Source organism: Myotis daubentonii, chromosome 3 (genome assembly GCF_963259705.1).
Source record: "Myotis daubentonii chromosome 3, mMyoDau2.1, whole genome shotgun sequence".
Lineage (NCBI taxonomy): Eukaryota > Metazoa > Chordata > Mammalia > Chiroptera > Vespertilionidae > Myotis > Myotis daubentonii.
Genome location: NC_081842.1, coordinates 54,794,111 through 54,863,620, shown reverse-complemented (window position 1 = coordinate 54,863,620; position 69,510 = coordinate 54,794,111). Strand labels below are relative to the sequence as shown.

The 69,510-nt window shown below is 42.3% G+C and overlaps 1 protein-coding gene across 2 annotated transcripts; it reads right to left on the bottom strand.

Annotated features, from left to right (window-relative positions):
- Positions 1–9,324: 9,324 nt before the first annotated feature.
- TFRC (transferrin receptor) lies at positions 9,325–38,864 on the bottom strand. 2 transcript variants are annotated; one of them, XM_059687508.1, is made up of 19 exons: positions 38,738–38,862; positions 32,270–32,328; positions 31,047–31,251; positions 30,352–30,550; positions 29,125–29,274; positions 28,878–28,980; positions 26,673–26,786; positions 24,741–24,839; positions 23,732–23,871; positions 21,825–21,988; positions 20,683–20,802; positions 18,556–18,641; positions 18,313–18,376; positions 16,693–16,760; positions 15,525–15,583; positions 15,230–15,311; positions 14,316–14,537; positions 13,116–13,256; positions 9,325–12,317 (listed from the first exon to the last, which is right to left on the bottom strand). In XM_059687508.1, the coding sequence occupies exons 2-19, from the start codon at positions 32,303–32,305 to the stop codon at positions 12,075–12,077; spliced, it is 2,295 nt and encodes a 764-aa protein (XP_059543491.1). In that variant the 5' UTR covers positions 32,306–32,328; positions 38,738–38,862; the 3' UTR covers positions 9,325–12,074. The 2 variants fall into 2 exon arrangements, with proteins under 2 accessions (XP_059543491.1, XP_059543494.1); XM_059687511.1 differs by lacking the exon at positions 9,325–12,317 and adding an exon at positions 14,013–14,071 and having other exon boundaries at positions 13,117–13,256; positions 38,738–38,864.
- Between the last annotated feature and the right edge of the window lie 30,646 nt (positions 38,865–69,510).

Below are 69,510 nucleotides of genomic sequence, written 5' to 3'. Positions count from 1 at the left end.
TCTTCAAATAGGTTTTCAATATCTTGTTCTCTCTCTTCTCCTTCTGGCACCTTCATAATGTGAATGTTGGTACACTTGAAGTTGTCCCAGAGGCTCCTTACATTATCTTCATATTTTTGGATTCTTTTTTCTTTTTGCTCTTCTGATTGGGTATTGTTGTTTTGCTTCCTTGTATTCCAAATCATTGATTTGATTTTTGGAATTCTCTACTCTACTGTTGAATCCCTGTAAATGATTCTTTATTTCAGTTAGTGTATGCTTAATTCCTGACTCATCTTTTTTCATGTCTTTGAGATTCTCACTAAGATCCTTGAAAGTCTCACTAAGGCCCTTGAAGCTCTTGTTAAGTCCCTTGAAGCTCTCATTAAGATCCTTGAGTAACTTTATAACCATCGTTTTGAACTCTTTGCAGTAGTTTGCTTGCTTCCATTTCTTTCTTTCTTTTTTTTAAATATATTTTTATTGATTAAGATATTACATATGTGTCCTTGTCCCCACGTTACCCTCTACCCCACCCCCCCGCTCATGCCCTCACCCCCCCCCCCCCGTTGTCCATGTCCATTGGTTAGGCCTATATGCCTGCATGTAAGTCCTTTGGTTGATCTTTCCCCCTTTCCCCCACCCTCCCCTACCCTCCCTCCAAAGCCCGACAGTCCAATCAATGCCTCTCCGTCTCTGGATCAGTCCTTGTTCATCAGTTTATGTTGTTCATTATATTCCACAAATGAGTGAGATCATGTGGTATTTATCCGCTCTCCAGTTCCATCCATGCTGTGGCAAATGGTTAAGAGTTCCTTTTTCTTCTTCCTCTTCTTAAAGAATACCTTTCAGCATTTCATATAATTCTGGTTTGGTGGTGATGAACTCCTTTAGCTTTTTCTTATCCGTGAAGCTCTTTATCTGACCTTCTATTCTGAATGATAGCTTTGCTGGATAAAGTAATCTTGGTTGCAGGTTCTTGCTATTCATCACTTTGAATATTTCTTGCCGCTCTCTTCTGGCCTGCATGGTTTCTGTTGAGAAATCAGCTGACAGTCGTATGGGTACTCCCTTGTAGGTAACTGACTGTCTTTCTCTTGCTGCTTTTAAGATTCTCTTTGTCTTTTGCTCTTGGCATTTTAATTATGATGTGTCTTGGTGTGGTCCTCTTTGGATTCTTTTTGTTTGGGGTTCTCCGCGCTTCCTGGACTTGTAAGTCTATTTCTTTCACCAGGTGGGGGAAGTTTTCTGTCATTATTTCTTCAAATAGGTTTTCAATATCTTGCCCTCTCTCTTTTCTGGTACCCCTATAATTCTGATGTTGGTACGCTTGAAGTTGTCCCAGAGGCTCCTTACACTATCTTCATATTTTTGGAATCTCTTTTCTTTTTTCTTTTTCGGTTGGGTATTTTTTGTTTCTTTGTATTTCAAATCTTTGACTTGATTCTTGGGATCCTCTTGTCTGCTGTTGGATCTCTGTAAATTATTCTTTATTTCAGTCAGTGTATGCTTAATTTCTAGTTGGTCCTTTTTCATATCCTCCATGGTCTCACTATACTTATTGAGGGACTCATTAAATTTATCTGCGGTTTCCATAAAATTCTTGAAAAACCTTATAAACGTGGCCTTGAACTCTATATCCAGTCGTTTGCTTTCCTCCATTTCTGCCATTTGTGACCTGTTTCTTTGTCTCCGCATTTTGGCTGCTTCCCTGTGTTGATAGAGTGGCTTTGTGTGCTAGGTGTCCTATAGGGCCCAGTGGCTCAGCCTCCCCAATTACCTGAGGTGGACACTCTTGGTGCACCCCCTTGTGGGCTTTGTGCGCAGTCTTGTTGTAGTTAAGCCTTGGTTGTTGTAGGCTCACTGGGAGGAATTGACCTCCAGGCCAATTGGCAGTGAGAATCAGCTGTGTCTACAGTGGGAGAACTTCTGTGCTGGACACCCTTCTGGGGCAAGACTTGCTTCAGTGGGGCTTTGGTGCTCACCGAGACTGCACCCTGAGTGTGTCCCTTATGGATCTGAGGAGTTGTGATCTGGATGGTCCCCCTCTGACCACTGGGTACAGTGGCTCTTAGATCTAAGGATGTGCTAATTTAGCCTCTGCCTGAGTTTACACAGCAGGAACTACGAAGAGAACTGCAGATTCCCCTTCCTTTTTTTGGAGTTTGGAAGTGCCCTGATGATGCTCAGCTGTGTAGCAATGCTAGCTGCTGTGGGGCCTTGGGCCTTCTCTTGGAAGCTCTGGGTCTATCTGGCCAGGCTGCGGTTAGGTAATTACAGGTTGCAAATGGCCGGGGCATTCATATGCAAAAGCCTCTGCCCGCAGCCTGGGCGGGCCGGGGTCTCAAGGAATCCAAGGGCGGAGGAAGCAGCTTTGGCAGAGCCTCAGCCCCGCCCTAAGGAGTCGCGAGTCCCAATGTCCCAGCAATGGCTGCAAGCACCTCTGAGGGAAAGCTGCACTCAAGCTCGCCCGCTGCCAGAGAGACCAGTTTCTCCCCGTATGAGTCCTGGGTCCCCAGAGACTTCCCGGAGCCGGATTTCAGAGCCGTCGGGAGCTTGTGTCTCCCTCTGGATTCAAAAAGACAGCCGCGTCCTCAGGTGCCAGACCCTTTCCATGCGCGCGAGCCCCTGTACCTCTGCACTCCACCTCCGCAGCTCCTTTGGCTCTCAGTGTGCTTTTCTTTCCTTCTAGTTGTAGAATTTACACTCAGCCAGCTCTCCCATAGTTCTGGATGAGTCCAGCTTGTGTTTTTGATGCATTTATCAATTGTTGTGGGAAGCAGCAATTTCCCGGTGTTTATCTATGCCGCCCATTTCTTTCATTAATAATATGTTTCTTTGTCTCTGCATTGTGGCTGCTTCCCTGTATCTGTTTCTGTATTTTAGGTAGAGCTGTTGTCTCCTGGAATTGGTAGAGTGGCCTTCTGTATTAGGTGTCCTGTAGGGCCCAGTGGCTCAGTCTCCCGAGTCACCTAAGCTGAGCACTCTAGGTGAACCCCTGTGTGGGCTGTGTGCACAGTTTTGTTGTAGTTGAGCCTTGATTGCTGTTGGCGTCACTGGGAGGAATTGACCTCCAGGCCATTTGGCTCTGAGAACCAGCTGTGTCTACAATGGAAGAGCTGCTGTTCAGGAGACACCTTTATGGAGCAGGACTTGCTTCAGTTGGGGCTTTGGTGCTCACAGAGTCTGCCCCTTGAGTGTGTTACTTGTGGATGTGTAGAGTTATAATCTGGTGTGGTCTGAAGCTGTCCACTGGGTGCACTGGCTCTGGGACCTCCCAGGAGGTGCAAATTCAGCTACTGCCTGGGGCCACTGGCAGGAGCTACAGAGAGATCTGCAGAGCTAGGAAGTGCCCAGCCAAAGCCCAACTGTGAAGTAGGCAGGGCGGTGGGCCTTTTATTGATAGGTTTGGGGCATGATGACTCCAGCTGCTGCTTAAGATATTTTAGCAAAGTCTGAAGCCTGAAACAGGACAGACCATTGATATGGAAAAGCAGCTGCAAACAGCTTGGGTGAGGCTGCAAATTGGATGGGGCAGGGTCTCAGGGAGTCACCTGGGCAGAGCACACAGTGTGGGCCAAGCTGATGGAAACTCAGCTATGGCTGCTAGTCAGTTCTACAACAGGGGAGGTCCTGGCACATGAACAACAACTCCTGTGAACACCCCTGTCTGGGAGAATGCTGCCCCTGAGTTCCTGCCCCAATGCCAGACAGTCCAGTTCCTCCTATGCTCCTGGATTCCCCCAAAGCCAACATCCAGCCCTGGAGCTCAGAGAAAGCGGCATCATATAAGTTCATGCGCAGGCCCTTTAAGAGGAACACCTGGGACTCCAGCAGCCACTGTGTCACTCAGCCACGATCCCAGCTGGTTTTTATAGCAGTTATGGGGACTTCTCTTCCCAGCTCTGGAATCCTGGTCTAGGAGTCAGGTGTGGGACGGGGACCCCCTGCTTCTCACAGGAGTCTTTGGAGATATACCTCCAGATTAAAAAATGCCACACATGGGTGTCAGACCAGCCCAGTCCACTCCTCTGCCCCTCCTCCAGCCTCAATGTGTTTTCTTCTTTACGTCTCTATTTGTAGGACTTCCATTCAGCCAGATTTTAGGTGGTTCTGAATGATGGTTGTTCTGTATTTCAGTTGTAATTTTGATGTGGTTGTGGGAGGTGGCGAGTACCAGTGTTTACCCACACTGCCATCTTTGGCAATGAGATTTTTGGCAATTACTTTATTTTTTTTATTTTTAATATATTTTATTGATTTTTTACAGAGAGGAAGGGAGAGGGATAGAGAGTTAGAAACATCGATGTGAGAGAAACATCAATCAGCTGCCTCCTGCACACCCTCTACTGGGGATATGCCCGCAACCAAGGTACATGCCCTTGACCGGAATCAAACCTGGGGCCTTTCAGTCCGCAGGCCGACGCTCTATCCACTGAGCCAAACCGGTTATGGCGGCAATGACTTTATTTTTAAAAAATTAATCTCAGAGAGGAAGGGAGAAAGAGGGAGAGAGAGGGACAGAGAGAGAGAGACAGAGAGAGAGAGAGATAGAAACATCAATGATGAGAATCATTGATCAGCTGCCTCCTGCACACCCCACACTGGGGATCAAGCCCACAACCCGGGCATGTGCCCTGACCGGGAATCAAACCGTGACCTCCTGGTTCATAGGTTGTTGCTCAAGTACTGAGCTATGCCACCTGGGCTTGGCAATGACCTTTTAGATACAACAGCAAAGGCACAAACCATGAAAGAAAGAATTGATGTTAGGCTTCATTAAGTGAAAAACTGCTCTGCAAAAGACAGTCGAGAAAATGAGAAGATAAATCACAAATTGAAAGATGCATATCTGACAATGGACTGTTAACCAAATATGCAAAGAACTCTTAAAACTCAATAAGAATAAGACCCACTCGGAGGAGAAACTAAGATGGCGGCATAGGGAAAAACCGAAATTGCTGCCTCCTACAACAACTTCAAAACACAATAAAAGGAAAGAACAGACATCATCCAGGACTACAGGAAGGCTGGCGGAGTGGACATTCTACAACTAGAAGGAAAGAGAAAAGCACATTGAGGGTCAGGAGCTGTGGAAGTAAAGTGCAAAGGTATGGAGGCTCACGCACGCAGAAAGGGGCTGGTACCTGAGGACGCGGCTGTCTTTTTGAATTGGGAGGGAGTCACAAGCTCCCGACTGCTCTGAACTCTGGCTCCGGGAAGTCTCTGGGGACCCAGGACTCATACGGGGAGAAACTGGACTGTCTGGCAGCCGGCAGAACTCGGAACTCGAGGGCGGCTTTCCCTCAGAGGTGCTTGCAGCAATTAAATTATCAGGACACTGAGACGCGCGAGGCCCCTTAGGGCAGGGCTGAGAATCCGCCATAGTTCCTTGCTCCACCCTTTGATTCCCTGAGACCCCGCCCCACCCAGGCTGTGGCAGAGGCTTTTGCATATGAATGCCCTGGCCCTTTGCAACCTGAAAATTACCTAACAAACTGCAGCTGGGCCACAGACCCAGAACTTCCAAGAGAAGGCCCAAGGCCCCACAGCAGCTTGCATTGCTTCACAGCTGGGCCTCATCTGGGCACCTCCAAACCCCAAAAAAGGAAGGGGAATCTGCAGTTCTCTTCATAGCTCCTGCTGGGTAACCTCCAAGAGCCAGTGTACCCAGTGGTCAGAGGGGGACCATCCAGATTACAACTCCTCAGATCCATAAGGGACACACCCAGGGGGCAAACTCAGTGAGCACCAAAGCCCCACTGAAGCAAGTCTTGCCCCAGAAGGGTGTCTTCAGCACAGAAGTTCTCCCACTGCAGACACAGCCGATTTTCACTGCCAATTGGCCTGGAGGTCAATTCCTCCCAGTGATCCTACAACAATCAAGGCATAACTACAACAAGACTGTGCACAAAGCCCACAAGGGGGTGCACCAAGAGTGTCCACCTCAGGTAACGGGGGAGGCTGAGCCACTGGGCCCTACAGGACACCTAGCACACAAAACCACTCTATCAACACAGGGAAGCATAAAAAAATGCGGAGACAAAGAAACAGGTCACAAATGACAGAAATGGAGGAAAGCAAATGACTGGATATAGAGTTCAAGGCCATGTTTATAAGGTTTTTCAAGAATTTTATGGAAACCACCGATAAATTTAGTGAGACCCTCAAGAAATCTAGTGAGACCCTCGAGGATATGAAAAAGGACCAACTAGAAATTAAGCATACACTGACTGAAATAAAGAATAATATACAGAGATCCAACAGTAGACAAGAGGATCCCAAGAATCAAGTCAAAGATTTGAAATACAAAGCAACAAAAAATACCCAACTTCAAAAGTGAAACTAAAAGACGGAAGGGACATCACCCAGAACCACAGGAACGCTGGCTGAGTGGAAGTCCTACAACTAGGAGGAAAGAGAAATGCATACGGACACTCAGAGGAGGCGCAGTGCTGAAGTCAAATTCTGAGGTGCGGAGTGCGCGGAGCGGGCTGGCGGAGGAGGGCGCGGTTGGCGTTTTCAATCGGGAGGGAGTCCCAGACTCTGAGCTCCAGATACAGGCGAGTCTTTAGGGACCCAGACTCAAACGGGAGAAGCGGGACTGTCTGGCTTCGGTCAGAGCGAGTGCAGCTTTCTCTCCGAGCTTTGCAGTGGGTGCTGGGACTCAGAGAAGCAGAGCCCCTGGGGACAGGACTGAGAGCCGCCATAACTGCTCTCTCCGGCCCACCCTGTTGATCCTGTGCGACCCGCCCTGCCCAAGCCCTGCACAGAGGCATTTGCCGGATAGCCTCAGGCAAAGGCTTGATTAGCACCTCCCTAGAGGACAGAAGTTCTCTCACTGCTGACACAGCTGATTCTCATAGCCACTTGGCCTGGAGGTCAAACCCTCCCTGGTATTAGCTACAACAGTCAAGGTTTAACTATAAGACTGCGAACAAAGACCACTAGGGGGTGCACCAAGGAAGCATAACAAAATGCGGAGACAAAGAAACAGGACAAAATTGTCAATGGAAGAAATAGAGTTCAGAACCACACTTTTAAGGTCTCTCAAGAACTGTTTAGAAGCCGCCGATAAACTTAATGAGATCTACAAGAAAACTAATGAGACCCTCGAAGTTATATTGGGGAACCAACTAGAAATTAAGCATACACGGACTGAAATAACGAATATTATACAGACTCACGACAGCAGACTAGAGGAGCGCAAGAATCAAGTCAATGATTTGAAATGCGAAGAAGCAAAAAACACCCAACCGGAAAAGCAAAATGAAAAAAGAATCCAAAAATGCGAGGATAGTGTAAGGAGCCTCTGGGACAGCTTCAAGCGTACCAACATCAGAATTATAGGGGTGCCAGAAGATGAGAGAGAGCAACATATTGAAAACCTATTTGAAGAAATAATGACAGAAAACTTCCCCCACCTGGTGAAAGAAACGGACTTACAGGTCCAAGAAGCGCGGAGAACCCCAAACAAAAGGAATCCAAAGAGGACCACACCAAGACACATCATAATTAAAATGCCAAGAGCAAAAGACAAAGAGAGAATCTTAAAAGCAGCAAGAGAAAGAAAGTCAGTTACCTACAAGGGAGTACCCATATGACTGTCAGCTGATTTCTCAACAGAAACCATGCAGGCCAGGAGGGAATGGCAAGAAATATTCAAAGTGATGAATACCAAGAACCTACAACCAAGACTACTTTATCCAGCAAAGCTATCATTCAGAATTGAAGGTCAGATAAAGAGCTTCACAGATAAGGAAAAGCTAAAGGAGTTCATCACCACCAAACCAGGATTATATGAAATGCTGAAAGGTATCCTTTAAGAAGAGGAAGAAGAAAAAGGTAAAGATACAAATTATGAACAACAAATATGCATCTATCAACAAGTGAATCTAAGAATCAAGTGAATAAAGAATCTGATGAACAGAATGAACTGGTGATTATAATAGAATCAGGGACATAGAAAGGGAATGGACTGACTATTCTTGGGGGGGAAAGGGGTGTGGGAGATGTGGGAAGAGACTGGACAAAAATCGTGCACCTATGGATGAGGACAGTGGGTGGGGAGTGAGGGTGGAGGGTGGGGCGGGAACTGGGAGGAGGGGAGTTATGGGGGGGGGAAAAGAGGAACAAATGTAATAATCTGAATAAAGATTTAATTAAAAATAAATAAATAAAGGTAAAAAAAAAAAAAACCTGTATGTTTATAGTAGCATTATTCATAGTTGCCAAGAATTTGGAAGCAAAGATGTCCTTCAATAGGTAAATGGATAAACTATGTTACAAGACAATATTTATTCAGCACCTAAAAGAAGAGCTATCGCTCAGCTGGCGTAGCTCAGTACTTGAGCAACAACCTATGAACCAGGAGGTCACGGTTTGATCCCAGTCAGGGCACATGCCCAAGTTGTGGGCTCGATCCCCACTGTGGGGTGTGCAGGAGGCAGCCGGTCAATGATTCTCTCATCATTGATGTTTCTCTCTCTGAAATCAATAAAAATGTATTTGAGGGGGGAAAGTTTAAAAATAAAAAGAAATATCAAGCTATGAAAACCTGAGGAACCTTAAATATACATTACTATGAAAGCCCATCTGTAAAGGCTACATCTCTATGAATCCAACTACATTATGGGAAAGGTAAGACAGTCAAAAGATCAGTGTCTAACTAGGGCAGTGTTTCTCAACCTTCCTAATGCCGCGACCCTTTAATACAGTTCCTCATGTTGTGGTGACCCCCAATTTCATTGTTACAAATTGAACATAAAAACAATATGTAATGATATATGTGTTTTCCAATGGTCTCAGGCAACCCCTATGAAAGGGTCGTTCAACCCACAAAGGGGTCGCGATCCACAGGTTGAGAACCGCTGAACTAGGAGTTAAGAGGGAGGACAAAGAGGCAAGGCACAGAGAACTTTCAGGACAGTAAAACTATTCTGTAATGAACTGTAATGGTGAATACATGTCATTATACATTTGTCCAAACTCACACAATGTATACCAAAAGTGAATCTTAATGTAATCTATGGTCTTTCGGCAATGAGGATGTGTGTCATTGTAGGTTCACTGATTGTAACAAATGTACTACTCTGGTGGGAGAAGTTGACAGTGGGGGAAGCTAAGGGGTGGGGTGCAGGAAGGGAATACAATGGGGCCTTGACTTACGAGTGCCCCCCGAACCTGTCTCCATGGCCCCGTTTCTTCTGACTTCCCAGTGAGCTCAAGCTGCCTGACCACTGTCTGTGCCTCTCCACACGCCCCCCTCCCCCCCCCCCCCCGCCAAATCTGCTCCTTGTTTGGAATATGTCGATAAACCCCACTTCTTAAAAAAGAAAAGACAACTCAGTGTTCAAGCATTTTATTTAACAAGATAAGGAATATCCACATCGTTGCACATATCAGCTTGTATACAATTATAATGGCATATCACTTGTTCACAAGGATATAGCTGAGCAGTAGGTTGAGAGGTTTAATTAAGCCATCTTTACCCAAGTAAAATTTCAAGAACATTCAAAGAGGAAACATAGTAAAGGTTATGCAAGTTCTAGAATAGTGAATCATCACACAGTTCACTCCTTTTATCCTTTAGCCTTGAAATGTACATATCTATCACCAGAAAAAAATATGAAGACCTGCAGGTGTCACTAGTCAAATATACATTTCATTCAGGAATAGTAAGCCTTTTACTACCTCTTTGATTGGTAATAACTCAACCTTAACCATAGAGTTTTTAAAAGCAATTTACTGCTGTAAAATGTATGCCCATTATTTATTTGTATTATTCCTTGAAGTCACTGAGCTTTTATTAAAGTATGATAAAACATGATACTCAAACCAGGAATCCCAGCAATGACCTTTTTACTCAGCTACACTAAATATTATTCCAGATAAAACACGGTAAAGACTAAACAGACTCAGTAGTGAAATAATTCAGTGAGGCTGTAATAATCTAGATCTATTATTAACTTGGGTAAGTGACACCAAGTTTAAAGAACCTTAAGAGACCCTATGGATTTTTTCTTAGGTAACAATATTGAACTGCCCAGATAACAAACAGCTGATTACATGTTTGAGTAGAAAACAAAGTCTTTACTGATGTAGCCTCAAACTTATTTGTTCACATCTACATTTAACTTATGACCACCATGTACTAATAGGTAGGTAGGTAGGCATTATCAAAGATCCTTTTGCAAGCTGGCTCCCACACCCTTCACTCCCCCCTCCCCTCCAGACCTCCTGTGCAAATTCCCCCTGCTTTAAGCTAAAAGGTCAGTTCTGGATTCAAGCTTGAATGAACTAAGGTTATAGGAAATAACATGCATACAGGGGATAAAGTTAAATTCATTTGTCAATAGCAAACATTATAAATGTGTGCTAGTATTCCACTGAACAGAACACCCAGAGAAACCACAAATGTAACATAACACCACATCAGGTTTAAAAAACAACCTCTGAATCAACAAAAAGAATCTCGAAGGAAGTAGTTTTATTTTACCATGGTTGAATTTACCCACCAAATGTTTAATGACCACAAAATGTTCTGCAACTAAAACTAAAAGATAGAGAATTATAGGGAGCTAGAAATATATGTTAGATACTAACGATCTTCAAGCTTTTAAGATGTCATTGCATGAAGAAAATTATGGGAAACACTGTTCCCGATAATTACGTACACCCTTAGTGTAACATATGGAGATCACTGTCTCCGATATAGACACTGTGGTAGGCAAAAACTACCTTGTTCTTTATGCATTATGGAAGACACTGCTCCCGATAATGTGAGTTAGGTTTGTGACAAAGGTACTGGAAATTTTGCAAATTTTGAATTAAAGTTACAGCTTGGATAAACGGAGCTGTAAAATTTTGCTTATGAGTACTACCACAGCCTTTAAGTGCAATTAATTTATTGCTTGGTCACAACTCAGTACTTTAGGGAAACTACCATTTTTATCTACTTAGCTAAATAGAAGTCTAACTTGATTAGCAATCCCTAATTAAATCTCTAATATTTAGCTGTAAATTTTTATTTGAGGCTGTTTTCTAAAACCCTGTTTTCTAAAACAAGTATTGACCATTATAAATGCAAAACTTCCAGTATCTGTTGGGTTTTATTAGCAGATGCTGCTTTTATTTAAAAAAACAAAACAAAAACGACAGTATAACTGTCATAATTATGGAAGGCACTGCTTCCGATAATTATCTTCTATAAAAAAAACCACCATTTATAGTGAACTCTGTCACTGATAAATAAACAATAAATATCTTGAGCCAAAATGATAGGAAGCTTTCCAAAAAATTAACACTTTGACCAAAATTTGGCAGTGTGTTCTTTAAAGTCTGACACTGAGCTTGAAATTAAACACCTAAAACTGGTTCTCTTTCAAAATATCTTGGAAAAAAACAAACAAAAAAACAAACTAAACAAGGCTTTTGCGGGAAGGGACAGAAGGAAAGAAAATATACTAGGTCTTTGGCTTCTGGTCTCCTCTCTTTGTAAATGATCTTGAGGTTAACACATTAAGGCCTTGCTCCAGCGATAAACGGTTGAACCTTATTTTATCCAGCTAAAGGACCTCATTAGCAAGAAAACAAGTCCCATCTCTTTTTGAAAGTTAACTGTCTCATCCAGGGATGAGGAAACCAGCTAAATCCTTAAAGGCATAGATCTCACTTGGAGGCTAAGGTCTTACAACCCGGTATCTGCTATTTGGCATCAAACGAAATACCATGTTTAACCTTCAGCAGACACCACCTTCCTCCTCCCATTCAAGAGACATCAGTGTTCATGTCCTTAGGATTTAGAGCAATAGTTCATGTAACTGGTTCTGACTTTTTTATAACTGTAACAGAAAAGAGGCAGTTACCATTACAAAGCACTTAAAATTCTAGAGAAAAACATTCTGTCATGAACACTTTTAAGTGGTTATTCACCTTAACAGGTACCTACCCTGTTTTAAAAGCTGCCGCCTAAAGACATCTAGTAGTACCGAGATGAATGGGTAGAACTTTAACAATATTAGGTTTTGTAGCCCTACTGAAAATTTAGCACAACCAGCACAAGTCACAGGTACCCTAAGTTAAGGGTATCACATTTAAAACTCATTGTCAATGTCCCAAATGTCACCAGAGATGGCATTTGCAGCTTCCTGAATAGTCCAAGTTGCTAAAGCCAGCTGGTTTCTGAACAGTGTTTCATTAAAAGCACTGCGATCTTTCCGACGCAGTTTTATGTGCTCCAGTAAAGCTGAGAGAGTGTGAGAGCCAGAGCCCCAGAAGATGTGTCGGAAAGGAGCATCTCTTGGAGATACATAGGGTGAGAGGAGGTGATATTCCACCTAAAAAACAAAACATACAAGAGCGCTGACAGTATTGACTTTGGTTGTGAAGAAAGAATCTGATACAGTAAAACTACAGTCACTATCCCACTTCCAAATGTTCAATTTCCCTTAATTTAAGAATACTGAGAACCAGGCTATTAATCTGTTAAAATTGTAAAACTAAATGTCAACTCCTTTGTAAAAGTGAACTCTAATTGTTTTTCTTTGTTGTTGTTGGAGCACAACATCTGGAAGATTTACAAGTTTCTGCTGTAAAACAATCTTCTGCTTCTTCCCAGCAGCCTGAAGGCTGGATTAGACAACAGGAATGTAGAGAAATGACAGCTAAATCACTAATGATCTCTTCTTTTAAACATGTGTTTAGCCCGGCCAGTGGGGTCCAGTGGTGGGCATTGTCCTTTGAACCAGGCGGTCATGGTGAGATTCCCAGTCAGGGCACATGCCTGGGTTGCAAGCTCGATCCCTGGTATGGGGTATGCAAGAGGCAGCCGATCAATGGTTCCCTCTCTCTCTCTCTCTCCCCTCCCTCCCTCCATCCCTCCCTCCCTCCCCCTATCCCTTCCTTTCTGAAATCAATAAAATATATTAAACAATAAAAATGTTTCTGAATCTTAAAAAAGTCAACACTAGGTTAAATGTTTCTTGTATTCCCAAGTTTGGTATGTTGATTTAGACCTTGTAAGAGTTAAAAAATCTGTGAATTCTAAGCTTCTGAAGTTATACTTTTTAGAAATGCAAGGTTCACCAACTAAATTTAACACATTTTAGTTCTTCCTTTTCTCAGCGGTCACTTACTCTCATGATGCGGTCATTGATCTCCCTCATGACAAGTCTGTCTGCGGCATCTGAGTTCTTATAATCTGTTGTTAGTTTGGAAGTAGCACGATAAAAGTCTCCACGAGCAGAATATAACCACTGTAGACTCAGACCCATCTCCTGTAGCAAAAGACATTCCATTCACTATTAGATATTATATTCCTAAGGATGTTATTCTACGCCTTTCTAATTTAGGTGTAGCAACTGAGATTCTGATAAAAGGGGGTGAACTCACAGACAAGTGCAAGATCCAGAGAAAGCTAGATTAAAGCACTTGTACAGGAGGTTCCAAGCACCGTGAACTATAGCAACATGCTCATATTTAAGCCCAGCATACAGTGTAAGTGTCACTCTTGGTCTCAAAAGAAAACCATACTAAAAATTTTAACATAATCTACTTAGTCCAAGTATGTACCCTATGTAGTATATTGTTCCCAGTTCAAGGGGGACTACATGAAGCATTTTGGTTCAACAAACTTCAGAATCTAGTTATTTCCATCTGGTTAAGTCCCATTTTCTAATCAGCTACAATTTATTTCAAGAAAGCCATAGTAAGTCCTTGCCACGTAGCTCAGTTGGTTACAGTGTTGTCCCAATATGCCAAGGTTGCTGGTCGATCCCCGATCAGGGCACATACAAGAGTCAACCAATGAATGCATAAAGAAGTGGAACAAAAATTGATGTTCCTTTCTCAATCAATTTTTAAAAATTAAAACAAAAGGAAAGCTGTAAGATTTGGTTATCAGTTGGAAACCACTTTTGATTTTATCAAGTTTGAATACTACGCAGGATGAACACTAAATAAGACTGTAACTAACTACTGGCTACGTTCTCTCTCCATCATCTCATCTCCAAAAGGCATATATCTAAACTCACAGGTTCAAAGTCACAGGTTGACACCTTTAGTCTCTGGGTCCTAGCTCTTTATGGATTGCTTGGAATACATGAACAATAGAAAACATAGTTCTAGATTCTGAAATACCTGCCATGGTCTATTCTAGATCTATAACCTCCCAACTTCTTTCAAATGAGTTATGGATTCTAAGCAAAATTAGACCTCAGTTCACGTTAAAATGTATTTTGGTTACCAACTAAGTCCCTCCCCAGGAACAGTTAAACATCATTCTTCAAACTGCTTAATACTGCAGCATTAAGAACCAGATTTTAATTAGTGCTCACCTTTACGTCTGTTTTGAATTGGTTCATATCCCTCACAAATGAAAGCATTTTCTCATTATACATGTCATAGTTCAGGTTCAATTCAGCATTATGGGTAAGTTTAATTATGAGATGACCAGCAACTTCTGCTGCTGCACGTGCCATTTTGTTCAACTCGGGGACTTCCTGATTCAGTACCTCGTAGGTATCCTGGGTAGTACCTAAGTAAGGATAATCTGAGGCCTGGAAGACAAAGTGAGGTTAATGTACTCAGGCAGGTTAGAAGAGTAGGCGCCTCACATTCCAGTTACACCATCAAGGTAATAGTAACTATAATTCTTCCTTTGCTTCTAACATGTTCCTAACCCCGATTTTTCTTATATACTACTTTAAAAAAACACTTTTTGCTACTTTCTTTTAACCTAACCTACTCCAAGAATGACTATTTTCCTCTAGGCTCCATAGAATCCATGTTCTATTACATCAGATACCCAGAACAGATTTTTAGCCAAATTTATTCAGGTTATATCCTTGTTATCTTCTCTCTGGGAAGTCTGACCCATTTTAGTGAGGAAAGAGGACAGCATATGTGAAATTTACTTTCACATCGCAGAGTACTAACCACTATACGATCACGGCCTGAAATTTACTTTCAATATCAAGTGTTACTACTCTTAGGTGAATTCTTCTAAATCCCCATGGTCCAATAAGTAGGCTGTTATTAACGGATATTACTTAATTGAAGTTTTAGCAAATAAAATCAAATGCTATTAGGCTAATTGAGAACAATTCTATTGTAAAACTGATCATAAGGTAGCATACAATAACTGCATGTGTATAACTTCTTAAAACATTGTAAGCACTCTAGGAAACTTGGTTTCAAATTTGATGAAAGAAGATCCAAGATACAACACTTCAGAGTTTTTCAGACTTACCCCACAAAAACAGAAAGAAACGGCTGGGATTCCAGAATACGCAAGGAAAGGGAAAGCAGCATCATCAAGAGAAAATTTCTCCCTGCAAGGAAAGAATGTGTTTTTTAGAAAGTTTTCCAAAGAACAGGCTATGCTACCATGTAACCTTACTCCTAGCTGCCCCAAAAGTCTTAAAAGGAATCTCTCTAGGTATAGGTAAGCTCACTGCAAAGTTACCCAGATCTCTACCTAACACAGTAGGTGCTACTGCACGATTGTTTTTCTATCAGTTGTTCATCCACTTGTCTCAACTTACACTTTGTTCATCCAGTTGCTATCCCGATACAGAGGCAAGCCAGTAGCTGGATGTTTCACCTGTTAAACAAGAAATTAAGTTATCATTAAAATGAACCTTTCTGAAATATATTTCTCTTTTATAAACATTTATTAAAAGACACTACATTTTTATTATAGCTCCTTGAAAAATTTTTTAGGACAAAACAATCTCAAATTTTTGAAGTTATTCTTACTAAGCTTGTACTGCTAGTGGCATTAGTTAAGGTGAGAAAAAAAATATATGCTTTCTTACTTAACATTCTAAAGGTGGTTTAAACACAATTTTAAAAAGCCCTCTCCTAGCCTTCATGGTATGTCTATCTCATTTCTTCTAGCACATTTCATACTACTGCCAGCCTAACCTGCAAACACATTACTGCCTTATTAGAGACCCTATTGTAATCCTCATTTCCCATGGAATCAAGGTCAAGTTCCCTGACCCTTGGTTCCCTTCCAACTTTAATCAATCCAATATATAACCGCTAATGGTGTTAGGCAAACGTGGTTCCTTACTCATTCAAAACTATGGTCATTCACATGTCTGTCTCTATTCAATGAATATTTTATCTGACCTTCTGACTTAAGTCTTAGGGATAGTTTAAGTCCATTTAACACCTTCCTTAACATTCTGACTCTATAGACCTAGACCAGTGATGGCGAACCTGTGTCACCTCTGACACGCGAACTCATTTTTTTGGTTGATTTTTCTTTGTTAAATGGCATTTAAGTATATAAAATAAATATCAAAAATATAAATCTTTGTTTTACTATGGTTGCAAATATCAAAAAATTTCTATATGTGACACGGCACCAGAGTTAAGTTAGGGTTTTTCAAAATGCTGACACGCTGAGCTCAAAAGGTTCGCCATCACTGCTATAGACAACCTCCGTGGGTACCTACAGTACAGCTTAGGCCTCGTGGAACTCTGCTATATATTCCTGAACAGACCACATATTGCTTGTGATCAGGGCCCTTCATATACCACCTCCCATGGTTCAATAGGCTGGGGGAAAATAAGCCAAGAGCGTGACGGAAATAACGCTGCTATAAATTTATTCTAAGTTACTTTAGCTATCAATATTTTTCACCTTATGTGAATTAGGCAAAAAATTAAGTTATATATTTTCATAATTAGGTATACACTTACGTCTTGCATCGTTTCCTCAATGAGTGAATACAACAATGGGCTGGCAGAAACCTTGAAGTTGCTGGTACCTGCAAAAGAGATTATTCTAACATTGCGCCTTCTCTAGTCAAGCAATTTTCATTCTGCTACTTCAACAACTAAAAGTACTTGCAAATAGGAAGACAGGAGGATAATAACCAAGATGAGTGGCATATACAACTATCCTCTTAATGAAGTAGATAAAAGTTCTTTAGTGACCACTAACCTTAATTTGACTCAACCAAATCTCTTACTGCCTGAGTTTGCCTACTTTAATGTTAATGATTTGTGTGTTTTTTGGTTCATCCATGTTAAGGCATTCATCTGCTAATTCCAAGTAAGCTTGCTATATTCAAAACATTCTGCTATGCAGGTAAAATGGCAATAATGATAAATCTAGTAAGATTTCGTTAACTCCCTCCTTTTTTGTCCCAATGGAGACACATTTTACTCTTCTCAGTTCATCCACTGGCTACACCTGCATTTTTAATAACATTCAAACTCTTTTAATGGGTATCTCCAGCTATGATGCCACAACGTAGTAATATGTGAACTAGTCTCTAGAAGTGCCATTCTACATGGCATGATTTAGTTCCTTCTGGTCTCAAACACTGTCCAGACTATTGGTTCTCAAGTGTCAGTGCAAGCATATCAAACTAGCAGCCCGCATGCGGCCCACAACGAATATTTCTGCAGCCCAGCCAATGTAATGGTCTGTAAGAAACAAATTTCGTAACTGAATTTTTACAATGTCCTGTCATGCATAATTATTAATGAACTACAACGTTCGCTAATGACTGATTACTATAATCGTGTTGCATTCACTTCCCTTATGCGCCTTACGCACAGGCATACCATTTCTCTCCACTAAAACTAGCAGCAAATATTTTAGCAGCCGACTGCCACAGGATTAGTCTTGTACTGACGTGTTTGGTGTGTGCAACGGGAAATATTTCACTTTTGGAGAACAAGAAAAATTAGGTTTATTTGTGTTATGTTTATTAATTTGTGCAGTTATTCAGTGTCTGGTAAGTTAATGTTCAAGAAAAAAATATTAATTTTTATTAAAATGTTCTATTATTTTATGTTAATGATTACTCATTTATTTCAGCCCTTTGTATTCAGCACATCTCTATTGAAATAAACCTACATTTCTATGAAAATTGAAGCTTTTGTATTTTTGCAGCCCGCATAAACTTGAACCTTGTTTATTTGGGCCGTGTTAGCCGTTGAGTTTGACATGCTTGCTTTAGTGCATCAGAATCACTTGGAATGCTTGCTAAACCAGCTTGCTGGACCTATGCTCCAATTTCTGACTCAAAAGTCTGAGATAGGGCCTGAAATTTCTTCATTTCTAACAGTTCCCAGGTGATCCTGATGCCGCTGCTGTGGGGACCACACTGAGAAACATTGCTCTGGACAAGGCTATCTGCATCCATTTTAACTTAATGGACAATTAAGAGAAAGGTAAGTGAATCTTTTGATCTGGAAATGGCCAATGTAAATGGTAAAAAGTAGTAAGTGCTGCTTTAGAAAGCTTTCTTCTACTGTTTTATATTAGTTTATCTAAATTCATGACTAGCTAATGAAAAGGATACTCACCAAGAACAGCTTTATCCAGATTAATGTAAGTGAAAGCCTTTATATGCAAGCTGGAAAGGTATCCCTAGAAGAGAAGGAAAAATACTCATGTATCAATCTAATTATCACATACAGTAACCATTATTAGGAATTTCTTTTTAAATTTGGATTCTATTGGGACTAAATATTCTATTGAGAGCATGGTTTCTGGAAGACAAGTTAAGGCAACACAAGTTTGGGTGCCATTCTGGGTGTCGTTAATACCTCCAGCCATTCAGTGGCACCCACAGCTCCGAAGTCACCAGCGCTCCAGCTGGCAAAGACAATGCTTCTTCTGGGTTTAAACCCGCCTGAAAGACAACAAAAGGTTAGCTTCATCTTGGGAACAAGTATAGGCAGACCAGTGATTTAAAGATAAAATCAAAAACTTCTAACAGCAGATTAAAAAATTCTTTTCCTGCCCTAACCGGTTTGGCTCAGTGGATAGAGTGTTGGCCTGCGGACTGAAGGGTCCCAGGTTTGATTCCGGTCAAGGGCATGTACCTTGGTTGCGGGCACATCCCCAGTAGGGGGTGTGTAGGAGGCAGCTGATCGATGTTTCTCTTGTCAATGTTTCTAACTCTCTATCCCTCTCCCTTCTCCTCTGTAAAAAATCAATAAAATATATTAAAAAACAAAAATTCTTTTGAGGCCCCAGGTGAAAACAAATTTTGAAAGTGATCTACATTATCGATCACATTATAAGGAAATAATAAATGTTGAATCACTATGTTGCACACTAAAGCTAATGTAACATTGTATGTCAACTATATGCAATAAAAATAAATCTTTACAAATTAAAGTAATCTAGAAAAAACAAGGTAGGTAATCATTTGCAAATAAGATTTCCAGTACGCAGCAGGGACCAGCTTATTGAAAGGCGCTTTTTTTCAGCTCCATTCTTTCGATCCCTTACCTTCTGGACCAAGATATACTTGAAATCACAGTGTATCTTATTTGAGAACAATTTGCTTAAAAGTATGTAACTTAGAAATTGCTTGAAAAAACAGTTGTTATGAAATAAAATAACAATTCACACATTTATGTTATAGGGAAGAGTTTTCAGAGAAACGACATTAGTGGCAGTTCCTTTGGGGGCTACATGCACCACTGCCCTCCATCCCTTCCCTTTCCCTCAGTATATATTTTTCGATGTTAAGCATTGCAACTTACCGTGATCCAAAGATTCAATAATGTGGTGAAGGTTTGCATGTGTGTGGGGGTAGGTATAGAGGAGTGGCAAATACCATGGGAGAAAGGCTTCAAAGTGAGCCTTTATATATTATGTTTATAATATACAAATATTTTCTCATACTAACAAATATATCAAATCATACAAAATTTTACAATCCTATATAATAAAGGGTAATATGCAAATTGACTGAACGGTGGAAAGACTGGTTGCTATGACATGCACTGACCGCCAGGGGGCAGATGCTCAACGCAGGAGCTGCCCCCTGGTGGTCAGTGTGCCACAAGCCTGGCTGACAGATGCCGAACACAGTGGCCTGCCTCCTCAGCAGTTGGACATCCCCTGAGGGCTCCTGGACTCTGAAAGGCAGGCCAGGCTGAGGGACCTTCTCCCTCTGCACTCCCCCCCACCCCCCTGCACAAATGTCGTGCACCAGGCCTCTAGTAAAACTATAAAACATTAGTACACAGGTATATCACCGCTTGCTTTCAATCAGATTCCTTAGGGGCCATGTCAGATTTGCCATATCATTCTGGGTATGTCGAACTCAGAATTAGGACCAAATATAACACTTTTCAGTATCTCAAAAGAAATGGATGGGCCCTGGCTGGGTAGCTCAATTGGTTAGAGCTGTTGTTCCAGTAAACCAAGGTCTCAGGTTCAATCCCCAGTCAGGGCACATACGAGAATCAACCAATGAATGCGTAAGTGGAACAACTAATTGATGCTTCTCTCTCCCTTCCTCTAAAATTAATCAATAAATAAAAATTTAAAAAAAATGGATGATTCCCAGTATAATGAAGACACTGCATGGAAAGCTGTTTCAAAGTCAAAGGCAGGGATATAATGTATAGCATAGAGAATATAGTCAATGATATTGTAATAACTGTATAGTAACAGATGGTTACTAAACCTATCATGGTAATCATTTCATAAGGCATATAAAATGTCAAAGCACTATGTGGAACACCTGAAATCAATTTGTATGTTAACTATATTTTCAAAAGTCAAAGGAAGATATAACAAAAGAAAATCTGCTTTATACTAAAGACCTCAGGGTTTAGAAGGAGTGACAACGGTAAAAGTGAGCAAAGCATACTATAACATTTAAAACTATATGCAGCACATAGATATTCAAGTTCTCAAAATGTGCACTCTACCTTTAAAGACCAAATCAGAGAATATCTGGGCAAGTTCCAATAGAAGGGCTGTTCCCACACTGGATTTTGCAGCTCCAGGACCCCAGGCATCCCTCTGGGCCCCGACTACAATATAATGACCTTAAAAAAAAAAAAATACAATGAGCTCTTAAATTGTTTTCTGAGTCTAAAATAAGCACATTCATAGAAGGGTAAAAATGAAGTATATGCATTAAGGGTAAGAGAGCTTTAAGATTTTGGGATTAAAAATTCATATGACAATACTAATATTTTTCCTTATTAATATTGGTCCTCTTTTGTTACATTACCAATTAAGTTTACTCATCAACTATGTATTTGTGCTCACCTCTCCTATATAATAAAAGGCTAATATGCAAATCAACCAAACGGGGGAATGACTGGTTGCTGATGTGCACTGAGCACCAGGGCTCAGACGCTCAATGCAGGAGCTGCCCCCTGGTGGTCAATGTGCTCCCACAGGGGGAGTGCCGCTCTGTCAGAAGCTGGGCTCACGGCTGGCGAGCACAGTGGTGGTGGCAGGAGCTTCTCTGCCTCCACATCAGTTGGACATCCCCCAAGGGCTTCCAGACTGCAAGAGGGCACAGGCTGGGCTGAGGGACGAATTTCGTGCACTGGGTCTCTAGTTGTTTAATAAGCAACCAAAATCCAAGGATTTTCAATACCCAATGATATGACTATTTGAATGCATTTAAATAGATAGATGACCTATTATCAGTATCAGCAAATTATAGCCCACATGTTGATTCATTATGCATTGTCTATAGCTGTTTTCATGATATAATACCAGATTTAAATAGTTGCATCAGAGACTGTATGGCCTGCAAAATGTTTATTATCTGTCCCCGTAAGTAGAAATTAGCTTACTGCTGGTCTATTCAATAATAAAAAGCAATTTTTAAGTCATAATGGTCATTTTTTGACAAGTTATTTTCCTGGGGCTTTATTTAGCTCCCAAGGAAAGTGACACCTAAATGATTCACTTTAAGACATATAAGACTTAGCTTAAGCCAAGCCAGCCTTCCCTCACTCCCTCCTCTGGCTACATGCTTAACAGGGAGAAAACCAGAAATACATAAATAGAGCAATAGACACAGTTAGACAGAGAAATCAGGGGTCTTTACCTGGTTCTTCAAAGCCTTTAATAACACCGAAGACATTAAAAATTCGTATCTCTTTCAGCACATTGTTCACAGTGAGTTTCACATTCCTATTCTGTGTGGTTACCAGCTTACATGAAGAATCTGTTTTCCAAGAAGAAGGACAGTCTCCTTCCATGTTTTTAGAACTAAAAAACAGAAATCAGCATTCTGAGTTACTGCTACTTTCCCCAAGTTTACAAAACCAGTCCTTCTTACATCCAGTAGAGTTCTAGGTTAAGAGGTCATAAGAGAACATACAAAATTACCCCCTAGTGGCTATTTGTTTCTTATTCTGATCTGGAGACAACCATGAGTTACTTCCTGTTTAAGCACAATGTTCTTACCTTCTTCTGATGTGTGCCTTTCTGCCAGAGAATAGTTATAGTTTACATTTAAAATAGATACCAAGATGGACTCAGATGGACTTTCTCTTACATAAAAGTCCATTAATATATTCCCATGTTTGCCCTAGCCGGTCTGGCTCAGTGGATAGAGCATCGACTTGTGCACTGAAGGGTCCCGGGTTTGATTCCCGGTCAAGGGCACATGCTCGGGTTGTGGGCTTGATCCCCAGTAGGGGGCATGCAGTAGTCAGTTGATCAATGAATCTCTCTCATCGATGTTTCTATCTCCCTCTCCCTTCCTCTCTGAAATCAACAATATATATATATATATATATATATATACATATATATATATATATATATATATATATATGACTTATGCCCTAACTGGTTTGGCTCAGTGGATAGAGCGTCAGCCTGCGGACTGAAGGGTCCCAGGTTCGATTCCGGTCAAGGGCATGTACCTTGGTTGCGGGTACATCCCCAGTAAGAGGTGTGCAGGAGGCAGCTGATCAAAGTTTCTCTCTCATCAATGTTTCTAACTCTCTATCTCTCTCCCTTCCTCTCTGTAAAAGATCAATTAAAAAAAAAAAGAGTGACTTAAAGGAAAAGACCTTTAAAAGTTACACACACACACACACACACACACACACACACACACACACACACACACATATATCTCCACATTTACTAACTCCACTAACACGGGTAGTATGTATAGAGGCTTATCTCAGTTATAAAAGAATATTCTCAGAGAAAGATAAGTATCACATGATCTCACTCTTATGTGGAATCTAATGAACAACATACACTGAACAAAAATAGATCCAAAGACACAGAAGCACCAAACAAACTGTCAAACCTCAGAGGGAAGGTAGGGAGGGTGGGAAGAGATTAACCAATGGACTTGTGTGCATATATGCACAACCCAAGAACACAGACAATAGTGAAGGCCTGGGTAGTGGACGGGGGCATGCACCAAGAGTTTACCAGTTTGACTGCTGGTCAGGGCAAATGCCCAGGTTTCAGGGTCGATCCCCAGTAGGGGGTGTGCAGGAAGCAGCTGATGGATGTTTTTCTCTCATCAATGTTTCTATCTCTCTCCCTATCCTTTTCCTCTCTCTAAAAACCAACAAAAACATTTAAAAAAAGAAAGAAAAGAAAATCCAGAACTAATGAGTATTATAACTCAACAGAAATTCCAACAGATCTTCTCCAATAACTGAATGGGTTGCCATAGGCAACAAAATGTTTAACCACAGCAAGCATTCAAGCACAGCTATGCCAGGAATACTACACAAGGAATTCACTGAGTGAACTGAACAAGGACTCCTTGAGTTTATAAATCTAAGGTCTATCATTAATATCACTTTATGTTGGAAAATTTCATTTTTTATCTATACCAAATTAATAGCTATCCATCCCCAAAATGTTCCAAATGTGGAAAACAATAGCCAATTGTTTTAAGACTTTATCAAATCAACGGATTATTCTCCTTAATCATAAAGTCTCACCCTGCAAGGCAGTTTTCAAATAAGAACTTACTCGAACAGTTTCTCTGCAGCAGCTCTGGAAATGGTCTGGACAGGGATATTAGGCAATCCTGATGACTGAGACGGTGGAAACTGAGTATGATTGAAAGAAGGGAATCCTGGCGTATAAGGATCACCTGTTCCCAGATGAGCCTAGTAAAACAAAAGAGCAATCACTTCTATCAGGTACTTGCTCAAGAAATTTCCTTGTAAGATTCAGATTGAGTATGAGGCTATAGCCCAAGCTTAGCTTAGCACCTTAAAGTCTGTAAGTCTGAGTGGCGCTATGATACGTGACTCTTGGTTTTTATGGCATATGCCAAATTCAATTCAAGACACTATAATAATCTCCTCATATCAGTGGGAAATATATTCCAAGACCCTAGTGGATGCCTGAAACTGTGGATGAGTACTGAACCCTACATATACTTTATTGCTTCCTCTTTGGCATATTCAAACTACTAGCATCCCACATCTTTCTTGAACATAACCACTGTGATAACATGCCAGTCAATCTGATAACTGAGATGGCTACTTAGTGACTAATGGGCAGGTAGTGTGTGTAAAGTTGATACACTGGACAAAGGGATGATTCCAATCGCATGCTGGACAGAGTGGGATAACTCAAAAAAAATTATTTTAATTTTATTTTATGTTTAAAGTATTACAAATAGTAGTACATGTCTCCTTTTCAAAATTTCATTATGCTACTCAGGAAAGCACACAATTTAAAACTTCAGAATTATTTCTAGAACTTTCCATGTAATATTCTTAGATCACAATTGACAGTGGATAACTGAAAGCAAAACCGTGGATACTAGGGGACTAGATTATACTGATCGAGTACTTTTAGCAATAAGTAGCAACTAGGTTTCAATGTCATATAATTTATCTTCTTGCTTACTGCTAAAACTCTCCCAGACAAAAGTATTTAAGGAAGGCACAGTTTTATTTTTACTGATGTAAGTGAAATCTAGCAATAATTTAGAGAACCCAAAAACTCATTTGCTCAAAGAACTCACATGTCCAAACAATGGAAGCTCTGCATCAACAATGGGAAATTTAGTATGGTCCATGTAGATCAAAACACCAATTGCATTTAAACTTTCAGCATTTGCAACCTAAAAAACAAAACACAAAGCTCAGAATATGAAGAACTAATATAAATTTAAAATACATACTAGACTTTATGCTGACAAAGGGTTACAGAGGATAACACCTATGCTCCCAATATTCAAAATAGCTTATGTTTAGGAAAAATGTCTTAATATTCACTAAGAGTTTATTAGAGAAATAATAAAAACCCATCCAAGATATTTACTGTCTTAATATGCTCCATTCTAATTGCTTGTGTAGATGTGACTTTTAATTTTCCTTTTTCTAAAAGCTAGTTATAACTGAATTCTATATATATCCTGTCTAATAAAAGAGAAACATGGTAATTAGCCGTACCTCCGCTACCCTTCCCATTGGCTAATCGGGGCAATATGCAAATTAACTACCAGCCAAGATGGTGGCCGGCAGCCAGGCACCTTAAAGCGAACAGGCCGCTTGCTTGCTTCAGTGACGGAGGACTCCAACGTTCCCTGCCTGCCACTGCCGGCCTCTGAGCTTGCAGTTTAAAACATTGTTACAAACATAGAAGCTAAACAAAACCCCAGAAACCTGCTTTCAGCCAGCCGGGATTTCAGAGCTGGAGTTGAAACAGTGTTTCAATTATAGAACCCAAACAAACCAGACACCTGCTTTCAGCAGCCGAGGCCTAAGAGCTGGCCTCAGAGCTAAAGCTGGCCCAGAATAAAAAAGAAAAAAAGGAACGGTTGGGAGCTTCAGTCACCCACCAGCCTGAAAAGGGCCCTCAGCCCCTCACCCAGACTGGCCAGGCACCCCAGTGGGGACCCCCACCCTGATCCAGGACACCCTTCAGGGCAAACCAGCCGGCCCCCACCCGTGCACCAGGCCTCTATCCTATATAGTAAAAGGGTAATATGCCTCCCAGCACCGGGATCAGCATTACAGGGGGCAGCGCCCAAACCCCCTGATCGCCCTGAGGCTCTGTGTGTGACAGGGGGCAGGGCCACAACCTCCCTATCTGCCCTGTTCTGTTCGTGACAGGGGAAGGCACCCCAACCCCCTGATCAGCCCTGCTCTGTGCCTGATAGGGGGGAGCTCCCCAACCCCCTGATCACCCTGCGGCTCTGTGTGTGACAGGGTGTGGCACCCCAACCGCCCCCCCCCCCCCCACGGGCCCTGCTCTGTGTGTGACTGGGTAGAGCCATAACCTCCCCATTGGCCCTGCCCTGAGTGTGACAGTGGCGGCTCCCCAACCCCCTGATCTGCCCTGCTCTGTGTGACAGGGAGCAGCGCCCCAACTCCCCTATCGGCCCTACTCTGTGAGTGACAGGAGGGAGCTCCCCAACCCCCTGATGGGCCCTGCTCTGTGCATGACAGGGGGTGGCGCCCCAACTCCCCAATCGGCCCTGCTCTGAGCCCGACCAGCGGCTGCACCTAGGGATTGGGCCTGCCCTCTGCCACCCGGGAGCAGGCCTAAGCCAGCAGGTCGTTATCTCCCGATGGGTCCCAGACTGCGAGAGGTCACAGGCCGGGCTGAGGGACCCGCCCCTCCCCCGCCGAGTGTACTAATTTTTGTGCAATGGGCCTCTAGTGTGTGTGTGTGTGTGTGTGTGTGTGTGTACAATTTAAACTGCTTTTACTGAAGCATTTTTATAAGTTCATTTTCACTAAAAGACAATGGCTACAAAATAATCCAAGCAGATATGCCACAGTTTTGAAGTATCCTATTGACTTTAGATAATTGGTATTCATTAAGTACTTTAATAAATTTACATTTTCAGGTATGAGCATTTAAGACCACTTGTTTTCAGAACATAATAAAATTAACAATAGCATTTAACTGAGGAAGGTTATGACAACAATGTATAACTCATACTTACCTTTTCAGCAAATGTGATTTTCCCTGCTCTAACAAGCACTAAAGAGCCATTCACAGAAGTGCTTAAAGCCTCAAAGTCTTGTTTAGTGCCAAAATTGGCATGGACCAATTTACCCTAAAATAAAGACATTAGATTTAATGAGCGTTATGGTATTAGAACAGCCATAGAGTCTAAGGCAGAATGGTTTTACAGATCAAACTCAAGACAGGGTAAAAAAGGGCCAGGTCCTAGAAAGGATACATGTGATTTCTAAAGTCGAAAGTAGTCAGGGTTGCCTGGCCACACTGTGGCTCACTGGTTGAGCATCGACCCATGAACCAGGAGGTCATGATTCGATTCCTGGTCAGGGCACATACCCGGGTTGCGGGCATGATCCCCAGAAGGAGGCAGCCAGATCGATGATTCTCTGCCATCAATGATGTTTCTATCTCTCTCTCCCTTCCTCTTTTGAAATCAATAAAAATCTATTTTTTTTTAAAAAGTAGTCAGGGTTATCAGGAATGAAGTCAACATTTCTGGCCTCCTACATTCATGTCTTTCATTATCCCACGCAGTCTTTAATCTACATTGATATAGTTAGATTAAGTTAAGTACATTTAATCTATTTTATGTTGCTTCAGACATCTTGGGTGAAGAGAAAGGATAACAAGATATGTTAAACAGAGACATATACCAATATAAATTTTGTAGGCTAGCCATGGCAGCACCAATTACATAATGGTCTCATACTTGAACCCCAGACAATTGAAAACATGCATACTCCCTAACTGAAAGCTGATAATAATTTGTCTAAGAATGGTCTATTATAACAAAGTGACTTGCATAGATCAATATTTAGATGTTTACATAAGCTGTTACCATAATGTTCCTAAACTCTACTAATCCAGTTCAGATAAACTGACATTAATAACCAAATATCTAAATAGAGAAAGCTTGCAGGGGAACTAAAATCCTCAATGTTTTTTAGCAGAACAATCTACCCACCTCCAAACCCCTAACTTGTAGGTAACGACACAGCACAGGTTAAGCAGGAAGACAGAAGAACAATAAAACTTTATCTGGCTTAAAAGGCATCCACTAGAAAGGCCCCTGACATACACATATGTGGTTTTTTAACCTGAAAAACCTATATAGAACTATTCTATCCAGATGTTTTTTAAATTTCTGTAATAGTTGGGCCACATTTGCCTAAATTTCATAATATCAAGAATTAAAGAATCAAGCTATCAAGCTAAGATTGGTTGCAGCCAAGATGGTATTGATCTGTCCCCACATAAGGGGGAATCTGATATATGCAAATAACATACTACCATGTGTCAGGCACTGTCCAAAGCTCTAGGACACAATAATAAATGAAACCAACTCCTAGCTCTTTATATTCCAATGTAGAATCAAATGAATGTCAGGTGCCACAAGTACCATGAAGAAAAATAAAGCAAGGTAAGAGGAAGTGATTAAAGGAAGGACATTTTTGATAAGGCAATCAAGGAAGACTTCCCTAGGGAGGTAATCTTCTATATCTATAAAAGGCTAATATGCTAAGTGTCAGACCGTTTGACCAGTAGCTATGGTGCGCACTGGCCACCAGGGGGCAGCTCAACACACAGGCATGGAACAGACTGATGAATCTCAGAGGGAAGAGGGGAAGGTGGAAAGAGATTAACCAAAGATCTTATATGCATACTAGAGGCCCGGTGCACAGATTCATGCACCAGTGGGGTCCCTTGGCCTGGCCTGTGGGGATTGGGCTGAAACTGGTAGTCCGACAACCCCCGAGGGGTCCTGGATTGTGAGAGGGCACAGGCCAGGCCGAGGGACCCCATCGGTGCACAAATCTGTGCACTGGGCCTCTGGTATTAGATAAGAGACTTGCACAAAGTGAGGAAACAAGCATGCAGATATTTAAAGAGTGGTCCTGGCAAAGGAAAAGGCAAGTTTTATAAAGGCCTTGAGGTGAGAGTGTGCTTGAATTTGAGTGTTTGAGGAACAGCAGGGAGATTAAGAGTGGTCAGAGCAGAGTGAAAGAAGGGAACAGTAGAATTACTTGGAGCCTTGCTAACAAAGATGAAGATTTAGGGTTTCATTTTAACCAGTTACATTTTACAAGTAAATTTATACTATAACTCCTAAGAATAATAAAGACAATGAGCTTGTGAGCTATTCAACAGACAGAAAAGAAGTCATGCACTATTTTGTCTTACTTACAGTAACTGTCGTAGCCTTACTATATGCCACGTAACCCTGAGGATTCTCCAGGAGGTATGGCCCGCCATTGTTCATAGCAATTATGGTCACTGAATTTGGATCACTGTTAAAAAGATTATATTAAAATGAAGCTAAGACCACCATTGGGAAAAAAATTAAATGGCTTTAATACACTCAGTCTTTGCTATATTGATCAGAACTAAAAGTAGCTGCTTCTATAAAATAAGTTTACCATCTTTCAACATACCTGCTTTTGACCTGAATCTTAACAAAATGTTCATTATGCCAGGCTTTGCTGAATTGAAGTTTACGGAATTTATCTTCAATATAAAAAGCAAGGTTTGTATCTTTTTGAGATCCAGCCTCACGAGGGACATAAGAATTTTCATTTAGCTGCCTGGAGGAAAAATGTCACTGTTAAGATAAATATTAAACTCAAATATCAAGCAAATTATTTTTTAATTGAGAGAACATTGGTTAATAACAGTACATAAGTTTCAGGTGTAGACCATTATTTTCACCTACTTTAAAGTACTGTGAATCCCCTGGAAGCAAAACTCCTTATTCTGATCTGCCATGGCTATTTGTAAATATACACGGCATATTAATTATTTAATCTTTTTCTTTTAGTAGATAATATTCTCATTTCATCCATAATGCCTGATGTACAGTATACACAAAAGTATTCATCAGATGTGATAAAAATGCCAATTTCTAATTTAAGACTAAAAGAACTATTGCACCATTGGAAACTATAGGAAGCTAGTATAGCTAGAAAAAGGTAAAATATAAATTTGTTCTTTACAGAGTTAGATGCGTGTGTAAGGAAGAACTTAAAAATCTAAGGATTGCCCTTTTGTGGCTCAGCTGGTTGAGCGTGGACCGCACCAAAAGTTGCCGGTTGATTCCCTATCAGGGCACCTACCCAGGTTGTGAGCTAGATCACCCGTAGGGGGGGTGCAAGAGGCAGCCAATTGATGTCTTTATCTCTATATATAATCAATTTTAAAAAATCTAAGGACAAAAGAAACCTTACAACACTTCTTAAGACATGGATTAATGAGTGAGAACCAGAAGAAATCAAGGAATACTAGAGACATGTCAATTAGTCTTGATCTAGAGGATAAAGATGACTTGGCGAGAGTAGCAGAGCTTAGCATGATCTAAAAAAGGGGTTAGTACCAACAATAAATTTTAAAAATGGGTTAGGATGGAAAATCAGAGCAAAGAAGTCTGACAGCAAGCAACAAAGAAGCAGATAACGAAGATTAAGGACCTGTGAATTGTTTTTAAGAAAAAGGAGAGTCCCCACAATAGTTCTACTTTTTTCCCTATCATAGTTTGAATTCTTTACTGACTCCTTTACCCTCTAACAAAACACGGGAAGCCTCCCCTGCTCTAAAAAGCCTTTCCTCCAGACCGGTCACCTTTGTTTAGATATTCAGGTCCAACTTGTGAAGTCGCTGTGACTCACCTGATTGTCTTGGTGAAGTCTGCCGTATTCAGTTTCTCTGACAACATTGCTTTGAGGTCTGACCAAAATAAGTGGGGAGATACTTCAGGCAAGTCCTCTTCAGTTTCCTCTTCAGTGTCTATCGCTGCAGACTCTGTTTGCTCACATTCAGTTTTTGGCTCTACACGTTTACAATAGCCCAAATAGCCGATCAGAAATCCTAGGGATGAAAAAGTACAGAGCTGAATTCACAGGATTTTATTTATAATCTATTCCTATAGGGGTTAAAATATTTTCAGCTTAGTCTTCAAAATGCTGGTTTTAATCAAATTTAAAGCAGTTATAAAGGAATCAATGTATGCTTTACATATTTTAAACCATTTAATCTAATAAATTATATAACTTAACAGTTACTTTTTCAAAGCATGGGTGACTTTTCTTCCTAGTAGCCTTCCTTGAATACTTAGGCCAAGCTTCTATGCTACAAATATCCTGGGCCTATTTCTAGTCTAACACTTGCACATTACACTGAAATGATTCATGTGCCTTTCTCCCACCAGGCTAAACTCAGACAGGTTTAGAATCTTAATTATTGTATTTCTACTACCTTGCACAACGGCACACAAGAAGGTACAATATAAATGTTTGCTGAACTGAATTAACAACTTCCTAGAACTGGTGACAAGGAACATTTAAGGTTTAAATGGCACTCTTACCGATCAAGAAAAAGATGATGACAGCAACAGTCCCACAGCAGATTAATCCATTAAGCCTTTTCCGTTTTGCGTGAGCACGATTACCTCTCACGTTATTGTCAATTTCATCTTCGTCTGCAGCTAGTTTCATCTCCACACGACTGTTATCGCCATCTACTTGCCGTGTAAGACTAAACCGGCTATATGACAACGGTTCTCCACCAAACTGAGATTTTTTAAAAAATAAAGAAAGCATTAAGAAGGGAGTAGGGACATTAACAAAAAAAGTTTGGTTGGGTAACATACTTATTATTGGGCCATTACTATGACTTGCGATATATATTTTTTTTTTTTTAATATATTTTATTGATTTTTTACAGAGAGGAAGGGAGAGAGATAGTTAGAAACATCGATGAGAGAGAAACATCGATCAGCCGCCTCCTGCACATCTCCTACTGGGGATGTGCCCGCAACCCAGGTACATGCCCTTGACCGGAATCGAACCTAGGACCTTTCAGTCCGCAGGCTGACGCTCTATCCACTGAGCCAAACCAGTTTCGGCGTTGCGATATATTCTTAAGGAAAAAGAAGTCCCTGCCCTAGCTGATTTAGCTCACTGGATAGTCGGCCTGTGAACTGAAGGGTCCTGGGCCCCATTCCAGCCAAAGCCATGTACCTGGGTTGCAGGCTCAATCCTGACCCTGTTTGGGGAGGCAACCAATCGTGTTCAGGAAGCAACCAATTTGTATGTCTCTCTCTCTCTCCTCCCTTCCACTCTCTCTAAAAATCAACGGAAAATATCCTAGGGTGAGGATTAACAATAACAAAGGCAGTTCCCTTTTCAAACCAATATTCTTCTGTGTGCCCAGTTCTGTCAATGGCAGGTTATGGCTAGAACACAGACTGACTGGCCTTCATCTCCTTCAGCCTTTTCATTCAGGGGTGGTTATGCAAATACATGTTGATCTGTGCTTTTAGTTCCTCTGATCTACTTGGCAGTTCCCCTCCACAATGCCCCAAATACCCTGAAAGACCCGACAAGATTTTCTATAATTAATTCTATTCAAGACTAAATATAAATATATTCTTCTTTTGTGGGATGAGTTATAATCACCATTTCAAATGTAAATGAATACCTGATAATAGTTTTGGATATTATTTCGTGCTTACTTGGTGAAAGTCATTACTGCATATTTCATATTCTTACAAACTGTTGAGAGAAATATAAACTTAAAATATCTTACCAAGTTGGAGAATGTTGATCTGGCTTGATCCATCATTCTGAGCTGCCACACAGAAGAGCCTAGTAATAAAACAATTATCATAATGAGATAGATGCATTGCATCAAAATAAATAAAAGCTTTTATTACCACACTAGATTATGTATCAAAGTTACTTTTAAAACATTTTTTTTAAAATATATTTTGTTGATTTTTTACAGAGAGGAAGGGAGAGAGATAGAGAGTTAGAAACATCGATGAGAGAGAAACATCGATCAGCTGCCTCCTGCACATCTCCCACTGGGGATATGCCCGCAACCCAGGTACATGCCCTTGACTGGAATCGAACCTGGGACCTTTCAGTCCGCAGGCCGACGCTCTATCCACTGAGCCAAACCAGTTTCGGCTAAAACATTTTTTATTTTATATTTTAATTCTTAATTTTTAAATTTTATTATTTAATCCTCACCCGAGGATATTTTTCCATTGATTTTTAGAGAGGGTGGGAGAGAGGGAAAGACAGAAATATCAACGTGAGAGAAACACATCTATTGGTTGCTTCCTGAACACGCCCGACCAGGCAAGAAGCCTGCAACCTAGGAACATGCCCTTGACCAGAATAGAACCCAGGACCATTCAGTCCATAGGCCAATGCACTATCCACTGAGCAAAACTGGCTAGGGCTTAATTTTTATTCTTTAAAATAGATTTGTAGATTTCAGAAAGGAAGGGAGGAGGAGACAGAAACATCAATGATGAGAGAGAATCATTGATCGGCTGCCTCCTGCACCCCCCCCCTATTAAGGATCGAGCCCACAACCCAGGCATGTGCCCTGACCAGGAATCAAACCATGACCTCCTGGTTTCATAATAGATGTTCAATCACTGAGCCATGCCAAACGGGCTCAAGTTTACTTTTAAATATTATCACCTTTCTAGAAAGGGCTTCTCACCAAGATATTTAGTTTACATGACAACTAAGTTTATTGAAATCTTTGCTTAGATCTCAAACTGAGGTGCGGTGAGTAGACAGGCTCAAGGACATTATTGGGAGAAATAAGACATTTCAGTATAAACTATATACTGGAACAGTATTGCATCAGTTAGATTTGGGGAATGTGATAATGGTATTGCGTTTTTGGAGAACGCCTTGTGCTTAGCAGATTAATGGGTAAAAATTTAAGGATGAGATATTGTAATGTCTATAACTTTCATTTAAAAAGTATATAAGAAATAAAGCAAATGTGGAAACTGTTAATGACTGATGAGTCCAGGTAAAGGGTGTATGGAAATGCATATTACTGTTATTTCAATTTTTCTTGCAAATCTTTTCAAAATTAAAAACGTGGGGAAAACTAGTTAGACCAGGGGTTCTCAAACTTTTTAAACAGGGGGCCAGTTCACTGTCCCTCAGACCACTGGAGGGCTGGACTATAGTTTAAAAAAAACTGAACAAATTCCTAAGCATACTGCACATATCTTATTTAGAAGTAAAAAAATAAAACGGGAACAAATACAATATTTGTATTTGCATGTGGCCCGCGGGCCGTAGTTTGAGGACCCCTGAGTTAAGACTGTCATCCATGGTATGTAGATTTATGTAACTGAAGTTAGTTGAAGGCACAAATACAAAAGAAATAGACTGGCACCTGAAAAAAAAAAATACAACAAAGCATCTTCAATAGAAAAAGAGAGAAAACCTGATCCTTCTGATTAAAAGAACAGTTCCTATAAATGACATGATAGATCTTTGATGCAAAAAGAATACACAAAAGGAAACACATAGAGTATGCTATTTCCTAGATGAAGAGCCAAATTATCTGAGAGGTTAAGTGACTTGTTCAAGGCTGAAAAATTATAATCTAAAAATGAAATTCAATGTGTTACTGGGTTTTAGAAATTGTGTTCTCATTTCTAAAAATATTAACTAATCTTAACAAGACATTATATAAACTGGAATTAGAAAAGCCTCCTATCAAAACCTATTAACATTTTATTTAATTCCGTAGCTTTGAAGACCAAAGCCAATAACCAATAAATAGATCATATTCTTAGAAGCACAAACTCTTGCCCCATCTGGTACAAAATGCTTATCACTATCGTTACACTAGAACTGCCCTAACCCAATCACTAGAGCCAGAACTAGAAGGCCCCACCCTGAACGAATTTTAATCATCCTTTTCTAGGAAAAAGCAGCTTACTTTAATGCTCATCTGAATCAGCCATTCCTCAAGGTTTCTAGTTTTAAATTAATTTTAACACTAAAGTGACAACATATTTAAAAATGATCTAAATAAAGGATTTAAATAAATGATAAGATTGAGTGATTGCAAGTCTACATTAATAAAACATCTAAGTATGGTTTTGTATAATTAAAATCGAAGCACATTTTTTACTGAGAAAACAGATATTCCTATTTCAATCCCCAGGTATAAAATTAAGACTATAACATAAAAGAAATCAAGTTAGAGGAAAAAACTGTGACCTAGGCAATTCCTATTTTAACATATCTGTGAAGAATATAATGCTATGATATCCTAAAAAGTTATTCCTGAAATTTTATACAGAGAATTTGAGTCATTCTTTTAAAATGACCTCACACACCAATTTGTTTCAAAAAATAAAATAAAACTACCTCACACACAGTAAAGCCTTCTATTTAAAAGAACCCCTTAATGAATTTTCTTCCAACTGAAATCATTAATTTAAATGTTCTAAAAGCATGAAAGAGAAACTTTCCAGGCTAGTTGCAATAACACTATCCTATCTATAAACACACCCAGCAACTCTTATTTGGCTTATTTCAAGATATCACCACCAATGCTGATAATCTATTACAAGAAACAAACCAGCCCTAAACAGTTTGGCTCAGTAGAAGAGAGTTGGCCCAAGGACTGAAGGGTTCCGGGTTCGATTCCAGTCAAGGGCACGCACATACCTCCGTTTCAAGCTCAATCCCTAGCACTGGTTGGGGCTTGTATGGGAGGCAACCAATTGATGTGTCTCTCTCACATTGTTGCCTCTCTGTCTCTCCCCCTCCCTTGCACTCGCTCTAAAAATCAATGGAAAAATATCCTTGGGTGAGGATTAATAAAAAGAAACAAACCAAACATCGCCTTGATTTTTAGTCATATGAGCACCTGGTATATCTTTGGTGTTCTTAACAATAAATGGGAAAACTACTCAGTTGCTCACATTAATAATGATAATTAAGGTAAGCAAAACAGAGCCCCCTGTGTTTCTGAACATGAAATGGAAGGAGGATCTGAAATGTTTTCAATTGAGCCATGGAATGGAAGACAGGAGACAGGCAAAGGTAGTAGACTACAATCTTAAACTTCTTTAAAACTCAAATATTATTCCCACTTTCTATAAATGTGGCATTAATTTCTAATTAATTTTTTAAATATTGTTATTATCTTGAGGCTTTGAGACACTCCTTTGGGGTGTCTCAAAACCAGGAGGGCAGGAGATCAGGAACTAAAATATACTTTCACCTATTTATAACACTCAAAGCTGCTACTCCATTTTACCTGAAATAAAAACAAGACACTTGTTATCACTGAAAAACTACCTTCAGTTTAGGAAAGAGGCCAGTTCCAAAGTCCTCGGAGCTCAGATAAAGTGAGGTTCCTTTTGCCTGCTTGAGGCTGTTCTAGAGGCCTTCACCACCCAATACTTCACTGCCCTCTACTTTCTCCAGAATGAAACAGAAGCCAGTCCTGCCCTTACCCACTAACATTCTTCCCCTGTTCTTGAAACCCTACTCAAGGGCCATCTGTGAAGCCTCTTCTGATTGCTGTGCCTATCCTAAATAATACTTGGCATGGAATTACATGGTAACGAGATTCTATTTCTTAATACAGGGGCATGCTTAATGTATGAAGTTCATTTTTCACATCATTTGGGAATGATAAGAATGCAATGAAAACCTGATACCTGGAATCTTTTCCTATCCGTCACTATTCTGTTTCATCCTGAAATCACTGAGCAAAGCTTGGGTAGTAGGGAGATTTTTAAAAGTAGAAAACTTTAAAGCCTACATGGGTAAGGCTCCAAGACCTCAAGCAATTGATTACAGATACCCATTTCGCAAAATATTTCCAGTGAAAATGAGACTACATGAACTTACAGAACTTTTGCAAGGCCCTCGGACCTCATACTTGAATATACACAGAATGACTTATGAAGAGAAGGTCAAGCTTTCCTAGCTTTAAGAGTCTAAATTGAAAAGGCAGTGGAGGAAATCAAAGAAAACAAGCAGCATCTTTATTACCATTCAGCTTTCTGAAAAAAGACTGCCCAGTTGGAAGGTCAGGACCACTTGAAGTCATTGCGGTTTACCTGTGTAGTGGTCAGGGAAAGCATACAGAAGGCAAACACACAAGAAGAGTTCCAAAAGACCTCAGAGGACTTAAAAATTTTTTTTTTGAGAGAGAGAGACGAGAAACATAGACTAGTTGCCTCCCACACAGAGCCTCAATCCGGGATCAAACCTGCAACCTGGGTATGTGCTCTGACCGGCAATTGAACCCGCCACCTTTGGGTGAATGGCAGGATGCTCCAACTACATCAGCCAGGACAAGATCATTTTTAACTAACTAGCTCTCATTGTTGTCTAATTCAAATTCAGCTGTGAGCCTTGCTTCATTTTTAATAAGTACATGTACATTATCAGAGGCAATAAATGCCTCCCCTTAGGGCACAATTAGCACTCTTCCCTATCCAACACTCTTCAGCACCGACTAGAAGCACGCCATTGCCCGACAAAGAACATTCCATCAAAGACAAATTATTGTAGTTAATCCTCACCTGAGGATTTTTTCTATTGGTTTTCACTGAGTGGAAGGGAGAGAGAAATATCTATTGGTTACCTCCTGCGCCCGCCCAGGGACCCTGGATCCCAGGTGTGTGCCCTGGGACCCGAAACACTTTGATGTGTGTGGGGACACTCTTGGCCAGGCTCAAAGACGGATTAAAGGGTGCCTTGCTATTAATAGACTTGGAAAATTTTCTACCAATGACAGAAATGTTTTAATTCTGGATTTTCTTGTCAAGCGTACTGAGTTTATTATAATCCCAAACTGAGGGGTGTGTGTGGCTGGGGGAGGTCAGAAGGCCAGCAAGTACTAGCGTGCCTACATTTTCACAGTAAAAATCAACTTTCGTAAATCATTTAAAATCTGTCAAAGATCAAACTCCCCAGCTCAGAGACAACTGAATCAGCATCTCGTATTCCAAACTCATATTTAAGCACAGAATAGAGATATCAGGTATCTAAATAACCTCGGTAACAGGACAACTATTTCCTACTGCAGTCCTGTCAACCCGCTCCCTCCCCACCCCTCCCCCCGCCAAGAAAACGGGATAAAATAGCAATCGAGTTCTCTGAGGGACCCGAGGTCACCGCAGTGGGCAGAGGTAAAATGTGGACCGAAAAGAGCCAGGTCACAAAGCGCCATCCTCCCAGCGACCACCTTAGAGAGCCGCCGACCAGAAACGGCGACACAATGGACCTTGGACCCCCTCGCCGGCTGTGCAAATCGATTCCAATGCAGATAACTTCTACTAAGCCTCCTCTAGACCACAGCTCTCACAAGGTACACGTTTCATTCCCAGGGTCTCCCATTTCAGAGCGAGGCGAGCCAAGCCGGTAGGCGTTCAGCCGGCTTCTGTCTGTCGGGGGGGGGGGGGGGCAGGGGGGGAAACTGAGAACGCACACGCCAGCCCAACTGCAGCGAGCGGCAAGAAAGATCGGGTTCTGCCCGGGAGCTCAAGTGCACAGCTCCCAGAAATCCCGATCTAAACGCCCGGGACAAACCAGTAACCGAATCCGGGGCAGCTGGGTTCCTTCCAGCAGGGAAACCAGGTTCCGGGGCGAGCGCCAAGGCGGCGGCGAAGGGCCGCCGGCTCAAGGTCACCCCCGCACCCCGACAGCCATTCCCCGGGGACACTTCCGAGAGCGGCCACGTGCTCGCGGCGGAGCGGGCCAACCCTGCGGCGGCGCGGCTCGCCGGGCGCGGGGCGGACCCCCGGCTTCCGAGCCCGCGGCGCAGGGCTGTCCCACGAAGACCTGCATCTGTTGGGGGGAGTGAGAACCCGGGACCCTGTGGCCGGAGGGGCCGGAAGCCGCATGGCGGGGCGCGGAGTGACAGTTGGGAGCCCTCCAGCTCGCCCTCAGCGCCCCAACTGGGAAACCGCGCGGCTCTCGGCGCCTGAGACGAGCAGGGAGCGGAGAAGAAGGCCAGGGCAGCCCCCCGCCGCCCCGCCCCGGCGCACCTGCCGCCCGCTCCTCGCGCGGTGGCGGCCTCCTCCCCATTCGCACGCGGGCCCCGCTCCATCCCGCCCGCCCGAGCCCTGGAGGCGCCGCAGCCTCCCCGCGTCCCCCGCGGACGTTGGACAGCGCCGAGGGGGGCCGCTCCGCAGATCGCCCGGCCCGGCCCCGCAGAAGCCACGGGTCGTCGGAGTCCGAGCAGCGGCGCGTCACTCACCCCGGAGCCTCCTCCGCCCGCAGTTGACCGCACCTCCGCCGACAGAAGCTGGCTGACACCCTCCGAGCCGGCGGCGGTCCCACCGCTGTTTATAGTCTGGCCCCGCCTGCCGCGACCCCCCTGGGCTTGCGTCACTTCCTGCCGCACGTACACCTCAAAGAGGCGTTCTGCTAACGGATCGCCCCCGGCAAAGCACGCACAGGACCTGGGCCCGCCCCCGCAGCGAGCGAGGGGCGGGGCAGGGTGGGGGAAAAGGCGCCAATTCTTCAGGTGCGGGCGGGGCGGGCGGGGCGGGCGGGGAGGGCGTGAATGGCACGCCGCCTGCGGCCGCGAGTCGCTCTGCTGGGGATCGGCCCGCCCGCAACTCTACAACCCGATCCTTCAGTCTAACCTTGACGGAGCACCAGACCTTGCAATGCAAGGTCAGATGGTGTGAACGTCCACTCCTAAATGTTGGCTTCTTACACCGAAATAAGTCCTTTAAAGCATATGTCCTTGATGGACTATTAGGTAGCCACTAAAGCCATATTGTGCAGATATATTTTGCAGTCTCAGGATACTTAGGCTAAGCAAAGAGGAAAAATAATTAAAAGCAAAATGCAAATTTGTACTTAGGATGTGGAAAAGCTACTCCTGAACCAGGACGGGCCGTGCTTCTCCTAATGTTTAATGCGTGAGGAAATGGACGGGAAATAGAAAAAAGAGATTAGAATGATAGAATTGTAGATGAGCGTTCATGTTCATTGCCAGTGTTACTATAGGATTCTGCAGTGCATAATAAATAAAACTGAATTCTTGTCACTTTATTAAACACTTTCCAAACATTCACACCCTCTCCCTGCCTCTTTGTAACCTATAGTCCAGTGAGGGAGATTAGACAAGTGTACAAAGGGAAGAAATGACTGGGGCTATAAAAGGGTTCGAGATAAAGCCCTTTCAAGAGCCCTTGGAGAGTATTATGCTAAATGAAATAAGTCAATTAGAGAAAGACAAGTATCACAGGCTCTCACTCATATGTGGAATCTAGTGAACAAAATAAACTGATGAGCAAAATAGATTCAGAGACACAGAAGCATGAACACACTGTAGAATCTCAGAGGGAAGGCGGGGGAGGGTGGGTGGGAAAAGATCAAACAAAGAACTTGTAGGCATATATGCTTAACCCGTGGACACAGACAATAGGGTGTCTGAGGCCTGGGGTGAGGGGTGGAGGTGAGCTAGAAGAGATCAATGGGGGGGGGGGGGGGAGAGGGGGGGTTTAAATCGGGCATATGTAATACTTTCAACAATAAAGATTCAATTAAAAAAATGATAAGAGCTCTGAGGAATGTAGAACAATCAATCCTTTAAAATGCAAATTAATTTCTGCTCCTGCTCTTCCCTTTATGCGGCGCTATAATAGAGAAAATACTCGGGGTTCTACCCACAACCTTTCCTTTTACCCCCCCCCCCCCCCCCCCCCCCCGTTCCTTAAAATCTCTCCCAATGAAGAACTATTTTAAAATCTTGTAAGTAGGAGTATCTCTCTCTGCACCTTAGTGGATCTACACAGGACAAAGTTTAAACGAAGAATACGATGCATATGAATTAGCTGTGGAAGGGCCGCCTTGAAATTCAGACAATAAGCCTGTTGAGTCCCCTCTCCCTTTCCTAGACTGGTGGGATCTTAAAAAACAAAAACAATGCTAGTATTCTGGTGAAAATCTTACAGCCATGTTGGGGGAAAGAGGGCTTAGGAGATGGAGGTCAGGACAGAACCTATGAAAACCCAAATTTTAAAAATGACTACAATGAGCCCCGCCGGCCTGGCTCAGTGTTTGAGCGTTGACCTAAGAACCTGGAGGTCACGGTTCAATTCCTGGTCAGGGCGCATGCCCCGGTTGTGGGCTCGATCCCCAATTGGGGGTGTGCAGGAAGCAGCCAATCAATGATTCTCCGTCATCATTGATGTTTCTATCTCTGTCTCCCTCTCCCTTCTTCTCTGAAATCAATAAAAAATATTTTTTTAAATTACTACAATGAAACAATAAAGAGGAAGAACATCACCTTAAAGGTGTGTCAATTATATTTTTATTTTCATGCTTTTATTAGTAATAGACACTAAGCAACTAAATTCCCGTTACTATCCCTTTCCCCCTCAATTTCAAGTTAGATGAAAATAAATTTGTCTTGTTTTGTTGCTGAATTTATAACATACTGAGAAGTAATTTTGCTTTGTCTGGCAGTCCATACAAATGTTCCATTACACAGAAAAGAGAGAGAGAGAGAGAGAGAGAGAGAGAGAGAGAGAGAGAGAGAAAGAAAGAGAGAGAATGGTTTGCACTTCTCCCCAACTAGAGTAAATAGCTTAAATCACCCTACTCAGGGAGATAAATAGCAGAAATCCAATTAGGGCCATTTGCCAACCACACCCAAAGACAGATGAAGGAAATAAGTCTCATTTTTGCACATCAACATAAAAAACTGACGAATATTCGATTGAGATCCTCCCTAAAGACCTCCCCCTGGACTCCCAGCCTTTAAAACCCCTCAAAACACAGGTCCCAGGGCTCCCTCTCCCTCCAGGAGCACGCCTGTGCCTTTCCCCTCTCCCCTCCACTCCCCCCACGGCATGCATTTCCTAAACTCTAAGGGACCCCATGAGGCTTAGAGGCTTACAACCAGGGCAGCAATAGGCATCTACAGCTCATCCTGGGCAAACCCCCTGAACCTGTCCCCAAGGCCCTCTTTTTTTCTGACTTCTTAGTGAGCCAAGGCAGCCTAGCCTAGGCTCATTTCCTCACCTGGTTCCTCCCCTGTCATCCATAGGTCAGGGTGGGCAACCCCTGGCACGCGTGCCAAACATGGCATGCCAGTAACTTTTGCTGGCACGCCGAAACCCTCTCTTATAATCTTCCATTTACAATTTTTCTTATATCAACTTTTATTTTTCAGATAAATTCAGTGTAGGTGCATCTTAGATAAATAAATAATTTTACATAACAAGTTATCTTAAAGACCATAGACATGGATTGACCAGAGAGAGGGGAAGAGCAATTTCTATGCCTTTGCCTTAACTCTCCCTGCCTTCCTAGATCCGACCAGTCGTTTTGGTTTCATCCACATACACTTGTGAATCTTTGTTTTCAGTGATGAATTTTGTTACGTCTCGTAATAGGAGTAGCCTGACAGATGAAAGTAGTAGCTCGTGCATATCTCTGAAGGTCACGAAATATAAACCTGATGTAAAATCTCTGTCATCAGTGATGCAGCAGCAAAAAGTCCCACTGATGATATCAAACGGAGTCATAGTTTCTGTCGGACTATCAGTGTACATGTATACATTAAAAAATAAATGTATTTTCATCATCATATACTGTGTTTTTGTCGCTCGAATGAATTTATATATTTCTTCAAGGGTTCTTCACATACGTACACCTTAAGAGATATCAAGTAGGCGTAACATGTTCTCAAAAAATTAGGGTTGGCATGCAGAAGAATTTTGAGTCAGAGATTTTGCTGGTTTTGGCACGCACTCACAAAAAGGTTGCCCACCCCTGTCCTAGGCCCTTCCTTGCTTCACCATCCCCAGCTTTAATAAACGTCCTCTACTAGTAAAATTCATTTGGACTTGTGTTGTGAAATTTGTCTTGCACAAAGTCAAGAACCCACACACTACCAGCTGATCTTAGGCAGACCCACCTAAGAGCCAGGTTTCTTCTGTGGTAACATCTGTTTTCAAAGGAAATTCTGAAGAAAAAAAGGCAAAAAGGGAGTTGTAGGGGGGGAGGGCAGAGGGGGGGCGGTTAAGAATCAGCATTTGTTCGCAGTGAGCCAATATGGAGGCAGTGCTCACCCCCAGCACTAAGAGAGGCCCCCGCCTGCTCCTTCCCAGGGAAGGACACTTGCTGGGAGCCGGTCCATCCTTGCTGTTTCAAGGGACCTGGCATATATGGCATACTGTTCTTAATATGTTTGCTCACCTTCTGGTACTATGTGTTTTAACCAAGGTTACCTCTCTGAGAAAGGTTGTTTCCCCAGGTAGAGGATTTTCCCCTGAAGTTAGGGAGGGAATAAAACCCCTTAACTAAGTGCCAGGTGGGTAATTAATCACTTTAACTACGAACAATCATGCTTAAGCTACATAATCTTTACTCCCTGGAATGGAGATAAGAAACGCCCTAACCTTTGGAATAGAGATTGATAGGATTGGAATCAACTGGTATAAATACAGATGTAACAAGACAACAGGACACAGAACCTAGACACAGAACCTAGACACAGAACCTAGACTCAGAACCTAGACACAGAACCTACACAGAACCTAGAGACAGAAGAACTTCGCTGGAGAGAACATGGCAAAAGATCCTGGACTGAACCTGACTACAGAAATTGTCAAGAGAACCTGACTAGAACCTGGTGACTGAACCTGGCTGGAGAACCTGGACAGAACCTGGCTGGAGAACCTTGCGAGGGAACATGGCTACAGATCCTGGCTGGAGAACCTGGAGAACCTGCCTGGAGAACCTAGCAAGAGAACATGGACACAGAACCTGGCTGGAGATCCTAACCAGAACTTCGCTGGAGATCCTGACCAGAACTTGGCTAGAGATCCTGGCTAGGCTGCTGATCAACTGAACGCTGTCTCCGTGTCATTCCTTCTTCGCCGACTCCGTCCTCACCTTTGGGGACCCCTGGACCTGCTGGGGTTGGACCCCAGCAGACACTCACATCCCGCATCAAGCCACCATCGCTCTGAACTGTGTCTGTGAGCATCTGTGCTTTACCTCGATTTATGTTGTGCATCGTTAGCAGGATGTGTTCTAAAGTATCGGAAAAGCCTATGAGAGCTCATCAAGGTGTTATACTTAGCATCAATCTGGATGTATTTAGTGTATTTGGTGTGACTTAGTAGGTTATTTTGGGAGGCTGAAATGCCCCCAATTTTTTCCATATAAATGCATGGTAATTGGGTCTTCATTTACACCGTCTCAGCTTAAGTACGAGAAAGGTTTCATAGGAATGCTCCACTCTTGGATAGCGGCAGTGGGGGTGGGGTGGGGAACCTGTGTAGGATTGAGGTTGATGAAGAGGAAGACACAAGGTGTTCCGTCTGACAAACTCACCTTTCCCTGGAATGTGATTACTAAACCCACCGGTCCCTGAAATGGCGATGACTTACTGACCTTTCCCTGGAATGTGATTGCTAAACCCACCTGTCCCTAGAATGGCCATGACTTACTGGAAATGTGATATGGCCCCAACCCAGAAGGAACACCCCGTATGGACATATACATCGACTAACCAACCAGCTCTCGCCAAGTACCCCAAGCCCTGGTGCCTTCTTCATTCTCCTTAAAAAGAGTTCTAACCGGCTGCACGGGCTGCTGCTCTCCCTTCGCGAGACAGCCCGGCAGGTCTTTGCCCTATAAAGCCTGTGTCACCTGGTTTTCGGCCTCCGACTGATCTTTCACAGTCTAGCAGAAAGGTTTGCCTGAAGACTGAAGGGAGAACGATCCCGTGGGGTATGTTTAAAATTCTCCTCTACCTGGCAGCTTCTTCGGAGGAATTACCGGTGGAACAGAGTGTGTGGGAGTCAGCTGCAAAACCCTCTACCTTCCTCTCTTTTTTCTTCACCTGGAGATGAAAGCAAGTCTTGCTACTTGGGAGGAATCACAGGAAAAAAAACAAACCAGAGAAGCCACTAATGTAGTGAAATCAGCCTAGAAGTCAGCAACTGGTCCCAGTGCTGTCACCAATTGTGCTGCAGAACCACGGGCTTCACGGCCCTGTGCCTCAGTTTCACAATTGGCTACATGGAGGTAACATCGCTTTTTTTCCTTCACCAGTGAAGGAGGGGTAGAGGGAGGCTGAAGAAGGTAAAGGGAGCCTAAATAGTGATGGAAGGAGAGTTGACTTGGGGTGGTAAACACATGATACAATATACAGATGATGAATTGTAAAAAAAAAAAAAAAAAAAAAAAAAAAAGGTTAGGAAAGCTCTTAAAGGACAGCATTATACTGTGGATGAAAGGGGCCACATGCTGACCTGACAAGCTCAGGGGAGGCCTGCATGGCAGTCTTGCAAACCCAGAGACCTAAAGTAACCACAAAGGATGGTCTGAAATTAAACTAACTAAAGCAGTTATGGTGGGCAGTTACGTCCTAGGCTGGTATCTTCACTGATAAGGTCAACTTTTACCTTAACTGAGCCTATCTGTCTTTTTGCATCTATGATAACAACTTTAAAATGCCTGGGTAACTTGTAACTTCCCTCTTTCTGGAGCCCTTGGGGCACAACCAAATGTGCTGGGGGCCAGGACAGATACCACATATTCCTTCCTTATCATGTTCATTGTTCCTGCACCCACCTAAGTATGTGTCCATCATTTTTTTAAAATATATTTTATTGATTTTTTACAGAGAGGAAGGGAGAGAGATAGAGAGCTAGAAACATCAATGAGAGAGAAACATTGATCAGCTGCCTCCTGCACATCTCCCACTGGGGATATGCCCGCAACCCAGGTACATGCCCTTGACCGGAATCGAACCTGGGACCTTTCAGTCCGCAGGCCGACGCTCTATCCACTGAGCCAAACCGATTTCGGCTATGTCCATCATTTTACTTTTTATCCAATCCCAGGGGTTTCTTCCGTTTTGCTTATCCCACCTCCTTAATCTATCACCAATGAATTTCATGTAACCCACCTACGTCCCTCCTTTGATTGCAATGTATAAATACATGTGTAACCCCCCCATTCTCTGGAGCATTATCTCAATTCGTTGAGGTTCTGCTTCCCAGTATATGTTGACAGTTTGGCTCAAATAAACTCACAAAAATTCTTTACAGGTTTCAATGTTTGTTTGTTTGTTTTTTACGTTAACAATTCAAGTATAAGTTGCTGCTAGTTCAGAGCCCAAGCCAAGTGAGTAAATGCAGCTCTGAGGGGGGAAAGCCTGGAAACTGAGAAGTTCTAAGCAACTAGCAACAACCTTATTGCTCAAGAGCAGGAAAGTTGTCTTTAAAGGTTTTTGAATGCCCCAATTCCAGAAAAAAAAAAAAAAAGGCTCAATGATTGATAATGGCCAAGAAGAAAAGATAATTAATTGCCATCATTATTAACATTTAGTATTGAGTAGTGTGTCAGGCAAAAACATAGGAGACAAACCTGTACCCCTGAAAAGGCAAACAAGGTCGCTGGGGAAACAGAATTTATATTTACAGGACAAATAACAGGGATGCAAATGTTAAATACAAGCAAAAATAAAAGCAAGTCAGGGTCTGTGACAGCCAGATGCCCAGATCTGAAAAGAGAGGTGCAGCTTTGGTATGCTCGCCAAGGCACACTCTGAGTTCTCTAAATCTTGTTCCAAATTATATGCCCATTTATTTATTTTTTTAAAAATATTTTTATTGATTTCAGAAAGGAAGGAAGAGGGAGAGAGATAGATAGAAACATCCATGATGAGAGAGAATTACGGATCGGCTGCCTCCTGCAAGTACCTCCCATTGGGGATCGAGTCCACAATCCAGGGATGTGCCTTTGACCGGAATGGAACCTGGGACCTTTCAGTTCACAGGCCGATGCTCTATCCACTGAGCCAAACCGGCTAAGGCTTATATGCCCACTTAGATTCTAGCTCATCTTTATGCTTACCTGTTTTTTATATAATCTACTTTTTAATGTAAAAGTACAATTGAGTGTAAACACATTCTCCTCTCTAACTCAGTCACAGGTACAAGAAGGAACTTTTGCTGCTTGTCCCATTAGGTCAAAGCCCAAACATATACCTCTTACCTTAGTTATAGACCAGGAACGTAGCTGGAAAAAAAAGGGGGGAATGGGGCAGGGGGAAGGCATTATAAACCCAAACCTACAAGATGATGCAAGTTGGAAGTGGGAGGTTTTTAGTTTTTAGACAAAGGCATTAAATTTAGTACTTTTTTCCCCTAGCCAGTTTGGCTCAGTGGATAGAGCATCAGCCTGTGGACTGAAGAGTCCCGGGTTCGATTCTGGCCAAAGACATGTGCCTTGGTTGTGGGCTCAGTCCCCAGTAGGGAGTGTGCAGGAGGCAGCTGATCAATGATTCTGTCATCATTGATGTTTCTATCTCTCTCTCCCTCTCCCTTCCTCTGAAATAAATAAAAATATATTTTAAAAAAATTTAGTACTTTGTCCCTTACATTTAAAACTTTAATCTGTTTATGTTATGTACATTTCATCACATTTAAAAAAAAACACACACATTAATCTGTCACCTCAGTAATAAAGGATCCGAAACCATTTGCTCTTTCTGGGGTCCTATCTGTGGTCTAAATGTTAAATGGGGTCTCTTAGGTCAGCATTTCCCAAACATTTTTAACTGCACTCCATGGTAAAATGTCCATTTTATTTCACAACTCAGTATACACGTGCATGTGTATGTGTATGTGTGTGTGTGTTTACATGATATTGAAACAAAAGTTTCATGAAATAATACCCTGGCTGTGTGCAAAGCAGTCTGGAATTCTCTAATTTCTAAAATGCTGATTTCAACCTAGTAAGCTTGATTTCTCACTGCGTTGTGACCTGTATTTGAAAAGCACAGTCCTAGGTCATGTTTCTCAGAGCACGAATCGTTTTAGCGAAGGGGACAAATGACTTGCTCAAAGTTAAATTTCAACTCCTGAGGTTTCTCCCTGTAACTTTGTCCACTGTTTCAACTTTTTACCACCCTACCCTTTAGCAAATATTGATTGAGCTTTTATGAGTTGGGAGGCAGAGTTAGAAAACAGATAAAACCTTTTCCAATGCTTTCAAATGCTGGCCTGCCCTGTGCTCAATCATAGCAGAACTCTGCCCGCCATACAGGAGGTTCTCACAGCAGCCACTGCAGAAACCACTCTAACCGGCATTCAGCTCTAACTACAGTTCCCATGGACAAGCTGTGCCCATTTTCTTAACCTTGGAACCCCAAGCCTAGGGCGACCACTTTAAGACTAGAATCATAAAATAAAAATGTGGAGCTCTGCACCTTGGAACAGGATGTACTCCAGAGGATGGAGGTGGACTGTCAGCTCATGTATTTGAGGTTGGTACTATTTTCCATTTTATTTTGCATTTTTTCCCCTTAAAAATGTACTTGGAAACCTTCAGTTTCCTGTCTTAATACTGTGAACTAAGTTAATTTTTGTTTCCCCTGTGCGAAAAGGAAGCTCACGTGGAGAACATGAAACAGGAGCAACATCCAGGTTAATATGGAGAAGTTTGCCCCTACTTTATAGCAAGTGGCAAAGGTTCCTCAGGGCAAGGAAAGAGAATAATTAATTTTTACATTAATTATGATGATACATACGCCAACGAGTATAGTGGCCTAGTTAGAGTTTTGAACAGCAGATGAGGTTCTATTTAGTCCCATCTGGGCAAAATAGAATTAGTTTCATAATAGAACTTGGGAGAAACTTTAACTCATATACTATCTCTGGCCTGTAATAAATGTGCAATAAACATATGTGGAGTTCACTGAACAAAATCCCACTACTTCACCCCATTAAGTGATTATCCAGCTTCTCCTTAGCCTTTCCAAGAGGGCAAATCTATCCCTTCCCAAAGCAGAGAGCCTTGGATAGCTCCCACTGTTAGAAAGGTCTTACTTGTATTAATCTGAATTCTCTCTCCCTCTGCTTTCTATACATTGGTTATTGCTCAAAGACTGCTCTTAGGTCCACAGCTATTTTCTATTCTTCAGGCTAAATATCCTAAATATCCTTAGGAGGGCCACCTCAGGGCACGATGCCACACCTCCCCACCCACTGGTCACTTTCGGAAGCATCGTTCTACCAATCTAGTTGGAGCAGGGCCACCAATTCTTCTGTTCTAAGTCTACAGCCTTTATGAATCCTATGTGTTTGCTACCACATTCACTACCTTAACAGCTACTGCACATTGTCAACTCATGTTAAGCTTTCAGCAGGGTTCAATGGGAACAGAGTGGCCTTTGGAGCAGAAAGACCTGGGTTCAAAATCTAGTTTTACCATTTACTTGCCAATTGTACAAATTTTCCATATTTCTCTCCTTTCTGTGGATAATGTGATGTCCACATATTGTTGTTGTCTGATATACAGTATGTTGACTGTCTGTCCTAATTTATCACCAGTCTAGACATAATGGAAAAGAGCCTAGTCTATTTGGCTGGGAACATCTTGCCATTATAGTTGAATGACAAGAGGTAAAATTTATTGAGCATCTACTGTGTGCTGTAATCCTTTACAGTATTGGCTCATGTAATCCTCACAAAAATTCTTAAAAATAAGAATTAATATTATCCCAATTTTCCAGGTGTGAAAACTGGCATTATAAGGAGTTATTGCCCCAGGTTGTGTGGCTAATAAGCGGTGACAACCACAATTAAAACCTAGGCAATCTAGCTTCTGAGCCCCGCCCTAAACAATGCCACTATCCTGCCTCTTTACAAATCTAACCATGACACAGACTGTCTGCATAGACAGCTCTCCAGACTTCTCCCCAAGGCAGGCGTTTTATTAAAGAGGTTCAGGGACCACCCAAGTGGGATTGGAGAAGATTCAGTAGTTGGATTTATATTCATGTTGAGGGAGAAACCTCAGATAATTATAAAAATAAGACTTTGTCATATAACTGGCTCTCCAGAAATCTAGATATATATATATATATATATATATATATATATATATATATATATATATATATATATATATATATTTGACAGAATTACAGTGCATTCATACTGTCTGTACCAGAAAGCTGATTTTTTTTTAAAGTCTCTGACTGTATCTACCTATCTTTGATAAGGAGAGTTATTGAATTAAAAGAATTCTAGTAACTTTGTTTCCAAAACATCGAAGAATCAGTTTGATTTTTCTTATTTTTGCCTTCCTCCTTTTGACATCTGTAGCTGGCAACTCTTTTGCTTATATCCGAGTTTCCCTTCCTCTATGGTGTAAATTTGGCATCTTAAGCTAGTAAACTATGTGCCATATGGCCAAACACTACCCACGTTGAGGACTTTTTATTAAAAAAGGCTAAAGAAGAGGACTTTGAAAGAACTTTGTGAAGTGCTGGGTGGCTGCTGACGTACATGGAGAAAATGAACAAATGTATAAAGAAAAAACTTGCAAACAGATAATTAAATCTAAATCCCAAGTCAGCAGGTCCTATGGTCAGGAAAAATACCATGTCGACAGAAACTTTTTGGTTTCTTCAGCTTAATATACCCAAGACAAATTTTCTCTTGATTTGGAAAATGATATTGCCAAAAATTTTATTTCTTCTACATGGAAATGTGGTCAAGGGGGTAACATTTTGGTGGTTACATCTGTGAGGGCTGGCCTGCCTCCCCCGGTTCATCTCAGTTCCTAAAGGGCAGGGAAAGCCACATTCCAGATCTGGCGTTCCCAGGTGTCAGTCTACCAACCTTCACCAGGCCCCTGAGCTGCCCAGGTACTCGGTGCTTGTACTACGTCATCTTATTTCACCTCCCAACAATTCTGTGAAATAGGTACCATACCAATGAATGAATGGAAGTGCAAAAATACAAAATAATTGTCTCCAAGTGGTACAGCTTTTAAAGGCACAGCCTACCATCATATCTATTCAATCTTTTGTCTTAAAGCCACCTTTCACTACATCTCAGGTATTAAAATATTAAAATACTGTCTAGCAGGCAGATGGTTGAAGCTCTGTGCTCAAAATAGAATGACTTGTTGCCAGGATGCATCCTGGATATTATAACCATAAATAACCAACTTAGGAAGGTTTGAGTCCAGTTTTTAATAGAATCTAATGCCACAGGCACAAATATGAAGACAAAGTCATTAGGTGCCATGTGCCTGGAATAACTATCTTCCAGAAATGCTTTCAGGAAGTAACCTATGTTAGAGTGACATTGGAATTTGCTTAACTGATGAGATGAAGGTCTATACCCCTCAACCAGGAATTCAAAAGCAGCCAGTTTAAAATGCAGTCACGATAAACCATCTCCAAACATCATAAGGTGACTGCTTCTGAGACAGGGTTTAAACAGGGAAGCATTTGAAGAGACCCACTGGCTTCTGTAGTCAAGTCAAACCCAGAACTTTGGGTAGGCAAGGGCAGCAAGACTGGGAAACAGGAGGCCGTCCTGCTGAGCCCAGCGTGCCCGCACCCCCAGCTCATCTCAGACGGAAGAGCCAAGTCTGCTGTTGACTTTGTTAAGGAACAGGTAGGGTTCCCGCAGGTGTTGAGATGAACCATACCGAAGTGGATTCTGAGATCCACATGGAGTCTAGACACTAGCTCAAGGCTTCTTAAACTTTAATGTACAGCACTGAGTCTTCTGGGCGTCTGTTAAAATACAGACTCTGACTCAGATGGCCCATGACTCTGCATTTCTAAAAAGGCCCCGGTGATGCCCAGGCTGCTGTTCTTCAGAGCACACTTGAGTAAAGTTTAGAAGAGAAGTTTCTACCAGCTGTTTCTCTGGCTCTCCCCACAAAGAGGGCACGCTAGCATGAAGGTGGTTTCTGCTTGGCAGCTATTTTTATGCAGCTGTAACGGCCTGTTATTCTACAAATTTTTCAGGGGACAAGGGCAATTCCTGGGGCCATCACATCTTAAGGGAAACAGCCCTTAAGATGATCCATCTCCTTTGCCCAGCAACCCACTCATCCTAATTATTTTTGTTGTTGTTAATCTTCGCCTGAGGAAAATTTTCCATTGATTTTAGACAGAGTGGTGGAAGGGAGGGGGAGAGGCACATTGATTGGTTGCCTCCCATAGGCGGCCTGACGGGGCCAGGGATCCAGCCTGCAACTGAGGTACGTGACCTTGACCGGAATTGAACCCAAGACCCTTTAGTCCAAAGGCCAACACTCTATCCACCGAGCCGAACCAGCTAGGGCTCATCCTAATTCTTGAAAAGATTTTGCTTCCTGAGAAGACACTAGACTTGGCCCAGAGAGCAATAAACAGGCCTTATGAATCAGTGTTTTGTGCCTTTGGATAGCAGATTGCCTAATAACTCTGGATGAACTGATAAAATTGAGTTTCTGAAACTGAAATAGAGGAACAGCCTATACCTATTTGTGACCATCACCAAGTCCCTGGGAAGACCAGCTGAACAGCCAGTCCCTGCACACTCTGCTCTGGAAACCTCTCCTCCGGACGGGGCTGGAACAAGGGTAGGGTTTTCCAAAAAACAATCAAACACCAACAACCCCCACAAGCAAATAAGAGGAACTAAAAGGAAACAAATGCTAAATCACTACTCCCCGCACCCGCCCCCCCCCCCCCCCCCACACACACCCACTCACTCTCACAAGATATAAAACAAACACATGACAGAATGTGCATTTAGGAACCTAATTTTGGAGTCTAGTTAAAGGTCAGCTTGTGTGGGCACCAGCCTTGACCTGTGCCTTCTGCACCTCTCTGGGTTGGAAAAGAGAGGTGGCTTCCGGGAAGGGACATTCATACTTGGAACTGCGGGGGGGTCGGTGCTGGCTCAGTGCAGGTGGTATTGGCCTTTACCCTGGAATGGACTCTCAAGGCTCTTTCCTGCCCAGGGTAGTGCTGGCCTGATGTGTCCCTCCCCTAGAGAATGAGACCCAGGTGAGGATGGCACTGAGCTAGCTACACAGCCCCGATTTCTCCCCTAAGGCTCTGTCCCTCTGCTCCGAGCCCGCAGATACCACCCCAGCCTGTCTGGATCTCTGTGTGGTTAGCTCCTGGAAGGCCAGCCCTTGCTCTGATCCATTTCTCTTGGTTAGTTTAGCACACTCACTGGGCTGGATCGTGAATGGCCCTAAACCAGCATCCTGCCTGAGGAGTGGAAGTACCTGTTCAGTGCTTGTCTACATGGCATCAGCTCCCTCTGCCAGAGAGACTGCATTACCTTGTCCTAAGCCTGCTTTGGGGCCATGTGTCAAGTCCCTGTCTGAGGGCTGCCTCTGATTTCCCACATGTTCACATAATAAGAAGACTGAGTCTGTGAATGAATGAGACTTTATGGGTCTTTTCACCTTGTTCCCGGGGTTATTTGTCAAAAGTTTATATGGAATCTATTGTGTCAGGCACTGCGTTGAACCCTGGGGATAAAGAGCTGCCTTAGAAGACTTCTCTTGGGTTCTTACTGATGACGTACCTGTCTTCCAGAAGCCGGCCATGCCACTTCGACAGCATCAAAAGCCTTTGAAACATTAAGATAAGCATCCTTGCTTCATATTTAGATATCACTTAAAACAGACAAATGGCTAGCACAAAGCGTGCATAGAAGTGCTCCAAGAATTTCTATAAAAACCAGCTAGGCAACAGATATGCAAATGCCATGAATTTTCTGAAAGAAGGTACGTAATTAGTTAAAGGTCAGGTACCCACATGATCCATCTGGACCTCTACACTGAGATTCCTTCTGCTCACTGTACGCATACCAATTTGTGTTCTGTTCCCTCCCACTCTCTCTCCCTGCCAGCTCTTTATTCTCAGGGACACCTCCACCTGGATGACCCATTCAAATTCAACCTGTGCCAAAGAGACCCCAACACCCTCCTCCCCCAAGCTGACGCCCCTGCCTCCTTTCTTCCCTGCTCTACGACACTGTGCTTTACAGATTAAGGGCACAGTACTGACAGTTCTGGGCCTCTCCCCATGGCCACCTGGTAGGTGCTGAATAAATGTTTATTGGAGGGGGCTCCTTTGGCACCAGTTTGTTCCTGAGCTAAGATGAAACCAGCTCATTTATTGGATAACTTCTCCTGTTCTGATCTAGAATCACAAAGCTGGGTGCTGCTGGTGACTAGTAGCCAATAGATTCCAGCATTCCTTAATAAAATAAAATAAAATAAAATAAAATAAAATAAAATAAAATAATCAGAGCTCACTCTTGGAGAGTTTTAAGTTTCCTCAAGGAAGGAAAGGGGATATTAACACATCCTTCTGGATGAAGAAAGAGGACTTCACCTTGGTTTGGCTCCATGTGACTTGGCCTGTGCTGAACGATGGTTCCTCAGCAGAGCACCGAGCGAAGCTCTGAGGAGGCTGAGTCACACCAAACAAAAATGTGTTTCCAGAATTATGTGATGTGTATAGAAGTGCATAGAAAGCAAAATGGTCAAAAGGAAGAAACATAACACTAACAGGTAAATAATAAGGAAAACTGAGTGTGAGGGATATCCAGGAACTCTGCACTATCTTCAAAATGTTTCTATACATCTAATGCTGTTCTAAAAAGTAAAGTGTATTTAAAAAGTAAAAATGTCATAAAAAGTGAACTGTTAAAAGTTCAGCAGTTGCCCCCTCTCCAACACAGCTCACATCACACTCTTCCCCAGGTTGAGCACTCCTCTCCATAGAGCATCAGACTGGGGGAATGCACTAACCCCACCCTTCTGACTCCCTGTGGCGTTGCTTTGCCAAGCCCCTACCCTGTGAAGGAATCAGCTAGCTGCGGTCAGCCTGGGCCCATGTAGAGACTTCCTTGGAAGGCCCTCAATGAGGTCTGGGCAGAATCCAGGGGTGTAAGGGATGGACAGGGAGAGATTGAGTGTGTAGCTTTGGAGTGAGGGCCATTTCTCCCCCGTGCCTTGATCAGCACCACTGTTCCTGTGTAGAGCCATCTCTTCACATAGCCAAATCTTAATCAGCTTTAGCTTGACAACTCTACTGACAACTCGCTGAGATCCCCACCCCACTACAAAGGCCCACAGGCCTGTGCACCCTGTGACTTTTGTTTAGTGGCTTCAGACCCAGGACTTGTGCTAAGCTTGAATCTGTATCAACTTGGTGAACACCACTCGCCCCTACCTGGTGACTCAGAACTTGCCTGCTTCACAGAACTCGAATACTGCCAGAGACTCTTTCAGTGGCTGAGCCTAACAGGTAGCCGGCAGGAGGTGGAGGATTGTGGGATGCCTTGGGCCTTTTTGCTGACCTGTTCCAGGTTGGTGCTGTTGGAAGCCAGTTTCAGTATGCAGCTTGGTTCACTCCATAGGCACCCAGGCCCAACAAAAGAAGGTACCAACCATGGACCGATCACCCTGTAGCTGCTAACAGGTAGCCCAGGACTGGTCACAGGGAGCATCTGACATTGATCTACACTGGAGTACCTCCCAAGAGGCTCAGAAACAACACACCCAGTGGCTGGTTTCAGACCACACCAGAGCACAACTGGATTAGTTCCACTAGCAGCATACTCAAAGGCAGATTTCAGCAGACACCAGACTCTGTTGGAGCAAATTCTGCTTTGTGAGGTCGGCCCCTGCACTGCAGCGCGTACACTGTGGGCAGGGTTAATCCTCACAGTCAGCCAGCCTAAGGGGCAACCCCACCCACAGACAAGCCAACAGCAATCAACACTAAACTACAACAAGAGGGCTCAACCCACACAAGAAACATTCCTTGAGCAACTAGCTCAGGTGACCAGGGAGATTGCACCACGCAGCCCCACAGGACACCTATTACATAAGGCCACCCTACCAAAAGAGACATAACAGACCTAATACACAGAAATAAATACATAGAGGCAACCAAAATGGGGAGACAAAGAAACACGCCTCAAATGAAAGGACATAAGAAATCCCCAGAAAAAAAGAACAAAATAAAATGGAGGCAAGCAATCTACCAGATGCAGTGTTCAAAACAATCGTTATAGGATGTTCAAGAAACTTAGTGACATCTTTTACAAAGAGATATCAAGCATAAAAAATAACATAGAACCCATAAAAAAGGGAACCAGTCAGAAATGACAAATACAATATTTGAAATGAAGAGTAAATTAGAAGGAATCAATAGCAGACTAGATGAAGAAGACTATCAAATCAGTGATTTGGAAGACAAGGTAGCAGAAAACACCCAATCAGAGCAGCAAAAAGAATCAAATACAAATAATTGTAAGAAAATATTATACACATTATATGTCAACAAACTGGACCATCTAGAAAAAAACTGATAAATTCCTAGAAACATACAATTTTCCAAGACCAAATCAAGAAGAAACAGAAAATCTGAACAGACTAATTAGAACTAATAAAATTGAGGCAGTAATAATAAAAAAAAAAAACTGCCAACTAACAAAAGTCCTGGACTGGATGGCTTCACAGGTGAATTTTATCAAACATTCAAAGAAGAACTAACACCTATCCTTCTCAAAATATTCCAAAAAGTTCAAGAGGAGGGAAGACTCCCAAGCTCATTTTACAAAACCAGCATTATCCTGACCTCAAAATCAGATAAAGACACTACAAAAAAGAAAATTATAGGCCAATATCCCTGATAAACATGATGTAAAAATCCTCAACAAAGTATTAGCAAACCAAATTCAGCAAAAAATTAAAAACATCAAGCTGGATTCACTCCTGGGATGCAAGGTTGGTACAGTACTAGAAAATCAATGAACATGATATACCACATAAACAAAATAAAGAATAAAATTATATAATTAGTTCAATAGGTGCAGAAAGAACTTTTGACAGCTATTTATGATAAAAACTCTCAGCAAAGTGGGAATAGAGGTAACATATCTCAACATAATGAAGGCTATATATGACAAACCACATCTAATATCATACTGAATGGGGGAATACTAAAAGCATTTCCCTTTAGATCAGAAACTATACAGAGCTGTCCATTTTCACCACTCTTATTCAACATAATGCTTGAAGTACTAGCCACAGCAAACAGACAAGAAGAAGAAATAAAAGGAATTGAAATTGGAAAGGAAGAAGTAAAACTGTCATTATTCATAAATGACATGATACAGTATACAGAGAACCCTAAAGATTCTACCAAAAAACTACTGGAACTGATCAATAAATTCAGCAAACTATCAGGATACAAAATAAATATTCAGAAGCCACCTGCATTTTTATACACCAATAATGAACTATCAGAAAGAGAAATTAAGAAAACAATCTTTTTTTTACAATTGCGTCAAAAAAAGCAAAAACCTAGGAATAAGTTTAACCAAGGAGGTAAAAGACCTATACTCAGCCCAGCCTGTGTGGCTCAGTGATTGAGCATTGACTAATGTACCAAGAAGTCACTGGTTTGATTCCCGGTCAGGGCACATGCCTGGGTTGCATTCTCGATCCCTAGTAGGGGGCACACAGAAGGCAACCAATTGATGATGTTTCTCTCTCATTGATGTTTCTGTCTCTCTATCCCTCTCCCTTCCTCTCTCTCTAAAATTAATAAAAATATTTTTTAAAAAAGACCTATACTCAGAAAATGATAAGACACTGAAGAAATAAATTAAAGAAGGCAGGGGGTTAGGGGACTGGGTGAAAAAGGTGAATGGATTGAGAAGTACAGATTGTTAGTTACAAAATAGATGTGAAGTAAAGCTTAGGAAATCAGCCAATAATATAGCAATAACTACGTATGGTGCCAGTTGGATACTGGAAATATCAGGGGGACACTTTGTAAAGTATATGATTGTCTAACCAAATGTTATACACCTGAATCTAACACAAAATAATATTGAATGTAAACTGCAATTGAAAAAAGTATTTTTAATTAAAAAAAGAAATTGAAGAAAATACAAATAAATGGAAGAATATACTGTACTCATGAATAGGAAGAATTAATATTATACAAATGTACATACTACCCAAAGCAATCTATAGATTCAACACAATTCCTATCAAAATAACAATAGTGCCGAAACCGGTTTGGCTCAGTGGATAGAGCATCGGCCTGAGCACTGAAAGGTCCCGGGTTTGATTCCGGTCAAGGGCATGTACCTGGGTGGCGGGCACATCCCCAGTAGGAGATGTGCAGGAGACAGCTGATCAATGTTTCTCTCTCATTGATGTTTCTAACTCTCTATCTCTCTCCCTTCCTCTCTGTAAAAAATCAATAAAATATATTTAAAAAAAAATAACAATAGTATGCCTTGCCAGGGTAACTTAGTTGGTTAGAGGATTGTTAAAATACACCAAGGTTGCGGGGTTTGATTCCCAGTCAGGGCACATACAAGAAGCAACCAGTGAATGCATAAATAAGTGGAACATCAAATCAATGTTTGTTTTTTCCCCCCTCCATCTCTCCCTAAAAATCAATAAATAAATCTTTTAAAATACCAATGATATATCTCACAGAAGTAGAACAAATAATCCAAAAATTTATATGGAATCACAAAAGACCCTGAAATAGCCAAAACAATCCTGAGAAAAAAAGAGCAAAGTTATCAAACTCTGCTACAAGACCATAGTAGGCAAACAGCATGCTACTGGCATAAAAACAGACATATAGATCAATGGAACAGCATAGAGAGCCCAGGAATAAACCCAAGCCTATATGGTCAATTAACATTTGACAAAGGAAGCAGAAAGATACCATGGAGTAAAGACAGGCTATTCAGTAAACGCTACTGGGAAAATTGGACAGATTCATGCAAAAAAAATTGAAACTAGACAATCTCCTTATACCATATACAAGAATAAACTCAAAATGGACCAAATATTTAAATGTAAGGCTCAATACCCTAAAAATCCTAGAAGAAAACATAGGCAGTACAATCTCTGACATTGCTTTTAGAATTATTTTTTCCGATGTGTCTCCTCAGGTAAGGGAAATAAAAAATAAACAAACAAATGGGACTACAGAAAACTAAAAAGATTTTGCACAGCAAAGGAAACCACCAATAAAATGAAAAGACACCCACTTAATGGAAGAACATGGTGGCTTCCCTAGCCCCCTTTCCCACACTTGTCCTAATACCTGTCAGTCCCTCTAGGTCTCCTTAAAACCAACAGTCCTAATGCCATTTTCATTTGCCTGTGTCACCGCTATATCTTAAGATTCATCTCCAATTGGAATGCAAAATTTATAATAAAGGGACCTTGGTGGCTCTCTGTCTGGAGCATGTGCGTGCCTTTCCCTACCCTCTTCCCCAGGCACATTTTTTTTTTTAAGGCACATTTTTCCTTGCCTTTCTTTCTCCTAAGCTCCAAGGCCCCTTCTTTGGCCTCTGTAACTTGTTTCCTAAGCCCATTTCTTCTATGGCTTACTTCTATCTCTGTGACTTCCTGAATAAACTTTCTCTTATAGTTTAAAAAAGGATAATAATAATAATAAAAAAAAATAATAATAATCTTATCCTATGACACTTCAACTCAAAGGTATAGCTTTCCTACTATAAACAACAAAATCAACAGGAATAGCTAAGCATTTTCTGAGAAATAGAATATCTGTAGTACCCTATAAAATGGTGCCATCTGGATTTTTGGAAAGAGGTGCAAAATATATAAGGCCTGGGGGAAATCTCTTTGAGAGGCTTTGAGATTACCAGTTCACTAAAAAGAGCCCTTCCCCTGTGGGACATAGTCCTTTACTATTAGCAGGTTGTAATGTTCTTGACATCTGGTGTTCATAAGGAGAGACTGATAAAATTAATTAATGGGTTCTTATCACCTTCCCAGGCGCACCTTTTGTTTCCTGTGGTTTCCCATGACCTTGGATCCATCAGAGAAATAAAGAGCAAGATTAGCAGAGGGCCATAAATTTAAAACAGAAACACCAGTGAGAAAAGATATATGTACCCCTATGTTCATAATAGCACAATAACTAAGATTTGGAAACAGCCTAAGTGCCCATCAGCAGATGAGCGGATTAAAAAACTGTGGTACATCTACACAATGGAATACTATGCTGCGGTAAAAAAGAAGGAACTCTTACCATTTGCAACAGCATGGATGGAACTGGAGAGCATTATGCTAAGTGAAATAAGCCAGTCAGAGAAAGATAAATACCACATGATCTCACTCATTTGTGGAATATAATGAACAACATAAACTGATGAACCAAAATAGAGCCAGAGAAAAAAAATATTTTAGAATATAATAGAAGTAATTTTGTTATTTGCAGATTTTTAATATCTCCTACAACTTTTGTGATATTATACTATGTTAGTACAGTTTTGGTAATATTTTATATTTAAAATCTTTTTTCTTGAAATATTAATGTGTATTGCATGTAAATGGCTAATTATTTTGTATCTACAATCTGATAATAGATTTATTTTGTATATTGTAAAAAACATAAAATAAAATAAAGAGAAAAAAAAACCCACAATGAGATACCACCTCAAAAAAAATAAAAAAAATGGAAGCATAATTACTAATAAAACTTTTAATGATTTTAAGGAGCATTAAAAAGAAAGAAAACTTTACAAATAGTCCCTCAACTAGGTGATTGAAGTCAACGTTAACAGTGATAAGTCATGTTGCTAGTACCCTTGATATGATGTAATGAAAATGACATTTTACTTCTTTGATCCTGGCCCCCACACCCCAAACCCATCACCCCAACCTATTCATGAGGAAAACAGCCAATAAATCCCAACTGATGGACATTCCACAATATACCTGAATAGCACTCCTCAAAACTGTCGAGTTCACCAACACAAGAGAAGTCTGAGAAAATCTTACATTCTGTAGGAGGCTGAGAGATATGACAGTGACATGCAATGTGGTGTCTTGGGTACAATCCTAGACAGAAGTGAAACATTACACAAAAACAAAAACTCCAAATTAAGTATGGGCTTTAGCTAAGAATAATGTAGCAATATTGGTTCATTAGGTGTGATAAAATAACTGCAGTAATCCTATATAATAAAAGGCTAATAGGCAAATAGACCAAACGGCAGAACAACCGGAACAACCGAACAACCAGTTGCTATGATGTGTGCTGACCACTAGGGGGCATGTGCAGAACATGGTGGGTGTCAGCTGTGGTGGGATGGTGGAGCAGGTGAGTGGGGGCGCCAGACCAAGGCGGGGCACTGGTTGCTGTCATCGGGGCGAGCCTCTGGTGCTTACTGAAAATTCTTTGCTTCTGTGTGCAGTGTCCCCGCCTGTGCTCACACCTGCTGCCAGTGCTGGATCCGTGGCTCGCACTGGCTGCGCGCAGCCAGCACTGATCCCAATTGCTCAGAGTCGTCAGTAGGTGTGAGCGGCAGCTGCCGGCCCCAATCGCCCCCTGAGGGCTTGTTCACTTCCCCCTGCTCCTGAGGGGTGATCAGGGCAGCAGCCACCACTCGCACCCACTGACTGCATCGGCCCCACTAGCACCTGCAGCTGGCACTGGCCCCAATAGCTTCATGCTGTCAGTGGATGCAAGCAGGGCTGGCACCGTCAGCACATGGGAGTGGTGGCAGTGGGAGCAGGGCTGCTGGCAGAGAGGGGACGGGGGCCCACAGCAGGAGGGCCTGGGTGGTGGTGCAGAGGATGGACCGAGACCCACCCCTTTGCCCACTGTAGCCTTGCGGCCCACAGTTCCTTTCAAGGTGCACAAATTCATGCAGTGGGCCCCTAGTCTATATAATAAAAGCCCAAGTGACCGTTATGGCGGAACGACCTGAATGACCAGTCGCTATGATGTGCACTGATCACCAGGGGGCAGACACTCAATGCAGGATCTCCCCCCTGGTGGTCAGTGCCCTCCCACAGGGGGAGTGCCGCTCACCCAGAAGCTGGGCTCACAGCTGGCGAGTGCAACAGCGGTGGCGGGAGCCTTTCCGCCTCTGCAGTATCAATAAGGAGCAGCGAGCCGAGCAGTAAAAAGCGAGCAGGCGGGTGGTAAGGAGCGAGGGATCCTGGATTGCGAGAGGGATGTCTGACTGCTTGTGTAGGCCCGATTCCCTCTTGGGCCTAAGCCAGAAGGTGGACATCCCCCGAGGGGTCCCGGACTGCAAGAGAGTGCAGGCTGGACTGAGGGACCCCTTCTCCCCCCAGTGCACAAATTTTGTGCACCAGGCCTCTATGTAAGCAGAAGAAACAGGGTGTGAAAGTATATGGGAATTCTGTATCATCCTTGTAATTTTTCTATAAATCAAAAAATATTTTAAAGTAAAAAATTATTTTAAAATATATATATATGAGTGAAATGGGTAATGGGGGATGGGTAAAGGGTTGAAACTTCCAGTTATAAAATAAATAAGCCTGAGATGTAATGTGGTGATTATAGTTAATAACACTGTACTGCATATTTGAAAGTTTCTAAAGAACTATACACACATCATATATATATATATATATATATATATATATATATATATATATATATATACACACATACTTATATGTGTGTGTATATACATAGTTGTAGAAAAAGAATAGGAGAAAAATATAAAAAAGTTAATAGCAGATAATTTTTAAACTTTTCTTTTTCATTAAATGTTCCTTAATGAATATGTATTACTTTGAACATTAAAAAGCTGTCATTGTTTTTTCCAGACTTATTCAAATAAAACTGACAATTAAAAATTATATATATTTAAGGTATACAATTTGGTATACATATACATTGTGAAATATTCACCACAATCAAGCTACTTAACATTATCTATCACCTCACATAGTTACCATTTTCTTTTCTTCTTCTTCTTTTTTTTATAACATTTTTTAAAGATATATTTTTATTGATTTCAGAGAGGGAGGGAGAGGGAGAGATAGAAACATCAATGATGAGAGAGAATCATTGATCGACTGCCTCCTGCATACCCCACACTGGGGATTGAGCCTGCAACCCGGGCCTGTGCCCTGACTGGGAATCGAACGGTGACCTCCTGGTTCATAGGTCGACGCTCAACCACCGAGCCACACCAGCTGGGCACCATTTTCTTTTCTTAATATCTACCTCCTAGCAAACTTTAAGTGTACAATACAGTGAGTATTATTAACTACACTATAGACATATTGTTGTACATTAGATCTTCAGAACTTATTCATCTTACATAACTGCAATGTTGTACCCTTTGACCAACATCTTCCTATTTCCCTCTCCCTCAACTTTTTTTTAACTTAAAAAAAGAAAATAGCCCTAGCTGGTTTGGTTCAGTGGATAGAGCGTCGGCCTGTGGACTGAAGGGTCCCAAGTTCGATTCCAGTCAAGGACACATACCTTGGTTGTGGGCACATCCCCAGTTGGAGGTGTGCAGGAGGCAGCTGATCAATGTTTGTCTCTCATCGATGTTTCTGACTCTCTATCCCTCTCCCTTCCTCTCTGTAAAAACATCAATAAATATATATATATAGTTTTATTGCTTAAAGTATTACAAAGGGTATTACATATGTGTCCTTTTTTCCCCCCGCCCTTGACAATCCCTGGCCTCCCTTACCCCCCAATGTCTCATGTCCATTGGTTATGCTTATATGCATGCATACAAGTCCTTCAGTTGATCTCTTACCCCGCTCCCTCCTGCCCCCCAACCCTCCCTGGCCTTCCTTCTGCAATAAATATATTTTTAAAAATTAAAAAAAATCAATGGGATCAATAAAAATATGTTTTTAAAAAATCAATGGGAAAATATCCTCAGGTGAGGATTTTTTTAAATTAAATCTTTATTGTTCAGATTATTACATTTGTTCCTTTTTTTTTCCCCCCATAACTCCCCTCCTCCCAGTTCCCGCCCCACCCTCCGCCCTCACTCCCCACCCACTGTCCTCATCCATAGGTGCACAATTTTTGTCCAGTCTCTTCCCACATCTCCCACACCCCTTTCCCCCCCAAGAATAGTCAGTCCATTCCCTTTCTATGTCCCTGATTCTATTATAATCAACAGTTCATTCTGTTCATCAGATTATTTATTCACTTGATTCTTAGATTCACTTGTTGATAGATGCATATTTGTTGTTCATAATTTGTATCTTTACCTTTTTCTTCCTCTTCCTCTTCTTAAAGGATACCTTTCAGCATTTCATATAATCCTGGTTTGGTGGTGATGAACTCCTTTAGCTTTTCCTTATCTGTGAAGCTCTTTATCTGACCTTCAATTCTGAATGATAGCTTTGCTGGATAAAGTAATCTTGGTTGTAGGTTCTTGGTATTCATCACTTTGAATATTTCTTGCCACTCCCTTCTGGCCTGCAAAGTTTCTGTTGAGAAATCAGCTGACAGTCGTATGGGTATTCCCTTGTAGGTAACTGAGTTTCTTTCTCTTGCTGTTTTTAAGATTCTCTCTTTATCTTTTGCTCTTGGCATTTTAATTATGATGTGTCTTGGTGTGGTCCTCTTTGGATTCCTTTTGTTTGGGGTTCTCCGCGCTTCTTGGACCTGTAAGTCCATTTCTTTCACCAGGTGGGGGAAGTTTTCTGTCATTATTTCTTCAAATAGGTTTTCAATATCTTGCTCTCTCTCATCTTCTGGCACCCCTATAATTCTGATGTTGGTACGCTTGAAGCTGTCCCAGAGGCTCCTTACACTATCCTCGCATTTTTGGATTCTTTTTTCATTTTGCTTTTCCGGTTGGATGTTTTTTGCTTCCTCGCATTTCAAAGCATTGACTTGATTCTTGCGCTCCTCTGGTCTGCTGTCGGGCGTCTGTAAAATATTCGTTATTTCAGTCCGTGTGTGCTTAATTTCTAGTTGGTTCCCCAATATAAGATCGAGGGTCTTATTAGTTTTCGTGTAGATCTCATTAAGTTTATCGGCAGCTTCTAAACAGTTCTTGAGAGACCTTAAAAGTGTGGTTCTGAACTCTATTTCTTCCATTGATAATTTTGTCCTGTTTCTTTGTCTCCGCATTTTGTTATGCTTCCTTGGTGCACCCCCTAGTGGTCTTTGTTCGCAGTCTTATAGATAAATCTTGATTGTTGTAGCTAATTCCAGGGAGGGTTTGACCTCCAGGCCAAGTGGCTATGAGAATCAGCTGTGTCAGCGGTGAGAGAACTTCTGTCCTCTAGGGAGGTGCTAATCTAGCCTTTGCCTGAGGCTATCCGGCAAATGCCTCTGTGCAGGGCTTGGGTAGGGCGGGTCGCACAGGATCAACAGGGTGGGCCAGAGAGAGCAGTTATGGCGGCTCTCAGTCCTGTCCCAAGGGGCTCTGCCTCTCTGAGTCCCAGCACCCACTGCAAAGCTCGGAGAGAAAGCTGCACTCGCTCTGACCGAAGCCAGACAGTCCCGCTTCTCCCGTTTGAGTCTGGGTCCCTAAAGACTCGCCCGGATCTGGTGCTCAGAGTCTGCGACTCCCTCCCGAATGAAAACAACAGCCGCGCCCTCCGCCGCCAGCCCGCTCCATGCACTCCGCACCTCAGAATTTGACTTCAGCACTGCGCCTCCTCTGAGTGTCCGTGTGCGTTTCTCTTTCCTCCTAGTTGTAGGACTTCCACTCAGCCAGCGTTCCTGTGGTTCTGGGTGATGTCCCTTCCGTTTTTTGGTTTCACTTTTGAAGTAGTTGTTCAAAGCAGCAAACTCCGGCGTTAACCTATGCCGCCATCTTGGTTCTCCCTCAGGTGAGGATTAAAAACAAAACAAAACAACAACAACACAAAAAGAAAATGAGTATTTGTTTAAAAACTAACTTTGGCTCTCTCCTTTAGTTATATCTACTTCTACTATATAGTAGGATATATTGCTTTATCCTATGTTGACCATAATACAGATAATAAATAATAGACAGCTAACGCATACTGAGCACATACAAGTTGTCACACATTGTGTGTATATTGTGTCAATCAATTTTCATAATAACTCAATGAAGTGGGCACTGGTGTAATCATCACACCCATTTCACAGCAGGGAAAACTGAGAGTGATTAGGAACTTGCCCAACTGGTAAGGGGTAGAGTCAGAATTTGAATCCAGGCCTGTTGACTCTGAAGCCATGTTGACCTTTGCTCTGATGAAACCCGGAGCCTGAGGGCTGATGGTGTTGGTTAGTAGCCAAGGTTCAGAGTAATGGCAGAGGAGTAGGTGATCAGGTCCGGAGCGTCTCTGCCTGGCAGCCACACAGGCCACACACCCCTTTGGGCCCAACCACCAGTCCAGCTCTGAGGCTGGGTGAAGCCTTTCCTTCCCTCCTTAGCAGGAGAGTGTATGAGGGGAAATGGGGCCATTGTTGACAGGGTCACTGCATAACATTCACAGTTGTGAGTGGCACTCCCCGGAGCCATGCAATGCAGAGGTCTGGTGGCTGGTGGCTGGTGGCTGGTGGCAGTCTGTGAGATAAGGGAGGGCTGTCCCAAGTGAGGGGGTGGAAGGGATGCAGTCTCAGGCGACCTGGGCTTGGGCGGGACAAGTGAACCCAGGTTTCCCAACCACTGACTCCCCTGTGCCCCAGTGTGTGTGCTCCCACAGCTTCCCCGTGGTTGAAGCCAGGGACCCAGGACAACCCCAGACACACGGCCACCGTGGGGAGAGCAGTCCCACTCCGGAACCTACACTAGCACTGTGAGTGCCAACTTAACCATAATGAGAAGGAAAACAGAGCTCTGCCCACCACACGGCTGGCATCTCAAGCCTTCGCTAACATGTTCTCAAGCATCATACCATTTGCCTTCACTGAGGAACAATAATGAAAAGTCACATGTAACTCAATAAGGAGCTATTGAGGAAGGGGGCCGTGACCGCCTCACACACAGGGTCCAGCTTATGAGGCTCTGGGAATTTTCCTAAGGTTTCAGTACCAGGAAAGGCTGTCCTCCTGATCAATTGGGTTGTTTTATTTTTGACACAATTTTGATGACTTTTTTTTTTTTAACAGAAGTATAACACACTAAAGTACAAAACCTGAAGTGTACAACTTTTTTTTTTAATATATTTTATTGATTTTTTACAGAGAGGAAGGGAGAGAAATAGAGAGTTAGAAACATCGATGAGAGAGAAACATCCATCAGCTGCCTCTTGCACATCTCCTACTGAGGATGTGCCCGCAACCCAAGTACATGCCCTTGACCGGAATCAAACCCGGGACCTTTCAGTCCGCAGGCCGATGCTCTATCCACTGAGCCAAACCGGTTTCGGCTGAAGTGTACAACTTTTGAATTGCTCATACATACACGCTCTCGCCTCCTGGCTCGCGGCGGAGAACATTACAGCACCCAGGAGCCTCCCTCTCGTCCCTCTCAGTCAACGCCCTCCTCCCAGGAGTCGCCACAGTTCAGTCATCCCAGGTTTGCTTTTAAAGCACAGGCGCCGCGGGGACTCTGGCTCCTGTCGTGTTTCTTTCTCGGCTGTAGCCCCAGGAAGTCAGAATCAATTCTGGGGCCCAACTCCAGCAACTGTGCAGGACTTCAAGGCGTGCATTTTCGAGATAGGGGCCCTTCCCGCCTTGTTTTATCTTCCGTTCCTGTCATCTTCAATGGGGCCGAATGGTTAAAACAACCGTGGAGGAGCCAGTCCAACCTTCTGCATTGCCATTAACCAACGGCGTGATCTAAGCCAAGATGCTTAACCTCATTTAGTCTGTGTTCTTATCTATGAGATAAGAGTACCTACCTCACAGGATTGTTCCAATGAATAATAAAGTAATCTATGTAAAACAATTAGCCCAGTTATACAGTTTGTCATAGTACTCAATAAGTGGTAGCCAAGATGAGAATTTAAAACTTGTATTGTTCTCCGTTGCCACCTCAAACCCACCTTTGCAATGATACAGGGATAAAAACGAGTATGAAGATAAAACTCTCAGGTGTTCCAGACTTTGCCCATGCCCCTGTCAGACAAACACAGAGGAAACTGGGAATGTAATCAGAAGGGTGCCTGTTAGGATGGATTTAGGACAAGAGAAATTAGCTGAAGATTCACTGAGGTGAAAGAGACCTGCCTTACCCAAGGTCATGCCCTCCTGATGGAAGAGTTTATCCCAGCTCAAGAGCTTGTCATTTTAGGACCAGCTGAGGCCTGTGTTACACCTGCCACCCCGGCCAACCTGCTGCCCTCCCTCCTGACATGGGTAAATTCAGAGGGCGTTTCTAATCAACTCCTGTGCACGCAGTTCCCTCTGGGTCTGTCTCCCAGACACCCTACCTGCAACAGTTGTAAGCTTTGATTATTAAGTGGCCCCACTTCTGACAGTCTAATGGGCACGTACCCTCCTAGTGCCCTGACAGGGCGCTGTCTCCTCAGGGATGCCTCGAGACTTGGTCATCTATAGAAGCTCATCGAAGTTAGCTTCTCTGTTAGGAAACAGAGAAATCCTAATGTTTCCTCCAACACTGACGGAATGAAAAAAAAATTAAGAAATCCTACAAACCAGTTAAGAGGAACAATCCAAATCATGCTTCTCAGAGGCACTTGGTATTGAAGTTGCTTCCTCCTGAAAGGCTCTTTAGTCAAAAGTGGGATTTTTTGTTTCCCCCGTGAGGTCTCAAGTTAAGCAAAAAAGGAAAAAACCCACTGTTTGTTCTAAGTAAGAAAAGGTTCAAAAATCTTCAAGGCTCATGAAGATTGTAAATGTTAGTAATAATGAATTTCTTAATGAAGCCCTAACTTCAGGGATTTGAGCAGAAAGGGAACACACACAGAGGTGTCAAATCCAGCTGGCGAAATGAAACTTAAAGCCTCCCCCCTTCCCACCCCCTTTAATTTAATCCTCACCCCAGACTATTTTTTCATTGTTTTTTGTTTTGTTTTTTTTTTAGAGAGAGAGAATGGAAGAGAAAGGGAAAGACAGAGAAAAATATCAATGTGAAACACATCGATTGGTTGCCTCCTGCACACGCCCCAACCAGGGTCCTGGTCGTGCCCAGGGGGAGAAGAGCCTGCAACCAAGGTACGTGCCCTTGACCAGAATTGAACCTGGGACCCTTTGGTCTACAGGCCAACACTCTATCCACTGAGCCAAACCGGCTAGAGCTTAACCCTTAAAAACACATGAACTCATGCTTGTTTTCCTGGGTAAGTTGCAGGCCACTGATTCAGGTGTGGATATTAAAAAGAATGCAGGCCACTGATCCAACTATAGGGGATTTAACAAGAATGCATCTATAGTGGTTCATTCGGGAGGAGTTGGTTAATACAATAAATCTTGTGGGACTCAGGGGCAACTATTCTAGATTTTCAAAGAGGGTCCTCAGAGGCCCTTGACCCAGTTTATGATTGTGCACACATAAAGTGTGAATGCGTCTTCAAATGTATATTTTACCACTTTGGGGGGTGCACAGTACAATAGTTATTTACCTGGGAAAATTTTTTCCCAAAATATTATTGGGGGTGCAGGGCAGGTGCTAGTAAGTGGAGGAGTAGGTGAGAGAAGCGATCCTCTCCGTGGAAATGGTTCACTTTCCTCTGGTCTATGTTGCCAGTTTTAGCTTCATGTAGTTTTAGAAGAATCTGGTGTTGGATCTATTGACCAAGTTCATCATGATTACCTATTGTCAGATGAGAAATGTTCTGATTTCCAACTGACACCGTGCGTGATGGACACCAAGTTTCACGCATTAAACTATCCTAGCCACCAAGATTATACTGGCTTTATTTTGATATAACATAATTTTATTATTTTTTCAACTCCCCACCAGAATCACATATTTGTTCACTTTACTTCTATGTGACCTAGAATGTGCTTATGACTTAAATAGGTTACCATATGACCATTCCTCTGTACATATACTTTATTAAATATCAAAGTAGCTTTTCTTTTTTCTTTTTTAATCCTCACCCAAGGATGTTCTTTATTGATTTAGAGAGAGAGAGGGAAGGAGAGAGAGAGGGAAACATTGATGTGAGAGAGAAACATCAATCTGTTGCCCCCAACCTACGTATGTGCCCTGACTGGGAATCAAACCCACCACCATTTTGGTGTACAGGATGATGTTCCAACCAACTGAGACATCTGTCTGGGACAAAGTGGCTTTTCTTTTTTAAGGATCTATTGGTCTGCAGTGTCTCTACCTCAGTTTCCTTTTATTGGTTATTTAAGAAATATTTTTAGGGCAGCTGGTATAGTTCAGTGGATTGAGTATCATCCCATGCACCAAAAGTTCTCTGGTTCAATTCCCGGTCAGGGCACATGCCCAGGTTGTGAGCTTAATCCACGGTGGGGGATGTGCAGGAGGCAGCTGATCGATGTTTCTCTCTCTC

What these genes read in the sequence shown, in the direction of transcription:
- TFRC (XM_059687508.1), bottom strand. Translation starts at nt 32,305, where the DNA reads ATGATGGATCAAGCCAGATCAACATTCTCCAACTTG. An exon ending in AAATCACATTTGCTGAAAAG is followed by an intron (nt 24,840 to 26,672) that starts GTAAGTATGAGT and finishes TTTGTTTTTTAG; the next exon opens with GTTGCAAATGCTGAAAGTTT. An exon ending in TAAAGGCTTTGAAGAACCAG is followed by an intron (nt 20,803 to 21,824) that starts GTAAAGACCCCT and finishes TTTTTTTTTAAG; the next exon opens with GTCATTATATTGTAGTCGGG.